Here is a 67,428-nt window from a genome sequence, read left to right as displayed (position 1 = left end):
TATACAGAGTATCAAAAAGAGGAGACATCTTTCCTTCTGAGCTCCCCAAAACATCACCAGACCTGTTACTAAAGCGTAGTTATGACTATTGGCCACCTCCGTAAGGGAAGCCACTCCCTGACAGAATCTTAGCAGTGTCTCAGAAGGGAGAGAAAGAAATGGCACCCCGCACCATTGTTCTTGCCTGCGAAATCAGAGGAGCCAATTAGGCTACAGTCCGTGGGGTCGCAAAAGAGTCAGACACGACTGAGCAACTAAGCAACAGCAGCAGAGGGAAGTCAGAAAAAGAATGTTGTAGGACTTCGGACTCTTGAGTTCAAGTGCTTTAAATTGAGTCTTTCAAGGCAAGGAGCTCATCGAAATCAGACAGGTTCGTGGTATTTTTTCAAAATTTAGTGGACAAAGAGACGAGAGGGTATTGAAGTGATTCTTGCCACTTGTAGTTAAGTATAAATTGTTATAAATACTTGCAAGCTAATTGCAGAAGTGATCAGTCTACTGTCTCAGATAAATTCATCTGTGGGGTCTTCTAAAGTGAAATTATTTATTGTTTACAGCAATATCCATTCCAGGCAAAATTTCCTCAAATAACTAAGTCAATTTGACATAAGTGGTCTATAGTCTTATATAAGTCAAATTGTCACAGATTCTCAATTTTTAATCCATTTCCACTTTATGGGCATAAAATTATTGATAATCTTCTCTTGTTATCTTTTATATTTCTAATGTAATTATAGTTATGTTTTCCTTTCTCTTTCATTATATGTTTGCCCTTCTTTTTCCTTTAAAACATTTCCAAGTTTTTCTATTTTAAGCTTTTCATAGAACTAATTTCTGAACTTGTTCTTTCTCTTTTTGGTGTCTTAGTTTTCGCTTTCAGCGGATTCTACTTTTATATTTTTTAATCTCCTTCCTTCTGCCTGCTTTGGAATTTATTCTATTGTTCTTTTTCTAAATTCTTAAGTTAAAACTTTATCCTATTACTATTCAGTCTTTTCTATTTTCTAATACAAACCTTAAATATATAAATTCCCAAAAGAACAACTTCTGCTGCATCTCATGAGTTTTTCTATACATATATTTATACAGTATTTTATTTATCATTCAACTCTATCATTCATTCTTTTTTTTAGTTTACAGTATGATTTCTTCTTTGACCCATAATTATTTTATATATTTTACAAATTGAAAAAAATTTAATATTGTTGGGCATTTTATTTTTATTCATATTTTCTTCCAGCTTCCAATTATTTAGATATAATTGACATACAACATGTGTAAGTTTAAGATGTACATGTTGATTTGATACATATATATTGCAAAATTATACCACGGTAGCAGTAGTTAATACCTGATCACTTCATGTAATTGCCATTTCTTTTTGGTGGTGAAAATATTTAAAATCTACTTTCTTAGCAACTTTCAATTATATAAAACCGTTAACTGTAGTTAACTACATTGTTAACCATAATCAGCACACTGCATGTTAGATTCCCAGAATTTATTCATCTTTTAACGGGACGTTTGTTGGTAAAGAATCTGTCCACAATGAGGGAGACCCATGTTTGATCCCTGGATTGGGAAGATCCCTGGAAAAGGCAAGGGCTACCCACTCCAGTATTCTTGCCTGGAGAATTCCATGGACAGGGGAGCCTGGTGGGCTACAGTCCATGGGGTTGCAGAGTTGGACATGACTGAGCAGCTTTCACTTTCACTTTGTACCCATTGACCAAAAATCTTCCCATTTCCCCCTACTTTCAGTCCCTAGAAACAATCATTCCTGTCTGTTTCTAAGAGTGTGGCTATTTTAGATTCCACATTAAAGTGATATCATCCAGAATTTGGATGTCTCTATAAGTGTCAGACTTTATTTTGGGGGGCTCCAAAATCACTGCAAATGGTGACTGCAGCCATGAAATTAAAAGATGCTTACTCCTTGGAAGGAAAGTTATGACCAACCTAGATAGCATATTAAAAAGCAAAGACATTACATTGCCAACAAAGGTCCATCTAGTCAAGGCTATGGTTTTTCCAGTGGTCATTTATGGATGTGAGAGTTGGACTGTGAAGAAAGCTGAGCACTGAAGAATTGATGCTTTTGAACTGTGGTGTTGGAGAAGACTCTTGAGAGTCCCTTGGACTGCAAGGAGATCCAACCAGTCCATCCTAAAGGAGATCAGTCCTCGGTGTTCATTGGAAGGACTGATGTTGAAGCTGAAACGCCAATACTTTGGCCACGTCATGCAAAGAGTTGACTTATTGGAAAAGACCCTGATGCTGGGAGGGATTGGGGGCAGGAGGAGAAGGGGACGACAGAGGATGAGATGGCTGGATGGCATCACCAACTCGATGGGCATGGGTTTGAGTAAACTCCGGGAGTTGGTGATGGACAGGGAGGCCTGGCGTGCTGCGATTCATCGGGTCACAAAGAGTCAGACACAACTGAGCGACTGAGCTGAACTGAACTGATATGACTTATTTCACTTGGCATATAATGTCTTCAAGTTTCATCCATGTTGTCACAAATGGCAGCATATCCTTCTGTCTCAAGGATGTATATTTACATTCCCACATTTCTTTATCCATTAATCTCTAGATGGACACTCAGGTTGTTTCCATATTTTACCTATTTTGAATAACGTTGCATTGGCCATGAAAGTGCAAATATCTCTTCAAGACACTAATATAATTTCCTCTAGATATATACCCAGAAGTAGGATTTGGGGATCAAATGTAGTTTATTTTTAATTTTTTGAGGAACCTCCATACTGTTTTCTATAGTAGCTGTACCAATTTACATTTCAGTAGCAATGCACAAGGGTTCTTTTATCTATATTCTCAACAACACTTGCTATCCCTTATCATTTTGATGGTAGTTATTCTAACAGGTATGAGGTATATATCTCATTGTGGTTTTGATTTGCATTTTCCTGATGATTAGTAATGTTGAGCATTTTTTAAATTTATTTTTTTATTGAAGGATAATTGCTTTATAGAATTTTTCTGTTTTCTGTCAAACCGCAACATGAGTCAGCCATTGGTATACATATGTCCCCTCCCTGTTGAACCTCCCTCCCATCTCCCTTCCCATCCCACCCCTCTAGGGTGACACAGAGCCCCTGTTTGGGTTTCCTGAGCCAGACAGCAAATTCCCATTGGCTCTCTATTTTACACATGGTGATGTATTTTCCATGTTACTCTCTCCATACAGCTCACCTTCTCCCCATGTCCATAAGTCTATTCTCTAATGTTCAGCATTTTTTGATCAGTGATGTTGTGCATCTTTTCATGTACTTATTGGCTATGTGTTTGTTTTCTTTGGAAAATGTCCATTTAGTTCCTTAGCCCATTTTTAAATCAGATTGGATTTTTTTTTTCCCTATAGAGTTGTATGATTTATATGTATTAGATATTGCCTTCTATGAAATATATAACTTACAAATATTTTATCCCATGCCATAGGTTGGGAATTGTGTTCATTGTTTCCTCTGCTATGCAGAAGCTTTTTAGTTTGATGTAGTTCCACTTGTTTATTCTTGCTTTTGTTGCTTGTGCTCATGGAGCCATACCAAAAAAATTCTTGCTAATACCAATAACAAGGAGAATTTTCCCTGTTTTCTTCTACTAGTTTTATAGTTTCAGGTCTTATAGTTACACATTTAATCCATGTCAAGTTAATTTTTGTGAGTGGTATAAGTTAGGGGCTCAGTTTCATTCTTTTGCATATAATTACCCTGTTTTCCCAACATCATTTATTAAATAGACTATCACTTTCCCATTGAGTATTCTTGGCTCACTTGTCAAATACTAGTTGACTGTGTATGTGTGGGTTTATTTCTGGGCTCTCTGATTCTATTCCATTTGTCTACATGTCAGTTTTTATGCCAATTCTACACTGTCTTGCTTTCTGTAGTTTTGTATTTTAGTTTGTAATCAGATGAGATCAGACATATTCAGGATGGTATGTCCATAGACAACAGTTTGTAATCAGGAAGTGTAAAGGTTCTAGCTTTGTTCTGCTTTATCATAATTTCTCTATTTGGGTTCTTTTTGGTTACATAAAAATTTTAGGATTTTTTTTTCTATTTCTGTGAAAAATGCTATTGGGATTTTGAAAGGGAGTGCATTGAATTTATAAGTGACTTTAGGCTGTGTGGATATTTTAACAGTGTTAATTCTTTCAATCTATGAACATAGTGTGTCTTTCCATTTATTTGTATCTTCTTCAATTTTTTTCATCAGAGTCTTGCAGAAAAATGAATTAAGCCCAAAGTTAGTAGAAGGAAAGAAAAAAACATATCAGGGCAAAAATAAAGATAAAATAGAAAAAATGAGCAAGACAAGGAGACAGTTTTTTGAAAAGACCAACAAAATAGCTAAACTCTTAGCTAAACTAAGAAAAAAGAAAGAAGACTCAAATAAAATTAAAAAGGAAAGAAGAAACAGTAAAACTGATGCCACAAACAAAAAGGTCAAAAGACAGTTAGAAGCAACTATATGCCAAAAAATAGTTTAACATAGAAGAAATGATAAATTCCTAGAAACATACAACCTACCAAGATTAAATCTTGAAGAAATAGAAATTCTGAACAGATCTGTAACTACTGAGAAGACTGAATCAGTAATCAAAAACCTCCCAACAAAGAAAAACATGGCTCCAATGATGATTTCTACCAATATTTAAATAACAAGTCGATATATCTCAAACAATTCCAAAAAACAGAAGAGGGAGCACTTCTAAGCTATCAAAAACAAAACGAAATCAAAGGGAACAAATGTTGTTGGAGAAATTGGAACTCATGTACACCGTTGATGGGAATGCAAAATGGTAGAGCGGCTATGGGAAAACAGTAGGGACAGTCCTCAAAAATTTCAAAATAGGATTATCATATGACCTGGCAACCTCACTATTGGGTATTTATCCAAAGAATTTCAGTCAACATCTTGAATAAATATTGGCACTCCAGTGTTCAGTTCAGTTCAGTTCAGTCACTCAGTCGTGTCTGACTCTTTGCGACCCCATGAACCACAGCGTGCCAGCCCTCTCAGTCCATCACCAATGCCTGGAGTCCACCCAAACCCATGTCCATTGAGTCAGTGATGCCATACAGCCATCTCATCCTCTGTCGTCCCCTTCTCCTCCCACCCTCAATCTTTCCCAGCATCAGGGTCTTTTCAAATGAGTCAGCTCTTCGCATGAGGTGGCCAAAGTATTGGAGTTTCAGCTTCAACATCAGTCCTTCCAATGAATACCCAGGACTGATCTCCTTTAGGATGGACTGGTTGGATCTCCTTGCAGTCCAAGGGACTCTCAAGAGTCTTCTCCAACACCACAGTTCAAAAGCATCAATTCTTCAGTGCTCAGCTTTCTTTATAGTCCAACTCTCACATCCATATGTGACTACTGGAAAAACCATAGCCTTGACTAGATGGACCTTTGCTGGCAAAGTAATGTCTCTGCTTTTTAATATGCTATCTAGGTTGGTCATAACTTTCCTTCCAAGGAGTAAGCGTCTTTTAATTTCATGGCTGCAGTCACCATCTGCAGCGCTTTTGGAGTCCAAAAAAATAAAGTCAGCCACTCTTTGTACTGTTTCCCCACTTATTTGCTGTGAAGTGATGGGACCAGATGCCATAATCTTAGTTTTCTGAATGTTGAGCTTTAAGCCAACTTTTTCACTCTCCTCTTTCACTTTCATCAAGAGGCTCTTTAGCTCTTCTTCACTTTCTGCCATAAGGGTGGTGCCATCTGCATATCTGAGGTTATTGATATTTCTCCCGGCAATCTTGATTTCAGCTTGTGCTTCCTCCAGCGCAGCGTTTCTCATGATGTTCCTTGTAGCACTATTCACAACAGCCACGATATGGAAACAACCTAAATGTCCATTGATAGATAAGCCAATAAAGAAAATGTTGCATGTACATACAATGAATACTATTCAACCTTAAAAAGGAAGTAAATCTGAAATATGTGACAGCATGGATGAACCTTGAGAACATTATTCTAAGTGAAATAAGCCATCACAGAAAAACAAATCCTGCACAATTCTACTTATATGAGTACCAGAAATACTTAAATGCATAGAAACAAAGAGTGGAATGATGGTTTTCAGGGACTGGTGGGGTGGGGGTAAACGGGATTATTAATCAATGGGCATAAAAGTTTCAGTCAAGTAAGAGAAATAAGCTCTAGAGAGTGGTTATACAACACTGTACTTATAGTCATCAATAATATATACTTCAAAATTTATCAAGAGGATTGATCTCATGTTGCAGTGTTACCACATACACACACACAAAGTAAAATAGAGGCTACGCATACTCTGCAGCCCAGAAATCCTACTTCTAAGTATGTTTCCTAGTGAATCCTCCATGTATATGAAGAGTCATAAACAAGAATGTCTACTGCAGCATTATTTATAGTGGTAAAAACCTCTAAACAACCTGAATGATCACCAGAGAGAGAATGTCTGTGGAATGCTGTGTGGCAATTCATATGAATAAACTAGAGCATTTGTATTAGTCTGAGTAGATTCTAAAAATAATGTTAATTTAAAGAATATTTTTGTAATGTTTGGTATAAAAGTGTTTTCTAAAAATCCATGGCTCACTTATTTTTATGCACGACTAGAAAATTAAAGTCATTTTTGTCTTTTTCACCCTTAATTGAATCCTCTACTTCTTACCATCTCCTTCTCTTTTCATTTGTTAAGAAATCATTTTCTTGCTGTTATAATAGGAAGAACAATGCTTGTTTCCTGCCTTGTTACAAGATTGTATTTCCATTCACAAATTCGTCATGGTATATTAAAACACAAATGAGGTAGCTATAATCAATGGCAGTGGAATTCTAAAATACAATTACAGTGCTTCACAATTTGACTGGAAATGACAGATTGTAATTTGGATTACAGCGTATTACAATTAATGCTAAATTGCCAACAGCAAATACATTTAACCCCGCTTCACAGTTGTAATCAGTCATGCATGAGATAAAGCACATCAGGGAATACAAATCATTACAAAATAAAAAATACAGGCACTTGAGGAAGAATTAGTGCAATATCTATTTCTGTTAAAGTCAACTTTCATTTAATGCTTTTGTTTTGGAATGTAAAAGGCAATCTTTGTGGTAAACTATTTCATCAAATTTACTCATTAGAACCAGTTAATCTGAAGGGAAAAAACTTCTACTGTATTTTATGAAAATAGCCTACTCTTTACAAAGGACTGGATTATAACTTATTCTTCTTTATAGAGAGAGTTTTTCTGTCATTGAGATGTATTTTCATAAAGAGAATACTAAGAAAAACAAGATACTCATGGCCAAAATTATGTAACTTTTGATTAAGCATACTTACCTGCTAATAAATCAAATGTGGTTAATTTGTGAGTATGCCTCAGGTGGTGCCGGTAGCATATATTTATCCTGAGTCTACACTGAGTCACAGAGTAATTGGAAATTTCCCTTGGGAATAATACGACAGAAAGAAACTCATATACTCCCTTTTCAAGATACTAAGTTCCACTTTATGAAATTGAAATTGCATTCCAAGAACAAATTTTCCTCTGCATTGAATTGTGCCTGTTATAAAGGTTATCAGTCTACATACAATTATCCAGAATTGCTCAATATGCAAGCTCAAAACAAAGATTAAGTTGGCCTCTTTGTGATGAAAAATGAACAAGATACCATTTAATAAGAAAAATTAATCTAAAGTAACACAATCTGCTAATGGAATTCGTGTGTGTGTGTGCATGTGCACACATGTGCTCAGTCGCTAAATTGTATCTGACTCTTTATGACCCCATGGATCATGCTCCTCTTTCTAATTCACCCTCTGAAAGTAATTTAAAGGTTGAAAGAGCTGGTGTATAATTAACCTTTTAGAAAACTTCAAGGAAGGAGGATTTTTTTTTTCTAATTTTTTAGTGACTGTTAGTGGCCCATAAAGTAACTGTTTAGTACTTGGTCTTGCTCTTATGTCCACTCCAGTGTCTGGATACAATTACTGGTCATAAGCACAGAAAATCAGTGACAGGGACTGCCTCTGGCCCAGTGTTACTGGAGAGAACCCTAAGCAACCATCGGGGCTGTTTTGCTTCTCTCAATAGACATTCTTCTTCCCTGGTATCCTCACCCCATTTCTTATAGATTACCTGTTTCAGCGGTTCTCAACCCTGACTGTACATTAGAAGCATCTGAAGAATTAAAAAATACATCTATGCTCAGTCCCTAGCCCTGATCAGCATTTCTGAGAGTAGGGTCCAAATCAATATAGAAATTCCCCAAGTGATCTGAATGTGGATTTAGGCTTGAGAACCATGTCCTCTGTCTTTTCTTCATACTTCTTTCCTTCCTCTATCTTTGGTTGAAAGCTACCATTTTCAAACTTCCTTAGCAATAGAACAATTTTCAAGGAATTTTTAAAAAACTTTTAATTTTTATTTATTTATTTTTGGTTGCATTGGGTCTTTGTGACCATCCAAGGACTCTCTCTAGTTGTGGTGAGAGGGGCTCCTCTTCATTGTGGAGCAAGGGCTTCTCGTTGCAGTGGCTTATTTTATTGTGGAGCACAGGCTCTAAGTGCGTGGGCTTCAGTAGCTGTGGCTTGCAAGCTTCGTTGCTTTGCAGCAATGCGTGGCCCCTGCATTGGCAGGCAGATTCCTGTCTACTGTACCACCAGGGAAGTTTGGGAATCTTAATAAATAACACAAATTAAAGGGATAAAGAGCATGACAGTTAATTTTGTGTGTCAGTTGCCTGGATAAAACATTGTTTCCGAGTGTGTCTGTGAGTGTTTCTGGATGAGATTAGCATTTGCTTTGATGGACTCAGTAAACTACTAATAGATGGCCCTCCCCCACTGTAGCTGGGCATCATCCAAGCCATTAGTGGCCTGGATAGACCAAATGGTGGAGGAAGGAAGAATTCCTCTTTTCTCCATTCTTACTGCTTTAACTTCTCATCTTCTGTCCGGAATCTGGTATTTAATCAGCTCTCCTGGTTCTCAGGCCTTCAGACTCAAATTGAATTACATCACTGGCTTTCCTGGGTCTGCCTCTTCCAGATGGCAGATTGTGGATCTTGTCAGCCTCCATAATCACATGAGTCAATTCCTTATAATAAATAGATAAGCATAGATAAATAGGTAATCTCCTACTGGTCCTGTCTCTCTGGAGGCTGTTGATGAACATAGTTTCTGTTTTTGTTGTTCAGTCACTAAGTTGTGTTCGCTCTTTGCAACCCCATGGACTGTAGCATGTCAGGCTCCTCTGTCCTCCATTGTGAGTTTTCTCAAATTTATGTCCATTGAGTCAGTGATATTATCTAACCACCTCATCCTCTCTCTCACCCTTCTCCTCCTGCCTTCAATCTTTCCTAGCATCACGGTCTTTTCCAATGAGTCGGCTCTTTGTATCACGTGGTCAAAGTACTGGAGTTTTAGCATCAGTCCTGCCAATGAACAGTCAGGTTAATTTCCTTTAGGATTGACTGGTTTGCTCTCCTTGCAGTCCAGCAGACTCTGAAGAGTCTTCTCCAGCACCACAATTTGAAAGTGTCAATTCTTCAGCACTCAGCCTTCTTTATGGACCAACTCTCACATCTGTACATGACTGCTGGAATAACCATAGCTTTGACTATATGGACCTTTGTCGGCAAAGTGATGTTTCTACTTTTTAATACACTGTCTAGTTTTGTCGCTTTCCATTCAATGAGCAAGCATTTTTAAATTTTGTGACTGCAGTCACCATCTGCAGTGATATTGGAACTTAAGAATATAAAATCTGTTACTGCTTCACTTTTTCCTATCTATTTGCCATGAATTGTTGGGACCGGATGTCATGATCTTAGTTTTTTGAATGTTGAGTTTTAAGCCAGTTTTTTCCCTCTTCTCTTTCATCCTCATCAAGAGGCTCTTTAGTTTCTCTTCACTTTTTGCCATTAAAGTGGTATCATGTGTGTATATCTGAGGTTGATGATATTTCTCCCTGCAATCTTGATTCCAGCTTGCGATTCATCCAGCCTGGCATTTTGCATGATGTACTCTACATGTAAGTTAAATAGTTTCTTTAGGCAATTTAAATTTCCTTTGTTTACAAAATCCTAGTATTAGTTCATTGGAGCTCTAGGGTTGCAGAATTTAAAATTACTTTTTTAGGCCCTGGAGTATCATCCAGAAGCATTTACCAAAAATATTGGCACCATAATGACTCCAGGACATTCGTTATACTGTCGCCTGTGGGTCAGTTGCTGAGTTAACAGAGCTAATAACAAACAAACAAAAAAACTAGTTCCAGTATTCAAAGTGGCTCCTGATCTAATGTAGAAGACAGGAAAATAGATCATCACAATTCAGTGCTCATTTATTCAAAACACATTTAGTGAATACCTATGATATTCTGGCATTATGCTAGGTGCTGGGTATGTAGCAGTAAACAAAGCAGAAAAAATTCCTGTCCTTCCTGATTTTACAGTCTAACCAAGGAAAACAGATAAAAACAAAATAAATAAGTAAAAATTATACTGTGTTAGAGGGAATTGCTGTTTTAATTGCTCAGTTGTGTCCAACTCTTTTGTGATCCCATGGACTGTAGCCCACCAGGGTCCTCTGTCCATGGGATTTCCCAGGCAAGAATACTGGAGTGGGTTGTCATTTCCTTCTCCAGGGGATCTTCCCGACCTGGAGGTTGAATGCACATCTCCTGTATTGGCAGGCAGATTTTTTTTTTTTTTTCACCACTGAGCCACCCAGGAAGCCCCATTAGAGGGAATAGGAAGTGTTAGAAAAATTATAATTTTCAGGTGGATGGCAGGTCATGGGGTACAATGGGAAAATGCACAGGAAACATCTGAAAAATAGTTGTGCTTGATCTTGGTAAAAGCAATTTTGTGGAGTGATGGGGTCGGGTACAAGATTGCAATAGGTTAAGGAATAGAAAAGAGGTGCCAGTGTGAACTTTCAGTAAATTTGATTACAAAACAGGAGAGAAGAGATGCTCACAATTATGGATGGGTTTTAGGTGGGCAGCTCTTGTGCATGTTTATAATTCTAGGAAAAGGGCCAGAACGTTCAATATGCTATGGGAAAAATGAAACCATCTATGAAGGTGGGACACAGTTTGTGAGAAGTATTAGGCTTGGGTGAAATGATACAAGCAAGATCTTCTACTAATAATTGTATAATTTCTAATATTTATTTAAAACTTAAATGTGTACAGATATTCTAAGCACTTTATATGTAATAACTCATTTAATATTCTCAGCAACCTTACAAGGTACATACTGTTACTATCATTATTTTATCATTGAGGAAGCTGGGGAACAGAAAGTTAACTGCTCAAATCACAAAGGGAAATGTAAAGTGAAATTTCAAACTCAGACATTTGGCTTCAGAGTCTTTGGTTTCCATTCCTATCCTGTACTGATAAGTGTGAAAGGGGAGGAAGACTGGAGGCCAAGAGGTTTGAGTAATGGTTTGAATCTTTATCGAAATGGTTATATTTAGGAGTGGGCAAAGGGTTAGGGTTTTTAAGAGTGTCAGATTGAATCTGTAGCCAGAACTCTGAAACAAAGGGGAACATGGGGTTGCTCATTTTGCTGAAGACCCGAGGTGCCCGCTAGACTAAAACCTCTACCAGAAAAGTCATCATGTCCATTTGGTTCACAGCTCCATACACGTGCAACACCTACATTGGATATAGTGAAGAGCAGGCACTCAGTAAAGGTATCTGTCAACCAGTTAAGATAACTGAAGGCAAATATGTGCCTTGGATTGGATGGGTATTGGAGTGAACCATATGAAATTGCATTTATGTTAGTCTTAATTCTTCTGCAAAGCCCTCCTTTATCTAACTTTTCCCTCTTATTTCCCTTCCCAGGCCCAATGCCTCAGTCAAATTAATTTGCTTGCTAAAGTTTGCCATTTACCATTTTCATGTCTTTACACATATCTTCCTCTCAAAATATCTACTTTACTCTCAATTCATGTTTCTCCTCTTTCAAAGTTTACTGCAAAGACTACCTACTCCCAAGTATTCTTTAAAGATTCTTAAATATTTCAGCATACCTTTGCTAATTTTTAACTTTGTGATCTCTTGTGTCCCATTCTTAAGGTGTTTCTTTACAAAAATATTCAGTATTTTAGCAAATGATCTGTTTATACACCTAAGTTTTCTTATTCTGGAATAGGCAACATACAGACAGTACCCAACCTAGGATGGTTGAATTTACGATTTTTTGACCTTATGATAGTGCAAAAGCAATACGCGTTCAGTAGAAACCATACCTCTAACTGTGCACTGTGGTCGTTTCCCCGACTAGCCACATGTGGTTCTCTCTGGGGCAGTGGGTGAGCCACAATACCCACCAGCACACACGCACAAGGGGAAATAACTGATAAGCTTACAATGACCATTCTGTACCCAATCAGTCTATTGTTCACTTTCAGCACAGTAGTCAATAAATCACATGAGCTACTCAGCACTACTATAAAATGGGCTTTATGTTAGAGGATTTTGCCCAACTGTAGACGAATGTAAGTGTTTCAAACATATTTAAGATAGGCTAGGCTAAGCTATGATGGTGGCTAAGTTAGGTATTTTAAAGGCATGTTTTTGACTTACAATATTTTCAACTCTTGAAGGGTTTATCATAACCCCATCATAAATTAAGATTTGTAACTGATGGCTCCTACATTAAAATATACCAAAAAGTGTCCAGTAAGAAGTTTGCTTCTTAAGAATAAAGTAAAAAAAGAACAAAACAAAAAAACCTATAAAAAGAAGTTTGCTTCTCATCCCTTTCCCCATCCAATTCAGCTTTTCTCCTCAGAAGCAACCAATATTATCAAATTTTAATGTAACTTTTTGGAGATATTCTAGGTTTATAGAGGCAAATATGTATAGTTACCCTTTTTTTCAACAACAAAAGGATCAGGAACAAGACAAAATGTCATTTCTGATCACTTCTATTCAACATGGCCAGTGCAAGAAGAAAAAGAAGTAAAAACATCCAAATTAGAAAGAAATCTCATTGTCTTCATTCACTGAAGATATAATACCTATATAAAAAAATCCTATGTAATCTACAAAGACGTTATTACAACTAATAAGTGGGCTCAGCAAAGTTGTTGGATGCAAGTTCAGTACAGAAAATAAAATATTTCTATATATTGCTGCTGTTGTTTAGTCACTAAGTCATGTCTGATTCTTTTCGATCCCCCCAAGGACTGAAGCCCGCTAGGCTGCTCCGTCCATGGCATTTCCCAGGCAAGAATACTGGAGTGGGTTGCCATGTCCTCCTCCAGGGGATCTTCCTGATCCAGGGATCAAACCCACGTCTCCTGCTTGGCAGGCAGATTCTTTACCACTGAGCCATCTGGGAAGCCTTGTTTCTATGTTAGCAATGAAAAACTACATTTTTAAATGTAAATGAATTACATTTAAAATATTATTTATAATACCATTAAAAACATGAAATATTTATGAATACCTCTGGTAAAAGACCTGTACACTAAAAACTACAAAATGTTGCTTAAGGAAATTAAAGAACACCTAAATAGAGAGCTATCCTACCTTTATGGATCCAAAGACTCAATCATTACCAGATGGCAACTCTTCCCAAATCAATCTATGGATTGATTGCAATCCTAATCAGAATTCTAGTAAGGTTTTTTAAAAAATAATTTTATAAAAATTAATAAGCTGATTCTAAAATTCATAGGAAACTGAATAACCCCCCTCAAAAAAAAATAAAGAAGAATTTTTAAAAAAGATAAAAAGGGAATGAAACTAGAATGGACAAAAACCATTTTGCAAAAGAAAAAAGTTGGAGACTAACACTACTTGATGTCAAGACCAACTATAAAACTACAATAATCAGTACAGTGTGGTACTGGCATTAAGATAGACAAATCAATGTTCAGAAGTAGAACCACCCATTAGGTGGACAACTGATTTTCAACAAAGGTATAAATAACAACAGTCTTGTCAACAAATGGTAATGCAGTAAATTGACAAAAAACTTTAATATTTACCTTGAACCATATTCAGAAAATAACTCCAAGTGAATCACAGACCTAAATGTAAAACCTAAAATCACAAACCTTTTGAAGAATACATTGGAGAAAAATCTTTGTGACCATAAGCTAAGCAAAGAGTTCTTAGAAACTACACCAAAGCACAATCCAGAGAAGAGTTTAAAACTTCTGTTTTTTGAGAGAGAATGAGAAGGCAAGCCAAGCCAGTAGGAAGAGTTTGCAAATCATGTGTCTGATAAATGACTTGTATCCAGAATACATAAAGAACTCTCAAAACTAACTAAATAAAATATGGGCAAAAGGTCTGAACAGACATATAACCAAGAAGATATACAGAAGTCAAATAAGCCTATGAAAAACACAACAGCATTTGTCATTACCTATTAAAAGGTATATTTAAAAAATTGACCATTATATCAAGTGGTGGCAAGGATGAGGAGGAACTGAAACTTTCATACTGGTGGTAGGAATGTAAAATTACTCTGCAAAACACTTTGACAGTTTCTTGAAACGTTAAATACACACCTACCAAATAATCTAGCCATTTTACCCCTAGGTAGTTTCCCAAGAGTAATAAAAGCATTTGTGTTTACAAAGATTTGTATACTAATGTTTATAGAAGCTTTATTTTAATAACCACAAATGGAGAACAATCCAAATGTCCATCCACAAATGAATGAATAAACAAAAAGTAGTACGTGCATACAAAAGGATATTACTTAGCAAAAAAAAAAAAAAAAGGAATAAACGCAACAACATGGATGAGTCTTAACATAATTATGCAGAGTAATAATTATTATTCATAATTATTCTTTCATAGTTATGAAAGAAGCCAGACTCAAAAGTATACACACTGATTCCATCTATATAAAATTCTAGAAAATTCAAACTAATCTGTTGCAAAGCAAGCATGTGAGGGAGAGGATTACAAAGATGCATAAGGTAACTTTGTTGGGGGTGATGGGTATATTCATTATCTATGTGATCACAGTTTCTAGGTCAAATGTGTCAAATTGCACACTTTAAATATGTATTTTTTTTTGTCTATTATACTTCAACAAAGATAATTTTTTAAAACAGTATACATAATTCTGCCCCCTGGCTTTTTTTTTTTTTCCCAAGTAATATACCCTGTTGATCTCAAGAAAATTAGAGATACCAAGGGAACATTTCATGCAAACTTGGGCATGTTATGTACCTAACAGAAGCAGAAGATATTAAGAAGAGGTGGCAAGAATACAAAGAACTATACAAAAAATATTTCATGACCCAGATAATCACGATGGTGTGATCACTCATCTAGAGCCAGACATCCTGGAATGTGAAGTCAAGTGGGCCTTAGAAGCATCATTACAAACAAAGCTAGTGTAGGTGATGATGGCATTTCAGCTGAGCTATTTCAAATCCCAAAAGATGATGCAGTGAAAGTGCTGCACTCAATATGCCAGCAAATTTGGAAAACTCAGCAGTGGCCACAGGACTGGAAAACATCATTTTTCATTCCAATCCCAAAGAAAGGCAATACCAAAGAATGCTCAAACTACTGCACTCATTTCACATGCTAGTAAAGTAATGCTCACATTCTCCAAGCCAGGCTTCAACAGTACATGAACCGTGAACTTCCAGATATTCAAGCTGGATTTAGTAAAGGCAGAGGATCCAGAGATCAAATTGCCAACATCTGTTGGATCATCAAAAAAGCAAAAGAGTTCCAGAAAAACACCTACTTCTGCTTTATGCCAAAACTTTTGACTGTGTGGATCACAACTGGAAAATTCTTAAAGAGATGGGAATACCAGACCACCTGACCCGCCTCTTGAGAAATCTATATGCAGGTCAGGAAGCAACAGTTAGAACTGGACATGGAACAACAGACTGGTTCCAAATAGGGAAAGGAGTACGTCAAGGTTGTATATTGTCACCCTGCTTATTTAACTTCTATGCAGAGTACATCATGAGAAACGCTGGGCTGAATCACAAGCTGGAATCAAGATTGCCGGAAGAAATATCAATAACCTCAGATATGCAGATGACACCACCCTTATGGCAGAAAGCAAAGAACTAAAGAGCCTCTTGATGAAAATGAAAGAGGAGAGTGAAAAAGTTGGCTTAAAGCTCAACATTCAGAAAACTAAGATCATGGCATCTGGTCCCATCACTTCACAGCAAATAGATGGGGAAACGGTGGAAACAGTGACAAACTTTATTTTGGGGGGCTCTAAAATCACTGCAGACAGTGACTGCAGCCATGAAATTAAAAGATGCTTGCTCCTTGGAAGAAAAGCTATGACTAACCTAGGCAGCATATTAAAAAGCAGACATTACTTTGCTGACAAAGGTCCGTCTAGTCAAGGCTATGGTTTTTCCAGTGGTCATGTATGGATGTGAGAGTTGGACTATAAAGAAAGCTGAACACCAAAGAATTGATGCTTTTGAGCTGTGGTGTTGGAGAAGACTCTTGAGATCCAACCAGTCCATCCTAAAGGAAATCAGTCCTGAATATTCATTGGAAGGACTGATGCTGAAGCTGAAACTCCAATACTTTGGCCACCTGATGTGAAGAACTGACTCATTTGAAAAGACCCTGATGCTGGGAAAGACTGAAGGCAGGAGGAGAAAGGGATGGCAGAGCATGAGATGGTTGGATGCAATCACCAACTCAATGGACATGAGTTTGAGTAAACTCCGTGAGTTGGTGATGGACAGGGAGGCCTGGCGTCCTGCAGTCCATGGAGTCACAAAGAGTCAGACATGACTGAGCGACTGAACTGAACTGATGCCCTGTTGATTGTTTCTTTTAAACACACAAAGCTTTCTAATTCTTTTTTCTAGCTAGCTACCCAGAATTATATTATATATAAGAACTATAATTGATTTTACAATTCCCCTATTGATGAAGATTTATAAATAACGCATTGGAAAATCTTGTACAAACTCATTTCCTTCATATACAAGCATATCTATAGGATATATTCCTAGACTAGGTCAAAAAGAAATGCCCTTACAATTCTGATTGCTACTCTCAAATTGATCAGTCAGTTTTCCATGCAGCAAACAGAAACCATTCTAGATACTTAAAACAGGAAGGCACTTGTTATAGGGAATTTGGTGCTTACAAATTCAGTGGAAGGGCTGAAGGAGCAAGGTTGGGGAATCTAGGTTGAGTTTCCCAGGATTAATCCCAGCTTGATACAAAACAAATTCACCAGGGGAGCTACTATCTCTGCGATCATACATAAATTTGCAACATTCAAAGACCTCCAGAAGATGGCCTTTGCCTCATTTCTCTTTTCAAATCATGCAGAGAACATTTAATTGAGAAAACCTAATTAGCTTCCAGAACCCTAGCTACACACACACAAAGAATCTGGGAAATGTATTTCTCTCTCAACTTCTCTGATTAGGCAGGCAAACTGGTTGTTGAGTTGAGTATATCCATAAGGCACAGCACATCATCCTCAGTGGTTGTTTTAGTTTATACCTCTACCAGCAAAAATAATTGTTCCTCAATTCTAACCAATGATATCTAGGATACAAGCGTGTTTTAGAAACATTAAAAAGCCTTACTTGTTCAAATAGGTTAAAAAATAGTTTCTTGATATAGTTTTACTTTGTATTTCTCTTAATAGTGAAGCTGAATTTTTTTTTTCAGTTTAAGTTGTTCATATCCTATTCTGTGAAAACTCTGTTTACAGTTTGGACCTTTTTTCTTTTGGACTGTTGAATGCTTTCTTATTGAATTCTAGGAGTTCTTTATATATTAAGCAAAGCATGACATGATTTGCAGATATTTTCTCTACACCTGTCATTTTTCTTTACAGTGGGTTCTGCCATGAAGAATTTTTTTATATAGTGTATGATTTATCAGTTATAAATTTATAGTGAAAATCTATCTTTGTTGTTTCTGGATTTTATATCAAATTTAGAAAAGCCTTCACCACACTAAAATGTTTAAAAATTTTCCCCATGATTTCTTCAGGTACTTAAAACATTTCAGTTTTACATTTAAAGCTGGGTTTTATTTTGGTATAATATGAGATATGAATCTAACTATTTATCCCCCAAATAGCTATCAGATGTCCTAGTATCTTTAATAAGTTAAACGATATTCTCCCCCACTGAAATGAAATGTCATCTTTGCCTTGTGCTAAATTACCCTATCTGGGTCTATTTTTTACCCTTCTATTCTGCTCTAAAGATCTGACCAGTCATATGCCAGTACCAAATCCTTCTAATTATTAGTGCTCTCTAGTTTAAAATTTTGTAAGACTAGTCTGCCTTTGTTGCTTTCTCAGAGTCTTCTCGGCTATTCTTGCTTCTTTTTCGTGGGAAGTCTGGAATCAGCTTTCTAGTTTTAGGAAATCCTGACAGTTTTCTTGTGGTTGCATTAAGTTTATAGAATAATTTACAAATGACTGGCATGTATGTTAAGTCTTCCTATCCAAGAATACGATATGCCTTTTCAAGTACTTGAACTTTCTTTTCAGAAAAAACATGGTTTTCTTTTTGTAGTCTTGCATACTGTTTATTCCTAGGCATTTAAAAGGGGACTTTTCTTCAATTATATCTTTGAACAGCCTGTTATTTGTTTAAATGAAAGCCTTTAATTTCTGTGACTAATTTTATACCCAGTGACTTCATTAGTTTTAGGATGTGCCTTTCAGTTGACTCTCTGAAGCCTTTTACTATCTTCTATAAATTTACCTCCTCCTCCATTTTTAATGTCTCTGAATGCCCTCACATGTTACATGATTTTCCCCTAGATTTTTAAGTTCCTTGAGGACATGAATTATAGTAGTGCATTTTGTACACTTTTCAGAGCACCAGTAAAATCCTCTGCATAGAACGGTTTATGGCTGACTCTTTATTATGAAAACAAAAACAGGAAGTGCCTGCTAAATTCTCAACCTGTCTCAGTGATGATTCACTCATATCTCTTTTTCCAGGTCTCATTCACAAATGAAACCAAAACTGATTTCCTTCTAAAAAGAAATTTATCAGTTCTACCCATTCATAGCATCTAATTCCTTTCTCCTACTAACAATAACTTTTTAAGTAAAGTGTCACATATATATTTTGCAATAGAGTAGGCCTTTCAGCTTATAAGATTTTGTCTTGGATTTACATATGAAATTGCAGGCAAAAAGTAAAAATTTTAGTCTCCATTTTGCTTAAACATCCTTGATAATATTCATTCATTGTCCATAACAGTTTTCCTAAAGGTATGTATGATTTCATGTAACAACTATACACACTAGATATAACATGATGGGGGGAATGGCCATTAAAGCTTAACATCACATAGATCTAAACCAAAGATGTTTACATGCACAAAACAGAAGATTAAATTCCATATACAAGAAAATCAGTCTTCTTATAGAGATCTTATTAAAATATTTCCAAAGTACACCAGTTACCTGGATATCAGGAGAAGAAATCAGTCATGTGTCCTTCTTTAAAATACCACACAAAATCAGAATTTCACATGATAAAGCAAATGTTCCTTCCCCAGATCATTTGCAAATGTGGTTAAAAATTCTAACTTCCCAATTAAAATTTTCATTAGGTGAAGTAAAGTAGCAATAATTGTGTGATACAGTGAAATAAGATGAAAATTCCACAAAGTATAAACAAAAGGCAGCTTTTCTGGGGCAGGGGTGGGAGGGCATGCCACATGACTTGTGGGATCTCAGGTCCTCCACCAGGGACTGAACCTGGGCACAGCAGTGAAAGCCCAGAATCCCAACCACTAGGTACTAGTGACCTCCCCAACTCCCCAGAAAGCAGGTCTGAAAACTGCCCAACCAAAAAATACACAAAGCAATTTCCATATGTTTAATATTTTAAGTAGCTCAAATGCCTGTTTTCATACCTATAGATAAAAATACACATCCAGGAAAGAAATATAAAATTAAGAATAAATACGCGTATATATATAACTGAATCACTTCACTATACACCTGAAACTAACACCACATTGTAAATCAACTATACTTCAATAAATAAACTTTAAAAGAAACAAACAAAAAAAAACACTGCCCAGCCAAAATGAACAAATATTTGTAGATTTTCCTCACAGGGTCTTAAGATACTATCCCTCAGCTTAACTCTAAGGCTCTTCCTCATGATGAGTTCTTTCACTTCTTCAGTAATTGATTCTTCCTTGTATTTTACAGTGGACAAATATCCCTTAGATCTTATATTGACTGTATATATTTCACACTCCCAACTCCTAAAAACTGAGGCATAAATTTTCAAATGTGCTAGTATTCTAAGATTACTATCAAAGACCATTAAAAGCAGGCAACTGAGAATTGGAAATCTAACCAATGAGTTCATAAGACCAAGATATGAATCCTGACCACAACATTCAAATAATATAAGTGCAATTAGTTTTCATTATTTCTATTTAGATAAATACAGGCATACCTCAGAGATATTGCAGGTCCCACTCCAGACCATCAAAATAAAGCAAATATAGCAATAAAGCGAGTCATTTTTGATTTCCCAGTGCATATAAAACTTTTTACTCCATACTGTAGTCTATTAAGTGAGCAATAGCATTATGTCTAAAAAAAAAGTACATAACAATTTTAAAATACACCAAAAATTGCCAATAGTTACAAAGATCACTGATCTCAAATCATTGTAACAAATATAATAATATTGAAAAAGCTTGAAATATGAATTACCAAAATGTGAAACAGACACAAAGTAAGCAAATGCTCTTAGAAAAATCATGCTGATAGACTTCAACACAGGGTCTCCGGGAACCTCCAATTTGTGAAAAAAACAAAAAACTTTGTGCAATAAAGCAAAAGCTCACTAAAACAAGGTATGCCTGTAGATAAATGTCCATCTACAAGGCTCATCAGTGTAAATGACAACCTGAGGTTATGACTCAAATTTATTTTACCTTCTACCTCTTTTCCTGTTCATTCACTGTTTAATTCTCAGTTGGGGGCGGGGGGCGGGGGGAGCGGCTATCAGGTACATGGAAACTTTTCTTTTGGTATTTCTTGGTGTGTACATTAAAATAGCATAAAAATTCAGTTAATATAGTAAGTGTAGTGATCTGCTTTGAATATCCCATTAAAATGTACTGAATTAATTATAAGTAACTGGCATGTGCATTTTTAACTGCAAAGTAACCAGGAAACAACAGCAGTTAAATCACCTTGAAATACTGAAGAAGTTAGAAACATTAAAAAAAATCTTTTTCTATTAGAAATTAAGAATTTGAGGATACTAACTTCCACCCAGTTTTTAATATTAGGGCAAAAATGGTGAGACATGGTTAAAGTTCTCTAGTTCAAGTGTTTCCAAAAGATAACAGGCAGTGTCATAATCAGCTTCAGAAAGATCCTGCCATCACCACCAAAAAAAAAAAAAAAGAGAGAGCAAAGATGGTCAGGAAATTCAAGGACAGCATTAGCAGAACTTGTGGCATATGAAAAATTGAGAATTCATGGCAGAAATGCCAAGTGGCTGGAAGCTTCTCTGAAATTTAGTTATCATGGAGAAAGACTGTAACTGGGGGGCAGGGAAGAGCTGACTAAGGTATTAGTTAATCTTAGTAACTAAAGGTCACAGAACTTATCTCAGTCTTCCCTAATAATATTAAAACTGACTTTAAATACTGTTAGTAGAAGTTATTATTAGGCGAGGGACATACTCAAATGTCTCTATTATTATTAAATGCAAGCTTTTTTCCCTTTAAAAAGAAAAAAAGCAGAGCTTAGAGCTCCTTCACTTCCTTTTTTAGCACTGCCACAAATATTCCAATTCTTTGATGGTATGTTTTTAAGTAGCTATTTTTGCATTTTTGCCTTTTAATGTTCTGAATCACAAATCTTGCCAAATTTTATTTCTCTAATTAAACTCACCTATATTCCTAGATTCACTGTTCACAGGAAAAGACAAGTCACTTACTTACCAGATTGAATGAAGCTCTCGATCAACACAACTCTGGAACTTTAGCTTTTAGTTCTGCATTTAAGATAATTCCCCCTTCCCGCCCCCATGTATTAGAATATTTTGTTAAGCCTTTCATAGATGAGAACTGCTCATGTATGGTGATTATTTTGTAAATAATTCTATATCCAGTTAATAATTCTTGAATTTTTTATTGCAAGAGGCACAGCTGTAGTTCCAGCAAAGCAGTGAGTCAAATGCTGAGGAACTAGACTGTCACATGGCAACCTCAAGGCAACACACTAAAGCTAAGTTCTCAGTAAACGAACAACGCTACACCTGGCAATCTTCAACAAAGTTCATCCTGGATTATGTCCTTAATAAATAGATTTCTTGGTCCACTGCTGTTGACCGTAAGACCTTTGACGGGGAGGAACTACTAAATGCCACTTCTTCAGCTAAAGTGCATTTTCAGGTTTCATAATACCAACATGGGACTCAAAATGGGGAGCGAGGCACTTATATTGCATAGTATTTGGATAAGAGGAATAACTTCGTTACCCAGGAGACAGCCAGAAGTCTCAAAGCCTCTTGTTCTTATGATAGTTTTTCCTTTACAGGCTTCTTACATTTTGAAGAGCTATCACTAGATTATTAAAAGTATTCATGTTTTGTGAATTAATGCAGATGAGAAGAAGTTACTTCTTGATAACTGGTTCATGGAATAGCTTTTCTTAAAAACAAAAATCAATGATTTGACTTTGTTTTCTCCCCAAGAGGACCAAGAAGAGACATAGATAACTTTAATAATACACTGCAATATCAAAAATATTCTTAAAAGGCACTGGAAAGAGTATTAGGAAATCCTGGTATTCATTAAGGTGTCTTTCTGGCCTGTATCTTCAATTTCAGGAAGGAAAAAGGCAACCCATACTCCTCAACTGGAACGTGCCTTTAGAAATAGACGTTATAGAGCTCCCTGGTGGTCTGGTGGTTAAGAATCTGCCGGCCACTGTAGGGGACACAGGCTTGATCCCTGGCCCGGGAAGATCCCACATGCCACAGAACAACTAAGCCTGGGTGCCACAGCTACTGAGCCACAACTGCTGAAGTCCACGCCTCCAGAGCCCGTGCTCCACACCGAGAGAAGCCACTGCAACGAGCGGCCTGTGCACAGCTAGAGTACCACGCGCAGCAGTGAAGACCCAACGCAGCCAGAAAAAATACACGTCACATCACATTACACTCCCCAGAAGGGTTTACTAGCACTCAGGAATGGACTGTGTCCTGGATTACTATCTGATAGCAAGGGAACAGCCGTCAAAGGCAAAGAAACAATTGCTTTTTTAAATACATTTTTAAGATTAAAGAAAAAAGCTGTGTAACAAGCAAAAGACATGTTTCTTCAGTGCTACCACAAAATTTGGAAAAGTAATAAGGACTTGAGGACTTAATTGCCACTTAAGACTAGAAAACTTGTTATTCTGTTTTAATCTGGCTACAAAATGTACTGTTTGCCAAGACCCAAAATTCTGTTCAGCTTTACCGCAAATTCACTTATCATCTCCAACTACTGTCATTCTAATTACTGCACCTCACAAGTTTGACCAGTACCTATCTATGTGATCAAACAGAATGTGAACATGTGCTTGGTTGACCTCATACCCACAAATAAACCATTTATATCCTAGACTATGGGCAATGGTAATCAGTTCTCCCCATCTCCAAGCTCTAACTATAAAGTCTGGTTCCCTTGTGTGCGCTCTGGGCACTCAATGAATGAATGAAATTGAGTCATGATGAACAGAGAACATATTTTAAATTTTTAAAAATACCATATGGAAACAACAAAATCATGTAAACTTGTGCTTAACTTGCTGTCTGAATTGTTTTCATTAGAAGTCAAATATGAATAAATCTGTTGTTCTGGAGCACACACATTTATGTCTCAGCACACATGCTTAGCTATAACCTTGACAGTGCAGAGAAGTACTCATAAAGTAATTGTTGGGGACATTACAATACTTTTCAAGCAGGAAAATATGCCAAAAATTACACTCTTATCAAGGACTTTGGACTTCCTCACCCCTTTTTCCTAGCCCTATTTCCAAAGGGGGCAAAACCAATAATTTTATGGACTTCCCCAGAATACTAGTTACCTCTTAAGCTTAATTTACAAAATGTACAACATCTTAAAAGTCAGGTACTTAACTTCTAGTTCAGGAACTGTCATCACTGATTTAACTTTCTTTTAAAAGGTATGATTCCGATTTGTTCTTGGAAAGTTGGTCAATTGATTGAGGGCAGAATTTGACATAGGGTAGAAATTGCTTTCAACTCAGCGACTAACACTTTCAGTCGTGTCTAAATCTTTGGGACCCCATGGACTGTAGGAGAAGGGGGTGACAAGAGAATGAGATGGTTGGATGGCATCACTAAGTCAATGGACAGGAGTTTCAGCCCACTCTGGGAGACAGCAAAGGGCAGGGAAGCCTGATGTACTGCAGTTTATGGCATCACAGAGTCAGACACGACTTTACAACTCAACATGAAATTGCTTTCAGGGAACTGAATATTTATAAAGACCAAAGATAAACTAAAACATTTATATATTAGATACAGACACATACCAAGTTGTTAACAATAGTTACCGCTAAAGAGGGATGGTGGGGGAGGTGGAGACCTGAAGAAAGATTTTCATTTTTCATTCTGTATTAATGACACAAATTAACCAAGTTTTCAATTTTTGGTAGCACGAAGTCTTGTGTTATGTAATGCTCAAAGCTGTATAAATACTCATTTTATTTGTCCTCTTTTTCCTATCAACTATACCTTCCCCTTTTCCCTTCTTTCCTCAAATAAAAACTTATTCCGAATAAAGAAAAATCTGCTAAACTCCTGAATTTTATATATTAGTCAACAGTAGGCCAAAAGTAAAATACTTCAAATGAACTGTAGGCAGATGTCTAATTTCTTGATTCACATGCTTAAAAGAGACCCAGATTCTAAGTCAAATCCTGCGTTGCATTTAAATTCTATGATTCTAATGAAATCCACCTAATTGGCCAGACTCCTCTGGGGAAGTTTTTTTTGTTTGTTTTTAGGCCATGTGGCATGTGGGATCCCAGTTCCCCGACTACACCAGTGACCTAACATGTGCTCCCTGCGATTGAGAGCGAGGAATCCTAATCATCAGACTGCCAGGGAAGTTTCTGGAGGTTTTATGGAGAGTCTGAAGTTATATAAAAAGGCAAAACACACCCAGAGAGATTTGGAAGAAAATGAAAATCTGTATATATTGATGTAAAATCTAGACATTTTGGTAGGAAAAAAAGCAAGTTGCAAAACATATGCATAGTAAGATACTACAATATGTAAAAATGCACAAAATTATATATTTCTACAGGTAAATATATATGTATATAAATGCATAAAGAAAAGGTGACTAAAGAGTATACACTCTGAGGTACCCTAGTGGCACTTCTACAATATCTGTATTTTTAATTTTTTTCCTAGAATATAGTCATATGTAATTAAATACAAAATGAGGAACTTTTATACTTCTAGAAAGTACTTCATATGATGGTTTCCTTAAAATAGCTTGCTACCACTAAAGACTGTTGAGTTGTTTAGTCACTAAGTTGTGTCTGACTCCTTGTGACCTCATGGACTGCAGCAGGCTCCTCTGTCCATTGCATTTCCCATGCAAGAATACTGGAGTGGGTTGCCATTTCCTTCTCAAGGGCATCTTCCTGACCCAGCAATCAAATCCACATCTCCTGCATTGGCAGGCGGATTCTTTACCACTGACCACCAGAGAAACCCACCACTAAAGGTATAGTTTACCAAATACCACTGTTGTCTGTTTTTCATCATCATCATACTTTACCCCTGCTATCCCTCACCTTTCTCTCATTGCTCCACACAAGCTTAAATTTAAGGAAATCACATAAGCTGTTTCTTGAGTATTTGATAATGAAGAAATGATTCAGTCGCCAGGAAGTACCAAAATCAGAACTGATATTGTGACAATAAAGATCATTTAAGTAGGTGTGCTCATCCTTTGGCTTTAATCCACTGCACTCGGAAATATGTGCATTATTTTGGAGGACAAGATGCTTTAAGAATAAGATTCTTTCTGGGTGTGCCATGCACCATGCCATGTTCATTACCTACTGCAGAAAAGATGCTGCAGTAGAAAGGTTAACACCCAGAAGCACACTCAGCTTCCTTAGAAGAGAGATTATATGTAAATCCCAGACAGCCCAAGCAGTGCTGAAGATCTGCCAAAGTGGCATTTGTTTAGAAGCAGTCTGCTTAAAATTGCAAACGTTTAAGAGTATTTCTACATTTCTTCATTACATGTGATTAATACTAAAATACTTACATGTAGGAAAGTTTGCTCAAAATTATAGTTTTCTTGAAAAGGGAAAAGCTATCAAAGTCAGACATATGGATAGCATGAATTTTAGCCCACACCACCAAATATATTATTAGTTTTAGTTGATAAAAAATTATAGAACAGCAGCTTACTAGAATCAATGACTATTATGAAATCAAGTAAATGTACAAGTTCAATGAATCCCAGCTTTTAGTTATTAAAATCTAGGTAATGCAATTTATAATTTAGAAAAGAACACTTAAGGATCTATTTAGGTTCTCTTATCTTTAGAAATTATTGTAAGGTTCTTGCTGGTCATTACTATCTACCCCATTTTCCAGAAGATCTCAACATTTTAAATGGTTACAAATTAAGTATTCCCTCTTTGTTACACTGTATCTACTTTTTTTTGGTATCTACTTTAAAAAACATATCTTCTTTTAGATATAGAGATACTTTTAAAGTATCTACTTAAAAAAACTATAATGGCAAACAGAAGTCAAAAGGTAAATTTCAAAAGTCAAAGGCATGGATCAAACCCTTCTAGAATGTAAGTTATATCATCTGAAGATAATATAAGATCAATGATCTAGACCCCTGGTAGCATCTGTAATACAGAAAATTGCAAATTATGGATTAAAAGAAATAAACAGTATAACAACTCATTTTTAATGTTCTAAATATTTGGCACAATGCATAATTTGCCTTATTTAGAAACTATCTGTTAAAAGTACTATAATTTTTAAAATGATTTTAAAAATTGTAAGTTTGTAGAATTTCCTATCTACCTGACTTTCATTCTACTTACTACCTTCCTTCTCCTTTTCTTAATAAAAATCTAATAATGAAATATTCTGCTTTTATTTTAATGCCAAATAAAAAGTAATTACTAATAACATACAAGCTAATATTTTTAAAAAGATTTTAATTTAGCTGTTACAGCCATAACATTAGACTACTTTCAGGAGATATCCCCAGAACCAAAGCAATTCAGATATTTCATATGATAATGTGATGCTCTTTTCAGATTACTGTTTACCCCCAAATTGTGAAATGTGTATTTTTAAAAACAATAATCTTCCTCTATAATCACAATGCAAAACAAGCAGAATACCCATCGTCATTACAGAAACTATGATTGTATACTTTAAATATCTGGATGCCTTTTTAATGACTATCTTAAACCAACTTTTAATTTATATATACCAACAGTATACACTTAGTTGAAAAATACATTGGTTCTACCTACCTACTACTTTTAATACACATGATAATTTGTGTCTTCTTCCTAGTAGCACAATTATAAGGACAAGAACACAAAAGATGTATTAGGGAGTTAAAGCAAGTATCAGAAAAACTTTCTTAGCCTTGGTTTATTTTTTTTTTTTATCTTTCCTTTGAATATACATGGCAACTGATTTGTCCTCTTTCACTACCCTTTCACTCTATTCCTACCTAAAACTTTTGAGCTTTGGAGCAAGGTCAGGTATACCATATTATCTATTTTTGCTACTGAATTAGTTTAAATTACAGGTGAAAAAAAGAATGAAATGCTTGATGTTAAGGAAGATACACAGAAACCAAGGAAGAGTAAAGAAAGAAACATAGAGTGGTTGTACCTCACCAATTACCTGGCAACTCTGGAGAAGAGGTTTCTATCTGGACTTTATATCATTAATATAGAGTTGAAAATCGAAGAGTCCAACTCTCCAATCATGACTTTTGATTTTACTTTTTAAAATAAACCTCAATTTCATCTCTAATTAGTTTTAAAAACATACTTCACTCCAATGGAGAAGAGCTTATTTCCCACTACATCTATAGCCAAGACTTTCTCTACGGACAAAATAACCAGGAAGGCAAAAACGATTTGTCCCACTATCTGTACTCAGAATTCCCCCTGCCTCCCTCCAGGAAACCAAGAAACTACACAGAGTACGATCATCCCATAAAAGAGGACAACTTTAGCTTATCTTCCAGGCAACTCTTTCCACCCCACCCTCCCTCAACACACACAACAGAGAAGCCATGTGTTGAGTGTGACAGAGATTAATAATTAAAGAGGATAAAAATGCAGACTTATAGAATACTTAATACTAAGTTAAAATTGCAATATCATAACATCAAGATGGCAATTCATTCAACTTTAACCTATTTGGGAAAGTTACTTTTTTAGTAACTGTAACTTCTTTATATTAAGTGTTCAAGCTAACAACTTTATTGTATAACTACTGCTTCTTATAAGAAGTAAATCCAGGGACCATTTCATTTTATCTTAGACATAACATTTACTAGTTTTCCAAGCATGACAGAAATGGAAAAATATATATATTAGAACAAGAACAATTTATGTTAATTTACACAATTTGTGTTCTTCCTGTGCCTGATTCTATTAAAATTAACAAATTTAGGTTTAGTCTTATGCTTAAGGGAAAAAAAACCTAGTGAGACTAATTTACAAAGTATACAAGAATATAATTTTATAATAAATCTTTCCAGTGTTTGCTATAACTGCATTACATGAAATGTTTCCCTTCAAAGAAATTCAGAAGGATAGCGCTTACAAAATGAAACAAAACTTTCTGTGTTTTTCTCTGGCAAGCAATGAACAAATACGATTTACTTAGGAAGGATCTAGAAGCGCTGCCTCGGGAGCAGAAACCACCACTAACATGCTGATGTGTAAAAGTCTTGGTGAGCGGCTACTATCTGGGGCTTCTTCCTCTCTTCTCATACCAGTAAATCCATTTCATATAAAGCCTAATAGAAAACTAAAGCTTCGCAGAAGTGAAACTCAGCATGCTCTTCAAATACTTCTAAGGTAACCATTCTAAAGCAAAAACGGCAGAAGTCATCTCTTTTATCCCCGCCCCACAAAAAACCCTGCAAACCCCACAAAAGAACAAAACAACCCAAAACCCAAAGGCAAATGCTGTTGTTCAATGATCAGATGGATTTAGAGGCGAAAAACATGACAACAGTAATAATTCAAGTAAAGTATATGAGAAACTTGAAACACACCACTTTCAAATTAAGACAGAAGTGAAGGGGAGCTATGACCTTTATATCAGAGTCAAAAAGCTTAGGCATTATCACCAAATGTTAATTCACTTTACAGTCATCAATGAGACTATTGTATATATTTTTGCACCTTGCACTTGTAAAAGCAGATAAAATATTTAATATGTAATTTACATTGTATTTTACCAGCTCAGCATACAGGATGTATATAGAGTATATCAAAGTGTAGTAGACAGTTAGGGGCCTGTGCAAACCCTGCAAAAATAGTACTTCAGGTATCTGCTAATTTAAAAAAAAAAAAAAAAGACAGAAGAAGAAAACAAAAGACAGTTTGCTGTTTAGAAGGGATACAGTTCAAACTACCACAAATTACAAAGGACTGCAAAAATGTATACCATTCCAACAACATATATAAGTTATTAAATAAAGATTTGATTTAAAAGAATATAAATGAAGCCTTTAAGTAGGTCTTTTCTACATGCATATTATTTCTTATTAAAGAAAAAAATATGTAAAAAGGCCATTGGTAATTGCTTTGTTAACATTTGTAGAAAATGCCAATTCTCTGGTCACAAACTCCACTAAGTTTAGCACTTAAGGTCTCTGCAGTTATAAACGTAATTTAAAATACTGTTAATTCTGTAACTCCATCGGTAAAATAATGTGACTTGGAATATGGCAGTCTTCATGTTGAGGGCAATGATCCACAGTTTGTTTTTTTTTACTTTCTTAGGGGTGAACAGTTATCCAGAAGAACAGCACCCTCCGCCAACGCTCTGGGCTTGAGGTTCATCATCAATAATCTGTACACCTCGCCTTGCAGCTCCCGGCTGACTGGAGCCATTGCCTTTTGCCCTCTCATCCACTTGTGCTGTCTCTATCATTCCTAAGAGGGGGAGAAAGCAGACATCATTTAGGACCACAATCTGAGTCTTGTGTTTCTCTAATGTCAGTTTACCATCATGAGAGCGGATTTTGAACCAACGAGGCAACTAATTAATAGCAAAGAGTATTTGTCCACAGTGACATCACCAGAGAAAACAAGTTTTTGATCTGAACAAACGACTGTATACAAGTGTCATCCTTAAGATTTTCCAAATATACTCAGAAATATGTCAGTTCAATTCAGTTCAGTCGCCTAGTCGTGTCTGACTCTGCAACCCCATGGACTGCAGCACGCCAGGCCTCCCTGTCCATCACCAACTCCCAGAGTTTACTCAAACTCATGTCCCTTGAGTTGGTGATGCCATCCAACCATCTCATCCTCTGTCGGCCCCTCTTCCCACCTTCAAAATATGTCAAAGAGGGTAAAATTGTTCCAAGTACAAGCAATATTTAGGGTACAAGATTATTCTTCAAGTAATGTAAAACTTTTAAGCAAGTAACATTTGAAAGAACCAAAGAGATTAGGATGAAGGAGGAAGAAGAAAGCTGGAGGACTCACACTATCTGGTTTAAAGACACAATAGAAAGTTGCTCTAATGATGACAATGAGATACTGGTGAAAGAAGAAATACAGAGATCAACAAAACAGGTCCAGAAACAGACTCCCATACATATGGTCACTTGATTTTTAACACATGTGCCAAGTTTACTGAATGAACACAGAATCATCTTTTTAAGAAACAGTACTAGAACTGGACATTTACACATAAAAAATGAAAGTTCAATCTGTATCTCCCACCATATGTGAACATTAGTAAGAAATTAATTTCAGACCTAAATGTAAAACAAAATGTTTAGAAGAAAACATAGGAGGAGGGGCTTCCCTGGTGGCTCACTGGTAAAGAAGTAGATCCCAATGCAGGAGATCAATCCTTGATCCAGGAGGATCCCACACGACTCAGAGCAACTAAGCCCATGCAGCGCAACTACTGAGCCTGTGCTCCACAGAGCCTGCGGGCCCTGAGCCAGCGCTCCCAGCAGGGAGGGCCACTGCCGTGGGAGGCCTGCAGGCCACAGCCAGAGAGTAGCCTCCGCTCTCCGCAACTGAAGAAAAGCCCATACAGCAGCGAAGACCCAGCATGGCCAAAAATAAATTAACTGATTTTTTTTTAAAAAAGAAAAAAAATAGGAGGAAATCTCTGTAGAAGAAAATCTTTATGACTTTTGAGTTAGCAAAGATTTCTCATGTAAGACACACAAAAAATGACTCATAAAGAAAAACTGATAAATCAGACCTCATTAAAATTTAGATCTTTTGCTCTCTGAGAGACAGTTAAGAAAAATGAGAATATAAGACACACACTAGGAGTAAATAGTTGCAAAACACATATCCGAAAAGATGAGCAAAGAAAAGAGAGTCTTCAGAACAGAATAAGGGTTCTAAACTTCGGTCCAGAGACTCATCTTGAACAATGGTTTCCAAATTGAGGTATATGGGACAATTCACTGAGATGAAATTAGAAAAGAGTTTCCCCCAACCTTTCAAAATTTCTATTTTTTTAAATATATGTTTTACAATATACAAAATACATAAGCACTTGTACATGTTCTATAATTTTAAAATAACATATGGAGAACACTCAATCTTTTTATATAAAGATGTGATATATAACATTTACAAGCCACTGATCTAGAACCTCAGTACTCAAAGTATGGTCTAAGAACTAGTGTCATTAACCCTTGGGTGTCTGTTAGAAAACAGTGAAGTTCAGGCCTACACAAGACCCACTTTATCAAATTACAATTTTAACAAGATCTCCTAGTGACTGATACGTGCAGCAGTGGTTCTCAAAATTTAGTATAAATCAGAATCATAAGGAGGGATGATTAAAACACAGATTCAGGGAACCACCACCTGGAATTTCAATTCAGTAGGTTTGGGGTAATGCCCAAGAACCTGCACTTCTAACACATTAGCACATTCTCAAATGATGCTAATGCTGCTGATGAGGGGACTACATTTAGAGAATTACTCTCCCAGGTGAACTACAAATGAACTTCAGGTTTACATAAAACTTATATTTACTCCAAAGTTTGTGTATATGTACATTTTTCTAGAGAGAAAACCATTATTTCATCATGTTCTCGAAAGAGTTTGTAATTTCAAGGACAGTATCATCTCAACCCATTATTCTACAGACTAGAGTTTTCCTAAGTATGTTTGTGTTCTGTTGGTGATATGAGAAATGACTTTCAGGTTGTATATGATAAACGTTTTCCTTTCTCTTTTTTTAATATGAAAAAGCACAAACATACATAAAAGAAAAACATAATGAAAATCGATATGTCTATCACACACTTTCATCCATACTTGGCAATCATCGCTACCATATTTTTAAATCAAATTTATGTGCCAGACACATAAATTTCATTCATAAATTATGATTTTTAAGGTAAAAACTTTCAAAAAATAAAAATTATTTTTAGGCATAACCACAATACCATAATCATGCCTAACAAAATTCACAATATTTCTTAAGATCATCTATATCCAGTGAGTGTTCATATAGTCCCAATTGTTTCACAAATGTTCTTTTTCACTAGTTTGTCAAATTAGGATCCACATAAGGTCCATCCACTGCAACAGGTTGTTACATCTCTTAAATGTTTTATTCTGTATATTCCCCTTCCATTTTTATTTTTAATAATATTGCATTTATTTTAATATATATTTAGCAAACACCACACATCCATACACCTACTTTTACAAAGGTCAAGAAAGAGTTCCTCAATTCCTTTGTTCTGTTTGGCTGAAGTGTGATAATGTTTTGCTCCCACAGATTCTGCATACCTTAAAAAGAAAAATAACAGTAATTGATGTAAAATAATGTTTCAAGTTTTTGCCACAACTGCTATTTGAACTTTTTTTTTAAACAGTAGCACTTTTAGTGACTTATTACTAATTAACCCAGGTTTAGTGAAATTAAGATCATATACTGTTTAGTATCTCTATATATAGAACCAACTTTTAAATAAGAATATATTGTAAGACTTGAAATTTTTATAAATTAATCTGCAACCCAAATATTTTAGTTTTTGTGACTCACTATTTGGCCATGGCAGTTTTCTTTTGCATCACTTTTATACTTTTTACTGAAACCAAAAAGAGAATTGAAAGTGAAATATCTTTAAATGTCATGAAAAGTCTAGAAACTGCCAATGTAAACACGCTTCACTGAATCCAATAGCTCAATCTATATTAAAAGGTTTGAGTAATAACTAAATGGTAAAGAACACCATGCAAGGATGAAGACTTCTTACAGAGAGTGACTGATGGAAGGAAGAGAAGCACAACACTTACGATTCTGCTTCTTGGATGGAAACATGTCTCTCCTTCTCCAAGTCTACTTTATTACCTAATTGGAAAAAGTAAATGCCAGTGTTCAACATTTTTATCATGAAATTAAGCTAATTCTAAATATACAATTGCTATTTTAATCCCCTAGAAAAATAATGCCAAATCCCCACCAGACTTCTCAGGGTCTTGAAACTATCAGGTTAACTCCTATGACATGAGGGTTGATCATGACTGTCAAGGTGAATGCCTCAAACTCCCTCAAATGGCTCAACGCATATCCCTCCTAAAGCTGCGGACTCAGAGAGGAAAGAACTCTCCTGAAGAGATGAGCATTCTTTTTGATTTAGAGAATAAATGGGATTAGGATTTACTAGGGAACCCTAAGGAAAAATCTATGATTCTTATCCAAGTGGAAGTGGTCCCCAATCAACTTAGAGATGGTCAGTAATTAAACAAGGCCATCTTATTGCTCATGAAAATATATTAGGCTAGCCTTTTGGATCCTAAGAATATTTTGGTTTTCTGGATGATATGAACTGATTAAAGAAAGCATTAAAACGTATGGCTTTTGAAGTACTTCACCAGTGCAGGGGAAGAAACTGTACTGTTTGTTTTAAAAACATCAGAGAACTTAGTATATGAACACCATGCAGATTTTATTTCTTTTTGTCATTTATTTTTATTATTTGGAGGCTAATTACTTTACAGTATTGTAGTGGTTTTTGCCATACACTGACATGAATCAGCCATGGAGTTACATGTGTTCCCCATCCTGATCCCCTCTCCCGCCTCCCTCCCCATCCCATCCCCCTGGGTCATCCCCGTGCACCAGCCCCGAGCACTTGTCTCATGCATCCAACCTGGGCTGGCGATCTATTTCACACTTGATAATATACCATGCAGATTTTAAATTACTGAAAATAAGTTTGGCTTTCCTTAAGCAATTAAACCAAACTGAAATTATGCTACAAAGCAACCAGAATAAAAGTGAAGAAACTTCAAAATGCAGATTCCTTACTATATACAGGCTAGAGATGAAGGTAAGTAGGCTGGACTGAGTGCTAAAGGCAATGTAAATAACGGACAGGAAAGGGGGAAATACACTAAGAAAGGACACATTAAACAAATATTTTCATTTCTTCTATTATGACCTATAGAGGTAAAAAAGGAAATCCTATAAATAAAGTCATTTTTTCTTGGAACTTTAGAGCATCAGGAAGACAATTTCAGATAAAGCATTGAACTAAGCTCCCAATGAAAGATGCAACGCTTAGAACTGAAAAGTACAAGCCCAGAGGCTTTGCATATAGAAGACCTCAATAATCTGAGCCCCTAACTATATGCAGCTTCAAGTAACATTTGACACAGTAGCCTAAGGCTGAGAGGGAAGCAGACATGCTAAAGCTCAGAAAGTGAAAGAAAGTGAAGTCGCTCAGTTGTGTATGACTCTTTGTGACCCCATGGACTGCAGTCCACCAGGCTTCCCTGTCCACGGGATTTTCCAGGCAACAGTACTGGAGTGGGTTGCCATTTCCTTCTCCAGGGGATCTTCCCGACCCAGGGATTGAACCCGGGTCTCCCGCATTGTAGGCAGACGCTTTTACCAGCTGAGCCACCAGGGAAGCATCTGCCTACAGTGCAGGAGACTTGGGTTCAATTCCTGGGTCAGGAAGATCTCCTGGAGAAGGGAATGGCAACCCACTCCAGTATTCTTGCCCCTCCCCCCCAAAAAAACAGGCTCAAAGCTCAGAAGGTCCTAGCAAATTCAGTACTGAACTCTTCCTTCTTTGAACAGTCTACCTCAGCAAGAAAACACATATCAGTTCTGATCTCCCACATTATTCTGTCAATAAAATTTTTCATCTGCTAAATATTATAGCCAATACATCCAACAGTTGCCAGCAGAGTAAACTGTTCTATGCCGTGAAGAATGCAAAAAGCACCACCTAGTGGCAGATGGCTCCAACAAGCAGGAACAAGATTCTGCCACAGTAAAAAGGGAAAACAGTCTCCTTATAGAAGGAGACACTCGTTGAAGTTAACGAAAACCCTCTGAGTTGGTTTGATAGAGCTTAAATGTCTATTTTTTTTTTTCAAAATCTTCCAGAATTACTAACATCTACTTTTTAAAAATGAGGTTAGGCAAAGTAGACAATCACCTTATTGCCTCAAATGAATATTCTGGAAAAACCGAGACACTGCTTTACTATTTAATAGCATTTTAAACTTAGCCAACTTTAATAAAGCCAGTTATTTTCTTTTAGATTTTTTTGGCCCGCCACCATGGCTTGCAGTATCTTGGTTATCCAGCCAGAGACTGAACCCAGGCCACAGCAGGGAAAGCGCCAAGTCCTAAACACTGGGCCACCAGGGGTTCCCCAAATCTGTTATTGTTAAAATTGCTGACTATTTTAATAACACAATTAACATTTTAAACAAAAAAATCCTTCTACTAAGTAACTACTATTTCTTTGAACAGTAAGTGCTCATGATGGATTAACAGCACAGACTAAGTCACAAAACTGCCTGTCAGTGACTGATACCTTTCCAAAGTTCAAGACCTTTGTAGCTCCTGTGTTTGTTTGAAGGCAAGAGAGCTAAAGCTGGCAGCTTTGAGGCTTATTTCCCTGATAGCTCAGATGATAAAGAGTCTGCTTGCAGTGCTGGAGACCCAGGTTCGATCCCTGGGTCAGGAAGATCCGTGGAGAAAGAAATGGCAACCCACTACAGTATTCTTGCCTGGAAAATCTCATGGATGGAGGACAGGCTACAGTCCATGGGGTCGCAAAGAGTCAGACACGACTAAGCCACTTCACTTCACTTCACTTCTGTTTCAATACTACTCTGTGGCCACATTGGGAACATTCCAATAGGCTTAAACACCTGAAAACAAGAATAACCACCAAAATAAGCACCTACTTGAGAGTACTGTATACTTTCTGAGGGCTGAAGCCATTGGAGAAGAAAAGGCTATCCTGCTAAGAACACTAAAAACTTTTTCTTCTTTAAAAATACCTATTTTAATAAAGAACATGGAAGGGATAGGCCCATTGCTAAGGGGAGATGGCTAATAGCAATAAAGAGGGCTTTATTTTGCTTAGACAAAATAAAGGATGGAATGCGGCCTAGTGGAAACTTTTAAATCTGATAAATTTCGCCTTAACTTCTGGCTCATTTCAAAACTATACAATTTGGGGCATATTACTTCACCCCTCTTAGTCTCACTTTGTACAAATGTAGCTAATAAACTTTCCAAGGTTTATGTGAAAATAAGATATAATGTAAAAGGCCCAGTAAATAGTACATATAGAATGGAGAGTAGTTATTATAATCAGCCATATTCATCACAGTGAATGATCAAATGAAAAATCAACACAGTTATGAGAGACTTAAAGCCCATGATAATTAACACACTTCTTATCACAATCCTGACTGCCTTAGGAAATTCTTTACCCACCCCACCCCCCAATTTAGTTAGGTTTCCCTTTGTGTTATCACAGCACCCTCCCCTTACCCCTTCACAGCATTTATCACAATATACAATAACAGCTTGTTTTTCTTTCTCACCCTACACAATAAGCTCTGGGACGACAAGGACCGTATCTATTTTTTTTCCCCCTATTTTTTAACTTATTCACTATATTACTCCCAAAGCCTGGTACACACCAGCAAGTAACACATAATTGTTGGTTAAGGATACGGGCCTGAAGGAGCAGACAGGCCTAAACTAAAACCCCAGGCCTCTCTCTAAATACTATGCAGTCTGGGAACTGTCACGTTCGCTAGGTCCATTTCCTCACGTGTAAAATGGCAATGGCAACAATGCCTTCTTGCAGTGTTGTCAGGGGGCCTAAATGAAATAATAACGGTGTAGTTCTTAGAACAGTACCTGGCACTCAACAAGTGGTAAGTAGTTATTAATAAATATATATTTAACAAACACACAAATGTTGAGAACAGACTATTAACAAAATATTCTATTAAATAGAGCAACCACAGCCAAGAGTGCTGATCAATGGATTAAATAAAACTAGGGGGGAAAGTCTCTACTAGCAAAGGATGGAGTTCTCTATTCCTGATTTACACATTATTAGTGGTATAGATAAGGACCGAGAAGGTTAAGCATCTAATTTACACATGAAAAAGCTAGTAGATTATAAATATGTCAAGCATAAACAGTTACAAGCATATGGCAAGTTAAATCTTACACTTAGGTTTATGTAACAGATATGCAGGAAGACAGGAAAAGCCTAACAGAAGAGCAATACTTATAAAAACGAAATCCTGACTTTTGTTAACTATAATCTATATTAAAAGACAAATTAAGCTGACATGACTGCTAAAAAGCATATGCAATCTTAGAGATAAAAATCTAAACAAAAAAGGAACCAAAGAGCAATGCCAGAAGTCCAAGACAGAGTTCTAGAGTTCTCTTACTTTACCCATTAAGAATATTCCTCCACTCTAGTGAATCATGGTCTACTTTCATCTCTGGAGTCAAAAGTCACCTTTGGAGTCCTTAACTCAAAAATATGTATAGTTAAATGTAACAAGAACAGATTCAAGGGATTAGATCTGGTAGACACAGTGTCTGAAGAACTATGGACGTAGGTTTGTAACACTGTACAGGAACCAGTAACCAAAATCATCTCAAAGAAAAAGAAATGCAAGAAGGCAAAGTGGTTGTCTCAGGAGGCTTTACAAACAGCCAAGGAAAGAAGAGAAGCAAAAGGCAAGGAAGAAAGGGAAAGATAAACCCAACTGAGTGCAGAGTTCCACAGAATAGCAAGGAGAGATAAGAAGGCCTTCTTCAATGAACAATGCAAAGAAATAGAGGAAAACTATAGAGTAGCAAAGACTAAAGATCGCTTCAAGAAAACTGGAGCTATCAAGGAAACATCTCATAAAAGGATGGGCACGATCAAGGACAGAAATGGTAAAGACCTAACAGAAGCAGAAGAGACTAAGAAGTGGTGACAATAATACACACAAAAACTGTACAAAAAAGTTCTTAATGACCCAGATAACTAGAACTGGATATCCTGAAGTGTGAAGTCAAGTGGGCCTTCGGAAGCATGACTAAGAGCAAAGCTAGTGGAGGTGACGGAATTCCAACTTAGCTATTTAAAATCCTAATAGGTGATGCTGCTGCACTCAATATGTCAGTAAATTTGGAAAATCCAGCAGTGGCAACAGGACTGGAAAAGGTCAGTTTTCATTCCAATCCCAAAGAAAGGCAATGTCAAAGAATGTTCAAACTACCACACAATTGCACTCATTTCACATGCTAGTAAGGTAATGCTCAAAATCCTTCACGGTAGGCTTCAATAGTACATGAACTGATAACTTCCAGATGTACAAGGTGGGTGTTGAAGAGGCAGAGGAAGCCAGAGATCAAACTGCCAACATTTGTTGAATGATGGAGAAAGCAAGGAAGTTCCAGAAAAACATCTACTTCTGCTTCACTGACTACGCTAAAGCTTTTGACTGAGTGGATCACAAGAAACTGTGGAAAATTGTTAAAGAGATGGGAATACCAGACCACCTTACCTGTCTCCTGAGGAACCTGTTTGCAGGTCAAGAAGCAACAGTTAGAACCGGACATGGAACAACAGACTACTTCCAAATCGGAAAAGGAGTATGACAAGGCTGTGTTCTGTCACCCTGCTTATTTAACTTCTATGCAGAGTACATCATGCAAAATGCCAGGCTGGATGAAGCACAAGCTGGAATCAAGGTTGCTGGGGGAAATATCAACAACCTCAGATATGCAGATGATACTCCTCTAATGACAAAAAGTGAAGAGGACTAAAGAATCTCTTGATTAGGGTGAAAGAGGAGAGTGAAAAAGTTGGTTTAAAACTCAACATTCAAAAAACTAAAATCATAGCATCTGGCCCCATCACTTCATGGCAAATAGATGGGGAAAAAGTGGAAACACTGACAGATTTTCTTTTGTTGGGCTCCAAAATCACTGTGCATAGTGACTGCCACCACAAAATAAAAAGACAATTGTTCCTTGGAAGGTAAGCAATGACAAACCTAGACAGTGTATTAAAAAGTAGTGACATCAATTTGCTGACAAAGGTCTATGCAGTCAAGGCTATGGTTTTTCCAGTAGTCACGTATGAATGTTGAGTTGGACCATAATGAAGGCTGAGTGCTGAACAATTGATGCTTTTGACTTGTGCTCTTCAAGACTTCTGAGAGTCCCTTGGACAGCAAGAAGATCAAACTAGTCCATCCTAGAAGAAATCAACACTGAATATTCACTGCAAGGACTGATGCTGAAGCTGACACTCCAATACTTTGGCCACCTGAGTGAAGAGCCAACTCACTGGCAAAGCCCCTGCTGCTGGGAAAGACTGAAGCAAAAGGAGAAGGGAGTGACAGAAAAGAAGACGATTAGATAGCATCACCCATTTAATGGAGATGAATTTGAGCAAACTCTGGGAGACAGTGGAGGACAGAAGAGCCTGGCGTGCTGCAGGCCATGGGGCTGCAACGAGTCGGACACAACTCAGCCACTGAACAACGACAATATGACGAGAACACAGCCTGAGTCACTGATTGTAATTATACTGTAGCTGCCAAGCTCTCTTATTTTCTAAAATAATCTTACAATGAACAACTAAAGGTCAAGCTGAAGCAAGGCTGGGAGACTCAAAGCCCTACATGTTCAGGGATTCCCAGCTGCTCCCCCAAGGGCATTCCTTGAATTACAGATGCTTGAATCTCTTGAAAGATCCCTTCGAAATTCTAAATTACTCTAAAATATTAAATACGAAAATACCATTCTTCTTTTCTCATGTAACTTTAAAATGAAAATTATTCATTTACTATTCTTTAATAAAGTATAAAAGAAACAAAGGACATTTTTAAAAATTACTGTCACTTACCTACTATACATAAACAGATTTCATTTCCCAACATTTTCCGTAATTCTTTCACCCAGTTTTTAACCTGTGTATATAAGTGTAAATATTAAAACAAATCCTGTTACAATGACTACAATTACAATACCCCAAAATGCATGTTGTGAAAATACCTCAAAATTCTAATGGTCCATATATTTAGTTATTAGGAATGATTCACTATATAGGAGCATGTATATTGCAAACCACAGACACACACATCCAATGGAAAGATTTCTCTCCCATCTACATACTAAGTATAAAGAGAAGCATCTCTAATTACAAACTTTCATAAGTCGTCCACATATCTAAGCAAAGCTGTGCACCAGAGCAAAAGCATGTCCACTGCAGCCTCTGATAAGAGATGGTCATGTAGAATCACACTGGACTGAAGAACGTATGGGCTTGAGGATTCCCTAGTGGTCCAGCGGCTAGAACTCAGTGCTTTACTGCTCAGGGCCAGGGTTCAATCCCTGGTCAGGAAACCAAGATCCCACAAGGCACATGATGCAACCAAAAAAAAAAAAAATAAAAAAATACACACACATACAAGCTTAATTAAAAGTCTTTCACACCCCAGTTGGTTCCAAAATAGAGGCACAGGAGCTTCTGTGACACACACTTAAAGGAAAAACAAAACGTACAGGAGTAGAAAGAGAGTAAAATACAGTTTTATCTTCTGGTGTGTGATAGGTTTCTTCACCCTCAGCATCACTGGTACTATGGCTTTGCCAGCTCTCTCCGCGAGGGCTGTCCTGTGCAGTGAATGACGCTTAGTAGCATCCCTGGCCTCCCACCGGCTAGACACCAGTGCCACTGCCAGGTGTGACAACCAAAGCTGTCTCTAGACACTGCTACCACCAACGGGTAACCACTGGACTAGCCAGGGAATTCCCTACCTCTAGCCAATATTCTTCTTCATCTGCAGTCAGATTCCCCTCCACAGGCATTCTATTCATTAACCCATACACTCTGTGATGAGTTACAGAGGGTCAGAAACTGTCTGCCAAGAGTCCATTTCTTCTCTGACTCTGCTCTAGCCGAGTCTCCTGCTTTGACCAAGAGAATTTGGCAGCACTAGCGCCATGCCAATTCCAGACTAAAGTCTTAGGAAGTCTGTCAGCTCTCTCTTGGGATCTAGTTGTCATTTAAGGTTTGGCTGGAATACAGAATAATGAGAGCATGTGGACAGAGTACTGGAGAATAAGACACCAAATGGAGTGAGAAGGCACATGGGGGAAAACCAGGCCCTCTTGGATCCAGGCCCCCACCCAGCCACCCCCAGTTCATGCGGCACTCTGAGTGACTCCACTGACACCACACGGAGCAGACGATTTGTCCAGAAAAGAAAGAGTGTGAAAATCGCTCAGTCCTGTCCGACTCTTTACAACCCCATGGACTATACAGTCCATGGAATTTTCCGGGCCAGAATACTAGAATGGGTAGCCTTTCCCTTCTCCAGGGGATCTTCCCAACCCTGGGATCAAACCCAGGTCTCCTGCATTGCAGGCAGATTCTTTACCAACTGAGCCACAAGGGAAGCCCAAGAATACTGGAGTGGGTAGCCCATCCCTTCTCCAGGGGATCTTCCCGACCCAGGAATAGAATCAGGGTCTCCTGCATTGCAGGCGGATTCTTTACCAACTGAGGTACAAGGGAAGCCCAGGCAACCCTCAAAGCCATGAGAAATAATATGTTGTTGTTTTAAGCCATCAAATTTGGGGGGTTTTGTTATGCAGCAAGAGATAACTGGTCACTTTTCAACCTAAATGACTCCACTTTCTTTTAGTCAATAAAATACTTAAACCATTTCTTTCCATGCCAAAAAGGCAAGAAGGGATAGAAGAGATAACAAACAGTATCCCAAAGATAAAATGTTTTAAAATATCATTAAATCTGCAAGCTACCTATTTTCATTTTTCTACTCCTTGGCCTAAGTTTTTCAACACGGCATTAATAATCCAAAGGCTCACTTGTATATCTGCTTCATCCATTAAATGCTAGGAAACAAATAGAAATAAAAAACAAAAAGGGCAAGTAATTTCAAGAAGTACAAACCTGTAACTCAAGGCAAGAAAAGTTTCGCCTTGGAATTACCCCCTTTAGTTACATATCTTTTCTTATTCCCAAAGGCTTTCAAAAGGTCAAATAAGTAAACTGTCACAATCCTAACTGTGATGAGAATTCAGAGGTTAAGTTTAATGGTCACTCATTTTTGGTCCCAAAAACTTTATAAAAACGAAGTACTTTAAAATAAACGCTGCGTTGATTTTCCTTTTAAAATCTGTATTGAATCCTCCAGGATACCTAGTGAGGAGAAAAGAGCTTAAACTTGATTTAGTTCTTCTTCTACCTCCCCATCATTATGGAACCCACCAGTGCAGCAATAGCAAGTTTTCAGGTGCCCAGTGTGTACAGAATCAAAAAAAAAGTTTGTGATTTTTCTTCAATAAGGAGAAAAAAAGGCGTCTGTATTTTTCTGAAGCTTTTACTTCAGATTATTTCCCTTTCCAATATCTGAGAAAGCCAAATAAACTATTAATAGATGATATCCATACTGTTAACATGAATTAAATACTCCATTAAAAAATATGACTGATCATCATTTATGTACAAACTATGCTCTTAAAGCCAAGGCTAATCACACTGTTAAACAAACACGTTAATGCAGACTTGACAAATCACTGTTGCTCTATTAAGTCGTTCACCCATAAGTAAGCAAGGTACCTTCTGAAAAGAATCTTCATCTGTTATATCATAAACTAAAATAGCTCCATTTGAATCTCTGTAGTAAATTGGACCCAATGCGTGGAATCTCTCTTGACCTGCTGTATCCTAAACAAAGCAACAAACGTTTATTAGACCAGAAGAAAACATATATCTATTATTTAAACTACAGTGAGCTTCTGACTAATTATAAACTAGGGTATAAAGTTATAGATAACCCCAAAACACTGTTAAAAGAAACAAGCTATAAAAAATTTTAAGTTATAATTAATATTTAATGTTTTACTGTTTTGTAAAGGTTACTTCTCCCCTCCCCAACCCTCCTCCTCCTCAGCAATCTTTCCCACCCTCACTAAAAAGCCAACTCAGTTGTCAAAGGGCTGGCATGACCACAATGGCCTTATAAGCCAGAAACAGGCTTGGCACTAAATTTACGTTCTCCATAGAGAGGAGACAAGGAGAAACTGCATTATCCTTGCCCTAGTCTCCACCAGCCACTCCCTTGGAAGATTAGGACATGGAGACAGGGGGATAAAGGCCAGGCAGGCTGTCCACCTCTTTCTCTGAAATGGAATCCCTTGAGTTCACCCTTCTCCAGTTGAAAAGTTATGACAGCATTATTCACGTATAAGAAGTGTATTCAATATAGAATTCTTAGTCAGATTTTAGGGGGAAAAGATGTTTAATTAAAAAAAAAAAAAGATTTTGGCTAACCTTGAGTTAACAACAACAACAAAAAATCCAGAAATTCAAATTCCTATTTCTTAAGCCAATCAGTTATTAGAGTATGAAGAACAGGTAAAGGCCTTCACTCATACAGCTGAAAACGTTAACTTACCCATATAGCAAGGTTTACTCTCTTCCCACCAATATTTAACTTCTTTGTTAAGAATGATGCCTAAGAAGAGAGATATACATTAAATGATGTTTTACATAAAACTTCTTATCCTAAAAACTATAGATGAATGAATCATATCATATGAAACAAGCTATCTGGGAGAAAAAGCAATCATGAGTTTCTATTAGTAACTAAACATTGTTTCCACTGAAAACAGAACAGTATTTTTATTCTAAGAAAAAGATATTTTGTTTTATGAACACAAGTTATGAAAAGTACCCAAAAACTAGTCATTAAGTATTTTCTTAGTTTTTTTTTTTTCCCTCATTAAAACATTTTCTTAGCATTTAATTTGATGCCACCTAACCTACTCATTATAGAAAGAGACTTCTAAGATGAGATAAAAGAAATGTTTACTGGTGTTTACTTAGCTGTATGAATACCATTACTACTGGAAATTTTCCCACAATTATTTTGCAATTCAATTATTTAGACTACAGCTAAAAACTGTACCAGGTACTATCCCAGAAATGAAAGAAAACAGTTCCAGCTTTCAAAGAGCTTACAGTTCCACTGCAAATATTAAAATGTAAAGAGAAGGGTTAAAATGGAGGGTCTTGCTAAGTACACTATAAGGAAAATGCTGAGAAAGGAGTGTAAGGCTTGCCTGGATAAGTCACAAAACGCTTCAGTAAGAAAGTAATGAGCTCCTCTTTATGAGTAGTAGGGTTTTTCCTGACAGACAGGTGAAACCACTGAAACCTGAAACATGTAACTCACCATGCCACAGGAAACTCCAAGCTGGTCTGGCGTATGCCAGAGATGAAACTCTAAAGTTAGGAAAAGGTTGAATCAAAAAACCCTGAAACTCCGTATCTCAAGATATGGACTTAACCTTGTGGGTCTCAATAAAAGCTGTTTCAAGACTCTAGACAAGGTTTTTGGCTTTTCTTTTTAATGCACACTACAGTCAGGTGTATTTGCGGACTGCTGTGTATTGCTCCATATCCCCTTTGTGCATTCACAGTGCACACTGAGAGTCTGCCAAAAGAAAGACTGGCTAATTGTATTTATACAAGTATTTCCCAAACTCATTTGACTTCTTTTCCCCTAAAGAAACACCTAACTCATCCAAAGAAGTAAATGTTAGGAAATAATACTGTTGACAATGAAGAATCAATGAAGGGCTTTTAAGCAGTGAGGACATGTAAAATCTGTATTTTTAAGAGAATGACTACGATAGGAAGAAAGACAGGACTAGACCTGGAAGACAGGAGGCTATTTTAAAGCTGGAAAGAAAAGCATAAAGGGCCTGAATTAAATGCATTAAGATAGAAAAGAGAATAAAATCAAGAGTAATTAAAGAGGGAATATAATCAGAAACCTGAGTCAGTTGACATGTTTAAAAAAGGAACAAAGAACCAAGTTCAAAGCTATTCAGAGATTATCACATTTAAGTGTATCGATACAAAAGAAAGTGCAGAGATGGAAAGTAAAACAGATAAAAAGGCTAGGATGGTGAATTACTGATATTACTGAAGTAGAAAGAACCTAGATTTTAGGAAGGACTTTCTACTGTATATATACCAAGGAAAATTAAAAACTAAGAAAAGGCCACTAGGTTGAATGATTAACTAAGGAATCCAGATACAAAGGAATCACAAATGGCAGAGCTGAGATCAAATCCAGGAATGTCTACCTTCAAGATACTTTATTAAATAAAACAGAGGTTATATAGAAAAGGGTATAATATTTAATTCAATGGCAAAACAACAAAGGAAATAACTTGGAAAATAAGAAGACCAAATACATGTTATGACAATAAATATGAATGAAGGAATATTTCCCACTCATAGCATAAGGGTTAAGAATATCAACTTTGAAGCAGAACTTTGGATTTGAATCTCAGCTTTGCCACTTATCAGTTGTATAATTTATTTGAACTCAACCATTTGCCCTATTTCACTATCATTGTTATATAAAGAAACTCAAAATCTGACTCCTATACAAATGTTTAATAGATAAGTAAAGTTAAATGCCTATTTCTCCTCTTTCAAACATATTTAAAATTAAACTGATCTTCCCTCCAAAATTGGCTTTCCACTGTAACATTAGTATTTTGATCACATTCTCCAAGGCACTGAGGTTTAACATCTCAGGAATATCATCACTGAATATTCTTCCTTCCCTGTCATCCCATATTCCAAAAAAACTGATCAAGTCTTGTCTTCATATTTCAAGTTCTATGACCACCAGTCTCATATTAAGTCATAAATATAAATACCTTTGGTCTCACTTCACACTCTGGTTCTCTAGTCTACATGCCACATTATCTTCCCCAAACCTCCATGGTTAAAAATAAAAACAAGCAAACAAACAAAAACAAAAAGCCCTACTATATCCTGCTGGCAGGTAATATCATAAAAGCCTTTTGTCAAGAGTTTTGTGGGGATTTCTCAGCAGAGGGAAGTGAATTATAGCTGGGAGAGCTCCATCATTTCCTTTCTACCACTCCTTCTGAAACTTACCATCACTTTCCATGGTGAGTTGAGAGACAGTGCTAAGTCTCTCCTAAGGAACCATGGATGTATAGAATAATTTTATGGAAAGAGTGCTCATTAGAGCATTGATTCTTTAGAAAAAGCAAGAAAGAAAATGGAACGAAATAACCTAAGTATCTATCACTAGGCAATTCTTTAAAAAATATACAAATGTAGCCCATCGATACAGTGAGACACTACACAGTCATGTCTACTGCTGTTGCTAATACCAGCTAACAGTTACTGAATGCTTACCTTTCACCAAGTACTGTGCAATGCACTTTTTACAAAGTCATTCATAAGCTTCTCCTTTAGGAAAGTCAGGGAGCCCTAATATAGAAATAAAAATCTCAGAGCCTCATCTTTGTATCCAAGGACCTCCACCATTTGTCCACATCTATCTTCCTAGAAAGCTTCCAGTATTCATAGAGTCTATACTATATATTCCCTCCAATTCTGTTTGTTCATGAAATTCCTCTCTAACTTGGGCCTATTCTTTAGTTTCTATCTTAATCTCATCTATCCAAGACCAGTTCACAGACCTATAATAATCTTCTCTGAATTTTTAAATTGTCTCATACCACCCATACAGCCCACACTGGATTTCTCTATGCAGCAGAACTTTAGGGAACCTAATCTTACAATATACAGCACATACCACCTCATATTTTAAGTTATCTTTTCATGGGTATACGTATTCTGTTAACTAGATTATATATTTTTATTTAACACTTTCACAGTGCTTACAATGACATGGGCAGTGTTTTAAATACTTTTCAATATTAATTCACTTCTCGTAAAACTCTGTGATTAGATATAGTTATTATCCAAATATTATAGAAGTGGAAACAGAGACAAAGGAATGTTAAGTATCTTGTTCAAGGTCACAAGCGACAGAGTAGGATTTGAAATCTAGGCGGTCTGGCTCCAGGTATGACTCATAGGCACTGTGCTGTGGTACCTGCCAGACTGAGATGTGAATGAACACTTCTCTAACAGAGGGGGCAGGGGGAACCACAGATAAATGCATCTACAGTGTGCCTCGTATAATTCAAGTTACGTAAAAGATATGTTTCAAATAGTTTCCTTATAAACCAAATTATTTTAACTCAAATATCTGATGCACCAAGAAAGTACATTCTAACACGGTACTCACTAAATCTTTTCTGTCTTCATAACAAAAAAACTTAAGACTCTCTCTATGGAAAGAGTTCTTCTGTAATACAAATCGTCTCATTTTATATAAATCCTAAATTCTTAATATTTCATAGATATTTTTTAAAGAAAATTTTCTGTTTTAAAAATAATTACAGTTGAGAATAAAGTGGAAAGATTTAACATGACATCAAGACAGCTGCAAACGATCCGAAGGTTGAAATCTCTTTTTTCTCCCCCCAACTACCTCTATGAGGCATACTTAATTTGGCCAAGCTACTGAGATACCATTCATGGTTATGTAATACTCTGGGGCAGAGGTTCTTAATTCTATTACATGGTAGTAAAAATGGGAGGAAGGTATAATCATGAACTGCTTTGAGAATCAGATAAAAGCCATGAACCCACTCAACACTCAAGAAAACTGCTCATATGCACATATAAAAAAAATTTTTTTTTTCACACACTTTCCTAAGGAATTTATAAAGCCCTGGCAACATCTCAGTGAAAGAACCCCACTGAGAAAGAGAAGGGGAGAGTGGCATAAACAATGTCAATTCAAAGGTTTCGAGGAATATGGGAAGAAAAAAAATAGTACATATTATGTGCCACCACGCTTCGTCTTTCTCATTTTATTTTTGTATTAATAAGAACCCTGTGAAGTAGGCAATTAGCCCTATTTCACAGGTGTGAATCCAGATTTAAAGAAATACAGTGACTCACCCAAGGTCAGACAACTCAGTCAGGTACTGCAGTGGGTGGAAGGCTGTCTGACTTTTCCCACTGCACAAAGCTGCCTATTCTAGAACACACACGTTCTTAAACTGGCTCTCCTCCACTTGGACTGAGTGCTCCTGGACACCAACTCATCTCCCAAAATACTCTCAGGGTAGCCACAAACAATGAGAATCAAAGCAGCGGTACGTTTCTCACTTTAGTCCTCCAAACCCTGAGTTGTGTTTGTGTGTGCGCGTGCGCTCAGCATGCTTGGTTGCTCAGTCATGTCCAACTCTTTGCAACCCCATGGACTGCAGCCTGCCAGGGTCCTCTGTCTATAGAATTATCGCCAGCAAGAATACTGGAGCAGGTTGTCATTTCCTACTCCAGGGGCTCTTCCAGACCCAGAGATCAAGCCCACCTGTCTTGCACTTTCTGCATTGGCAGATGGATTCTTTACCAGTGCACCACAGGAAAACCCTGAGTTACAGCATCACTATTTCTTCTAATTCCAAAGATTTCATCTTCCAAACTTTAGGTGGATTAAGAGATTTATCAATCTTATTAGACATCTGTCATTCGCACCTGATGCTTATTTACCCAGCACTTTATTTGAAGTCATGATGGGTACTTTTTTAATCTCTATTTTTAATAAATGCTTATAGGTGAGATATAATAAGAATAAATTGAATTTGCCAAGTGAAAGTCTTTTCATAACTGGTTTCATCAAAGTGTTTTAATGTTTTTCTGGGTTTTTTTTTGCCAAACCACTTGTTCTTTTGGCAAAACAAAATACCTAATGCAGTATAGTAACAACTGTAGACAAATATCCAACTGTCTTTATCTAAATTCAACAGACTTTCCAGTTATATTACTTTTGCTACAGTTACTAACATTGTTTCTGCCTTAAGGATTTAAAGCATCCACTGGGAGTTCTCTTGTGTCCAGGGGTTAGGACTTTGTGCTTTCATGGCCCCCATCTTTCCCTGATCAGGGGCTAAGATTATGCAAGTGGGGCTGGGAGTGGCGGGCGTAATCCACTGACTCCTTTCAGCTGAAGTTGCGGACATGAAAGGGTTCAGTCAGGTAACTCATAAAATGAGTCCTCTCTAGCAAGGCAATAAAAAGGAGCTACCAGAAAACTAAGATGACTTTCTACAAGGTCAAAATCATGGTACAGTATATAAAGGTAACAAATCAACATGTTACACAACTTAAGTTTATAAAATGCTATATATCAAATATTTTTAATTTAAAAAAAGAAAGAAAACTAAGCTGGGTGCTTGACTACCTCATTTCTTATCTTTAGCTTCCATAAAGAGCTATTATAATCAGTTTAGAGTCCAAGTAAATACTTTGAAGAGTCAAAAAGTCACTTCGAAGGACTAGCTCAAAACATACAGCAGAAAATAAGTTAGATATAGAACAGTTATGTGTTAGAAGTTCAAAGCAATAATTCAGAAAAACTCTTCTTAAAAAAAAAAAATCACCCACCCTTCCATAGCCCACATATATCTAGTAAAATACTGAGGGGAAAAAGGAAAGATTTCTACTATGGTATTTTATAAAGACATTGTCAACAAATTGGCTGAATCTTTTAAGTGGCTTCCAGGACTACCTTAGAAGATCTTTCACACATTTGAAACATTAATCTTATAAAACAAGGAAATTAAGATTTCTAGCTGAGTATAAAACTAACTGCTAGAGTCTGAATGCCAAGTGTTGCTCTGGAGGTTAAGGTGTATGAATTAAAAAAAAAAAGTAGCTGACATATATTAAGAAAAAAATAGTTACACCATCACTATACATAGGCCCTCAGAAATCTAACCCAAGTCTTTGTTTTCTCACTTGCAAACTCTTAGGATACTGTCTTCCCAACCAACTTTACAGCACTGCTTTGTTAATCAAATGACAGGCACCTACCCTAGACTTCAGGAGGCAGAGGTGGAATTCCAGCTAGAGTTCTAAAAGGAAAGATGATGGATGGTTCTGATTATGAAAAATGTTACTTTTTACACAGGAGACTAGTTGAAAGTGGTAAAATGCATTTAAGTCAAAATGCACAGTCTTACAATAAAGGGGAAGGGCAGTTTCAGTTAAAGAAAAGGAAGTGACTATCCAAGAGCACAAACAGAGAGAGAAACAAAGACAACTGAAATCACACAAGCATTTAAGAATAAAGAAGAAAATTAACAGAAGGTTACAATATCTTTCTCATCTTTACTTTCCCCAGCTGGCACAATGTTTGACAGGTATGAAATAAACAATTTTTGAATGTAACTGCTTAGGTTCAACAATTAAATTCCAGGGACAAAGCAAAGAGTCCCTCACTCCAACTGTCTTTCTTGTCTGTGTCAGGTTTAACACAGCCCAAAACAATGAGGAAATCACAGAAGGAAGCTTGGGACTTGGTTATGAGCCCAAGCTTTCTTGGTAAGCCAGCGAAAGGAAACTGAGTCCTCGGAGAGCTCACCTGCAACATTCCTTCATAATTATCAGTAACCTAGGAGGAGGTCTGCAAAAAAGGAACAGTACTAAGACACCAAAGCATGGCAAATGTCATAATTTTTAAAAATTAAAAAAATGACTTTCCAGAAATGTCAAGCCCAGACAAACTCTAGAATGGATAATAAACAAATACATATGTATGTATAAAAATATAAAAGGGAGCAGTCCCTCAGACTGCATGAGTTCACAAAATAATTCATGTCAAATTAATCCCATTACTTCTTTGTCTGGGTTACCCTGAAAGAAACCAACAGAAATTAAGCACCATTTCTTCATTCCCAGGTGGCGCCAGTGGTAAAGAATCTGCCTCCCAATAAAGGAGACACAACAGACAAGGGTTCAATCCATGGGTGGGGAAGATCCCCTGGAGAAGGAAAATGGCAACCCACTCCAGTATTCTTGCCTGAAAAATTCCATGGGCAGAAGAGCCTTGTGGGCCACAGTCCATGAGGTCACAAAGAGTCGGACATGACTGAGCAACTGAGCACACACACACAATTCATCCAACAGCTGGCATTCATCAAATAAACACTGTGCCAGGAGGTTTGCAGTGTGGTTCTCTAACCCACATAAACATCTTATGATTGAGATCCTCCAATTTCATGGGTAAAGAGCTAGCTTACAAACATTAGAATACCCTGCCAAAATCATGATAGCTAAAAGGTAGAAGCCAAAACTTCAAACTAACTTCAAAGTCCTGTCCCTTTTTACCACATCAGATGGTCTCCTACTGCAGAAAAAAAAAAAAAATGCATCTTGTCTTCTGCAAGCATTTGACAAAGTATCTCATGATATCCCCTACGGGCAAGACTGATGTAGCAAGGGCAAAAAAAAAGTCAGATTTGTAACGCTGGAATAGCCATTTTCATTAAAGGTTTCCTGTCCACTAGGCAGTAGTCCATAGCAGTCAGTCTTCTTCTCTGTTTCCATTATCATTAATATGTATAACACTCCATTAAAGACTTCTGCACAGTCACAAGGAAAGAAGGCTGTGGCCCGTGTCTGATCTGGGAAAAGCCCCACCCTTAGACTCTTTAGAGTCTAAAGAGAAACAAACCTCTGGTCCTGTGTCACTAGACTATAGAGAGACTTGTGAAGAGCTCTGTGCTTGGCTCCGGCTCACCCTTTTCTTTCAGAGTCTATTAATGACTGATGAGAACACTGAAGACAATCTTACCAAATCTTCAGGTGAAAAGTTAAAATGGGTGCCTAATAGAGCTGTAGAGATCATGCCTTATTTTTACGGGCATGGCCAGGACCCAATCTAGTGCCTGACCCACAGACGCTCCATCAATGTTTCTTGAGCTACAGGGTCAAAATTCAAAAGCATATCAACAGGCATTAAGCACTGGAGCAAACCTATCAAAGCCAACTTTAATGGGTCAAATACATTGGGGGTTGGGGAGGAAGGCAACTATACACTGAAAGTGAAATGAATTTGAGGGATGTAGTGTTCCTTCCTCACTCTCTCCCTGTACCTCTCTCCCTTCCTTTCAGCAAACAAAACTAAGACAGCAGGCCCAATATTAACCAATGTGGCAGCCCAAAAACTCATAGGATCTTTTCTACTTCGGAGTTAGAAAAGGATTCTCCACAGGGGAGGTGACAGCCTGCACTTCTTTGCACAGTTCAAACCACACTAAGAGTCATCTCTGCAGCTTAAGCTATCAAATTTTAAGAAAAGAGGGCAATGATTAAATACCAAGTATCCAGAAGAGATGCCAAAATAATGATATGACTTAGAACAATGTTACGGGTGGTCTAGTAAAAGGAACCAGAACTGTTTACCAAGAGAAGACAAAACTCAAGGAGATGTATAGCCATCTTCAACTATCAGAAGGGATGCCATGTGTGACTAAGATTCAGAGAGCAGGGAAACAGATTTTGTCTCTAGACAGGGAAAAACGAACTGGAAAGTAATCTGTCCAAAAATGAAACATGCTATCTCAGGATACATTGTTTTCCACCTTCTGTATCAGTTCATCTCACCTCCAAGATGTTCAGACTAAAGTAGGCAATCACTTGACTGAAATATTAAACAAAAGACTGAAAATAGTAAACCATAAACTATCTTAGGTTCCTTTTAGTCTTTAAAACAGGAATGCTTGAGAGTGTACTTTGCAACCAAAACACAAAATATTTTACAAAGATAAGTAGTAGAGAGTTCTTTCTGCTAAGTAAAAAGGGAAATTCTTTCTCTCACATCTTATGATGCATTAGTTCCTCTCCATTTGGAATGAAAGGTATACAAGAGTCTCTATGGGTCTCACTGAAATCAAATTTCTCTGAAAAGACTGTTTGAAAAGATGAAATGATCTGATATCCAAGAGAAGGAGACTGTATATAATGCTGTTTCCATATGTTGGTACACAGCAAAATCCTCAATTCTAGAACATAATCCAGATAATGTTTGCGGTAAGAGTTATATGCTATGCTTTGAGATCTATGTAGATTGCAGAGGTTTCCTCCCAGACATTTGAAAATCTTAACCCAGCTAAAAGCTTTGAGGATATTTTTGGAATGTATAAGTGTAATTTTTAGGCTGAAGGGCTAAATTATCTTTTTAAAAAAATTAAGAGCTCAATTAAAATGGTCTTCTCTTTTCTCTAAGATCTGTAGCATAAAAGAAATCACTAAGGGGTGGTTTACCAACATCCAGAAACAGTGCTCCAAAATTTTAAATCTAAACTGGATTCAAATTTCAGCTTGAGAACCAAGACTTGTAGCAATATGATGACCAACAAGTTACTCAATTTAACCATGCCTGTTTCAGCATCTGTAAAATGAGGCTAATAAAACTATCCACCTCACAGGCTGTTAGAAGAATAGTAGAAAAGTAAAATACTCAGCACAGTAAGAACTCACTAAATGTTAGCTATTTTTACCTTAATAAATTTTGAAATTTCCAACTGATCATAGGTATTGAACCTATAAATTTCCTTTATCTCTCTAGCAACACTCAACCATAATTATTAAAATTGTGTTAAGTGACCTTGTACAAAAATGCAGGAAAACAACAACAACAACAACAACAAAAACCACCCAGGTTCCCGACATTCACTCTTTCAGATCGTATGCTTTATACAGAAGTAAAAACAGACGAGTAAAAATAGAACATGGAATCAGAATCAGAGCGTCTTTGTAAATTCTAGACTCAGTAGTTTAAAAATAGCATCAAACATCTAATGCCACAATTAAGAAACTGCATTCTATCAAACAGTGTCCATGGACTTACACACTACACAATCACTAATTAAGATCTATTGCGCAATTTGGGGTAGTAATAATAAAGGTGGAGCACTTACACTGGGCCAGGTCCTAGGTGCGTTTATGTATATTTGTCCTGACAATCGTATGAACTATATACTATTATTATGGCCATTTTAACAGATGGAGAAACACAGGCACAGATAGGTTAATTAACTTGCCCAAAATCACACAGCTAGTTAAACGAATAGAGGTGCAATCAGGCTCAAAGTCCACTAGACTTGACTGCCTCTGATGAAACTGATTAGGGCGGATTCGTTGGGTATTTTTCTTCTAACACGTGCAAACTAATTTCACGCTCAATTAATGATTACATTTTAACACTTTTCTGACTAACAATCATGTATCTGCAAATGAAAGCTGGCCCTACATTTACAAGCAAAGAAAATAAACAGCAGCAGTAAAGCTGTTAGCTTGAGGACCAATTGTTGGCCAGTATTCGTATGACGTTTCCACGTGAATATGGGTCGACCCGCATCGGTGAATATAAGTGACCCACAAGTCAGACCCACGCAGGCTGCAATGGAACTGCGTAACCCTCACCAGCAAGCGGTCATTTCAAAATCCCTCCAGAGAGAAAAGTCTTGCCAATCGGCACGTTGTTCGAAGACAGGACAAAATGGAACTTGCACAAACACTTAGTCATCAGTAAGTGCTGAAGTTACACATCACCTAGTTCGCAAAATCAAACCCGCAGCTAAGTTCCTAATTCCGAAAGAAAGAAAAAGGGCTGACGCTCGGTTGACTGACTGCAGGGTGAAGACACCTAGGGCCCAAGCGGAAGCGAGTCAGAGAGGAAAAATTAGCCCCACGACCCGGACCCCACCACATGCGGAGCCACTCTGGGGACCCTGGGGACTTTTCAGGGCCCTTCCACTTCTCTCCCGAGAGTCTGTACCGTCTCCGGGCTGCCCCGACGACGCGTCTTCCCAGGGTGAGACCGCAAAGGCAATGCGCAGGCGGAGGGGACAGGCCTGGGATCTGGGCGCCCCGACCCAGAGGACCGCGGTGGCAAATTCCCCTGAGGCGCGGAGGCGCTGGGGCCCCGAGACGCCGCCCCCGCCCCCCGCGGCCCGCACCTGCAGGGTGGTGATGTGCTTGTCGTTGAACTTGTTCTCGCAGTAGCGCAGCACCAGCGACGTCTTACCCACGCAGCCTTCCCCCAGCAGCACCACCTTGAACGAGTAGGCTCGGCCCGCCGCCGCCCCGCCGCCGCCGGCCGCAGCCATCCCGTCGCGTCCCAGCCGCCCGAGCCCTAGCGCCGCGCCGAGTTCCCCAGACGCCGCGGCACCTTCACAGCCGCGGCCCGCGCAGCCCCTCCGCACCGGCGCCCCCCGCCCCGGGCGCCGTCCCCACTGCCGCCTCCGGGAGAGGCCTGGAAGCGCCGAGAGGAAAGTCCGAGTGTGAAGGGCCCCGGGCACCACGTCAGGAACCGGGGGAGAGGCGAGGAACGCTCGCTCTCCGCCTCCCTCTAATGGCGTCTCCTTCCTCCTACGTCACACGTCGGGTCACGTGACGGCCGCGGCGGGGGCGGCCCCCGAGACGCGGCCCCGGAGCGCGTCTGGGCGTGGGCGGGGCCTGCGGACCGCGGCCGCGGGCCCGAGCAAGACCCTGCGGGCCAGCTCCGGCGGAGCTCGGCTGTCTGCCGGCCGCCACCTCTCTGCAGCTGGTGGGAGCCTGCGTGCAATGAGGAATGGGGAATTTGAGGCGAGCCCAGCTCAGGTGGAATGTTCAAGTACACAATGTTCTCGTTCTTGCCCAGGGGATGTTCACGAGGCTAATGACCTCTCCCTTCCGGAGGTCCCGGTAAAACGATTTTGCCGAGGTGACCCCCTCAGTATCTTGACAGTCTTTCTCTGTGGGATCCCAAATCCTAACTATTGAATTTCTTTCAGGTCCCCAGACCACCTGGACTCCTGCTTAAATCTCAGTGTCTCGCCTTAAACCAGAAGGTTTCCCTGACCACCCCTCTTTGTCCATCATTTCAACTCTCTCCCCACCGGTGTATCTTCTCTAGCCCAACTTACTATACTTCGTGGAAATTACGATGTTCAGTATTTCTCTTTCCTTATTAGGCTGTAGATTTCTTAAAGGCAAGAACTGTGTGAGACTCGCCCACCCTTGAGTTTCTGACTCCAAGTGCCAGACACATTACTGGTATTCTATAAATATTTGGGAAGGAATGAATAAATGATACTTCCTAGGCCGTTATGCCTTGGTTTCCCATTTTTTCCTATCTTTCATGAAGCTTTTCCCCCCCATGACTTTCCATGTTGACTCCACCTCGACAAACCTGTCAGATTTGATGATTTCCTCCTGTGCCTTCCCTTTCTTTAATGAAATAAGTTCTTCCAAGACACCATACCAGTGTTTCTAAGAGTTTGCAACCAGAAACCTGATGTCAGCAAATATATTCTTTTTCATGAGACTCCTCTTCCATTCAAACCAGATGGTCGATTCATTGATTGAACAAATATTTGAAGGTGCCCACCATATGCCAGACACTGTGCTGAATAAGATACAATGCCTTGTCATTAAGAACTTACTGTTTAGCAGGAAAAACAGAAACGGTCATTATTCAATTGAATGGTTTCATCTTTATAAAGCAGTTCTGAGTATTTGCAAATGTATATGGGACTCAGGGGCTTCCCAGGTGGCGCTAGTGGTAAAGAAACTGCCTGCCAATGCGGGAGAGGCTAGAGATGCCCGTTAGATTCCTGGGTGGGGAAGATACCCTGGAGTAGGAGCTGGCACCCCCACTCCAGTATTCTTGCCTGGAAAATACCATGGGCAGATGAACCTGGTGGGCTGCAAAGAGTTGGACACGACTGAGCACAGCACGAATGATGGGGACCCAACTGGTTTAGCCTACTACGGAAAGCTGCTGGGAAGATGCTACCTTTGGAAAGGTGTAATCTGGGTGAAGAAGGGAGGAGAGCTCTGCAAGCAGAGAGAATAGCATGACCTACAACCTTGAGGTAGAGAAAAACAAGTAAGATAAGAATGCAGAGAACTTCAGATGAGACCAGCACAGAAGCCAGGAATCAATACAGAGAGGACGTTTCAGCAAATGAAGGGTTTTAATTAAAGAGGCTGATATAATCAGATTTGACATTTAAAGGATCACTCTGGCTACAATTTGAAAAATGGATTGGAGAACGATAACACTACTTCAATTTATTTAGAATCAGCCATTAAAGAAACCTTATGTTTTTATAAAATATCCTCATCCTTGCCTCTAAGGATATATTCTCTACTTCTGTCCACATTCCTGCTCTCAGAGTCTTTGGATATTCATGAGTTGTTCCAGAATTTGGAAGAGACTTCACTTTGAAGGGGCCCATTCCATTGTCCATTCTGAATTTTTAATATTGAATTGAAATTTACCTCTCACTGCCTACAATAAATTGTTTCTCATTCAACCTACACAACATGTATCTAATCTCTATTCTCTGTGAAACATCTTTATATTAATACATGTGAAGAAAGCTGTATGATCTTCCTTTAAGCCTTCTCTTTTCAGTATAGCCAATTGTTTCAACCACTGTTCAAATAATATGGATCCCAGATCATTTAATACCTTAATCATCTTAGAATCTAAGCACACTAGTTTGTATTCATCACTGAAAAACAATGAAAACTTTATTGTGAAATAATTTGTCTAAAATTAAAATAATTTTCCAGTTGTAGCTTACAGTGGGATTTAAGGAATGTTCACAGATTGCAATACGTCAGTTTGGCACAATTTTGAGCACAGAGTAGGGAAATATAGATGTAAATTGTGGCAGGTTGGTTGAGGCCCTTCAAAGATACCAGGTTTGAATACCTTGTGGCTGGAAATGTTACCTTGTTACCCATTGTCAGATATTGTGCTACAAATGTAATCCAGTAAGATATGACTTCTGCCCTCATCCAGTTTACAGTCTAATGGGAATCACAAATAATTGAAACAGTTAAAGTTTGGTAAGTGCATTATAGGACCTGTACATGGAGCTATGGAACCTTGGGAACATCAACTAACTGAGCTGTTCCACAAGATAAGTCAGATCAAATGGGCACATCCTTTATCCTCAATTTTCTCAATATTTCGGTAGATTTGACTCAGCTGGCCACTCTCTTTTTTGTGACATTTGTGCCCCCTGTGTCTTCCAGGTTATCACAATCTTCCAGTTTTCCCTGCTTTATTAGCTGCATCTTTTCCATCTGTTTGCTTGCTTCTCCACCTACGCGTGAGTGCGTGCTCTGTCACTTCAGTTGTGTCCAACTCTTTCTGCCAGTCTCTAAATGTTAGTGGGCTTCCAGACTCAGTCCTTTCCAATAAAACTCTCTAGTGATCTCACCCAGTCCTTTGGCTTGAAATATCTACTACATATTCACTACTCTTCAATGTACATCTATCACTCCCTTGTGCACTTGACGTGTATATAGGCAACTCCCATTTAACATCATCACTCAAATGTCAAATAGGCATACTAAACACCATATGTTTAAAATAGATCCCTCAGTTTCTCTCCAAAAGTTGTTTCTTCCCTGGTTTTTCCTGTCTTGGTAAATAATTTTATTATGCATCTATTTACTACACCTGCTGCTGCTAAGTCACTTCAGTCGTGTCCAACTCTGTGCGACCCCACAGACGGCAGCCCACCAGGCTCCGCCGTCCCTGGGATTCTCCAGGCAAGAACACTGGAGTGGGTTGCCATTTACTACGGCCAAAACCTAGCTAATATCTTTCTGTTTTCTCTTAATCTTCACATCCATCCACTATACCTCGAAAAACACATTTTTTGTTTGTTTTTTAATTGGAGGATAATTTCTTTATAATGTTGTATTGGTTTCTGCGTTGCAACAACAGGAATGAGCCTGTATATATAGGCTCCCTCCAGAGCCTCCCTCCACATCCCACCCCTCTAGGTCATCACAGAGCATCTGCTGGGCTCCCTGTGTGAGACAGATCTTGCATTCATCAATTCTCCATCTCTACCACCCTAGTGAAACCCACAATCACCTTTTTTGTGTGTTACTACAATAACCCTCTAACATGTCTCCCTGCTTCTTCTTCTTGTTGTATAGTGTGTTCAACCTCAGGGACTGTAGCCCGCCAGCCTCCTCTGTCTATGAGATTTCCTAGGCAAGAATACTGGAGTGGGTTGCCACTTCCTTCTCCAGGGATCTTCCCGACCCAGGGATTGAACCCACAGCTCCTGCATTGGCAGAGGGTTTCTTTACCACTGAGCCACCAAGGAAGCCCCTCCCTTCCTCTGCCTTTTGCCCTGTTACCCACTGCAATATATTCTTCAAACAGCTGCCAGAGTAATTTTAAAAAATAAACTCAGACTTCCCTAGTGGCACAGTAGATAAGAGTCCACCTGCCAATTCAGGGGACAAGGGTTCAATCCCTGGTCTGGGAAGATTCCATGTGCCTGTGCAACTAAGCCTGTGTGCCACCCTACAGAGTCTGTGCTCTAGAGCCCCCAGCTGCACCTGCTGAGCCCGCCTGTTGCCACTACTAAACCCCGTGCCCTCAGAGCCTGTGCACCACAAGAGAAGCCACTGCAATGAGAAGTCCTTGTACTGCAACTAGAGTAGCCCCCGCTCACCACAGCTGGAGAGAGCCTGCGTGCAGCAACAGAGACCCAGTGCAGCAAAAATGTATAAACAAAAATAAATAAAAAGTGCCCTTGACCAAAAAATAAAACTTAACAAAACTTAAAACTAAACAGGCTCAAATTCTTTACCATGACCTATAAAGTCCCCACATGATCAGGGTGTTTCCTGACTTTCCACCTTCATCTCATACCATCTTGTCTTCCTGTCATTATGGTAGGAGAGTCTTCCATGCATCCATTCTGATCTTCTTACAGGCCTAGTCCTCATCTGCCTCCAGGTTCTCATTTGGAGCAGAGAAAGATTTATTGCAGGGCTGAGCAAGGAGAATGGTTGGCTCATGATCAAAAACCCCCAAACTCCCCAGTGGTTTTCAGGGAAGTTTTTATAGGCAAATTTGGAGTAAGGGCTGCAGGATGTGTGACTTTCTGCTGATTGGTTGGCGAGGTAACAGGGCACTACTCCAGGAATCTTGTCCTCAGCGGAAAGTTGCCATCCTCCACCTGGGTGGGAGCCTTAGTTCCTGGTTCTTTATCAGCAGCGCCACCTGGGAGGCCCTTAGTTCTGGCAGAAGAACTCAAAGATATTATATATATGTGTGTGTGTGTGTGTGTGTCCCTTGATGAGGAACCAGGACCCTGACTGTCCCGCATTTTTTGTTGTTGTTGACTGCTTCTTTTTTGCTTCTGTTTTCCCTCACTTCTCTGATCAGTAATTGAATCTGCTCTTTGGAACTCATGGAAGGTCTAGGAGGCTGAAGTCTTTTTTCCTGCAAACAAGAAACAGGGGACACAGAAAGGGTTTGTACCCAAGAGGACCCCACAGGCTTCTGCTCAGCTTCAGTACTTTTGCCACACTCCTAACATTTATTTGTGTCCATGTTTCTAAGCTCCGTGAGAACAGACACCTTGATGACTGGCACACCACTGAGTCTCTAGGGCCCGGCACGGTGCCCAGGACATAAAGGTCACTCAGTAAACATTTGCTGCGTGAATTGAGGTAGGACAAAGTTTTGATACTTTAATCTGTGGGACTTTCCTCCTAGTATTTCCACGAGCCGCGAGGCATCCTATGTACCAAGGAAAGATAGGGACAGCAGAACATAGCACAACAAAGATGTTAATTTTAAAAATCATTTATTTATTTGATTATTTCTGGCTGTGTTGAGTCTTCCTTGCTGCATGCAGGCTTTCTCTAGTTGCGGTGAGTGGGGGCTCCTCTTCTTTGTGGTGTGAGGGCTTCTCATTGTGGTGGCCTCTCTTGTTGTAGAGCATAGGCATGTGTGCCCTGCATTACGGGTGGATTCTTATCTACCGCATCACCAGTGAAGTCTGATTTTCATTTTTAGATTTTGATTTTCAGAAGACCAAGCCACTGTTATTTAAAGAGATATTTTAGTAGAATATATAAGCAATTAGAGTAACTGCCTGTGTTTGTTGCTCAGTTGTGTCCGACTATTTGCAACCCCATGTATTTCAGTCCACCAGCTCCTCTGTCCATGGGGACTGTCCAGGCAAGAATACTGGAGTGGGGGAAAAAAAAGAATACTAGAATAGGTTGCCATGTCCTCCTCCAGGGGATCTTCCCAACCCAGGGACTGAACCCAGGTCTCCCACATTGCAGGCAGATTCTTTACTGTCTGAGCCAACAGGGAAACCCAGGAATATTGGAGAGGATGGCCTATCCCTTCTCCAGGGGATCTCCCCAACCCAGGAATCGAACCGGGGTCTCCTGCATTGCAGGTGGATTCTTTACTAGCAGAGCTACCAGGGAAGCCCAGAGTAACGGCTTGATTAGTAATTATCAGTCAAGGAGAATCAGAGGAAAAGCAAGGGAGTGAGACCTTGGTGAGTATTCCTCTGGCAGATACCGATATTTCTCAAATATCCCAACCTCTTCTGTCTTGCCTTCCTCTACTATAGATATAAAAAGAGAAACACTTGAATTAATAGTCTTTGAGTTATAATAGTTATACTACACTTATGAGACTCAAAATCATATACTAAAAATTGCAGAGCAGTAAGTTAGAAAGAATCTTGAATAAGCATTCTGATCTTGAATTTCCTATCTTTGGATTTCTTCTTGAAGAAGACAAATACCTAATTTATATAATCCACTGTAGTATGATTATTATTTGTGGCTCAATATCTTCATAAGGATAGCATCCCAAAGAGTTTTGGGAAATCCAAGAGCAAAGAAAACAAATTTCCCCCTTCCTTAAAAAAGCCAAGAAGGTGACAAGTTTTTTAAAGTTTACCTGTGTCTAGGTTGGACCAGGAGCTGTAGAGTAGAGATGGCTGCATCAGGTGTCTAGACAGAAAGCCTGAAATAGACTTACAGAGTTTCCTTAATGACGGTGTTAAGAGAGTCTTCAAATGTTTCTATGAGCTACAGAGAAAAATTGACAAAGAATTGGACTTGGAGACAGGGTGATTGGTCATCCCAGTTTGCCCCCAGATTCTCCTGATTTGAGCACCGAGAGTCCCACACCCTGGGAAACCCCTCATGCCTGGACCAACTGGGATGGTTGGTCACCCTCCTTGAAGAAACCCTGTGGCTAAGACAAGGAGGGCACAGCAGTGCTTGAGGGCCAAGTGGCTATGAGAACGCGGATGGATGACAACGGGCTGCATGTTTGGCTGATGATGACGGAGACCCTGATGCCCAGCATCTCCAAAGTTCATAGTGTTGCCCCAGAACCATACCCTGCTCCTCCTTTGAATGGAAACCAATTACTCTTACCTAAATTTCAGGAAGAGCCTACAGAAAGAAAAACAAGGATTGGTTAGAACCAAGTAGACCCACAATGACAGAAGATTTGACTTCCGGTAGACCTCGATCTTCATTATATACACATGGTAATAGCATGCTACATGACACACCCACCAGCACCATGGCAGCTGACAACTGTCATAACAATAACCAGAAAAGTCCAAGCAAAGACTGAAAAGGAGTGGCACTAGTTCCAGATCCAAACCACACCTGTGTTCTCAGATAAGTTATGAATATTCCTCCCTCTCTTTCCAATACACTCCCTTTTACCGTGACTCTCCTCTACAGATGGTATCTCCGCCCACATTGGGTTGAGAAGTTGATTTGCAAACTAAGTTCCTGCTTCTCCATTCTTTGGCTATTGCATAAAGCTGCTGCTGCTCCAGTCTCGGCATCAGTTTCTTTTCTTTTTTTTTTGGCCGGACTGGGTCTTTGTGGCTATGCACAGGCTTTCTGTATTTCAGCATCAGTGTCTTTGTTGGCCATGCATACCTGAGCAGAAAAAGAAGACGAGACAATGGCTCTCAGCTTGGGCTTGTTGTTGTTCAGTCGCTCAGTGGTGTCCAGCTCTTTGTGACCCCATGAACTGCAGCACGCCAGGCCTCCCTGTCCAGCACCAACTCCCAGAACTTGCCCAAAGTCATGTCTGTTGAGTTGGTGATGCCATCCAACCATCTCATCCTCTGTCATCCCTTTCTCCCACCTTCAATCTTTCCCAGCATCAGGGTCTTTTCAAATGAGTCAGTTCTTTGCATAAGGTAGCCAAAGTATCAGAGTATCAGCTTCAGCATCAGTCCTTCCAATGAATATTCAGGACTGATTTCCATTGGGATAGACTGGTTGGATCTCCTTGTAGTCCAAGGGACTCTCAAGAGTCTTCTCCAACACCACAGTCCAAAAGCATCAGTTCTTTGGCATTCAGCCTTCTTTATGGTCCAACTCTCACATCCATACATGACTATCTGGAAAAACCATAGCTTTGACTATATGGACTTTTGTTGGCAAAGTAATGTTTCTGCTTTTTAACATGCTGTCTAGCTTTGTCAAAGATGTTCTTCCAAGGAGCAAGCATCTTTTAATTTCATGGTTGCAGTCACTATCTGCTTTGATTTTGATTCCCAAGAAAATAAATTCTGTCACTGTTTCCATTGTTTCCCCAACTATTTGCCATGAAGTGATGGATGCCATGATGTTCATTTTCTTAATGTTGAGTTTTAAGCCAGTTTTTTCACTCTCCTTTTCAGTTTCATTAAGAGGCTCTTCAGTTCCTCTTCGCTTTCTGCCATAAGGGTGGTGTCATCTGCATATCTGAAGTTATTGATATATATCTCCCTGTAATCTTGATTCCAGCTTGTGCTTCATCCAGCCTAGAACTTCACATGATGTGCTCTGCAAATAAGTTAAATAAACAGGATGACAATATACAGCCTTGATGCACTCCTTTCCCTATTTGGAACCATCTGTTGTTCCATGTCTGATTCTAACTGCTGCTTCTTGATGTGCATAGAAGTTTCACAGGAGGCAGGTCAAGTGGTCTGGTATTCCCATCTCTAAGAATTTTTCACAGTTTGCCGTGATCCACATAGCCAAAAGCTTCAGTGTAGTCAATGAAGCAGAAGTAGATGTTTTTCTGAAATTATCTTGCTTTTTCTATGATGCAACAGATATTGGCAATTTAAGTTCTGGGTTCCTCTGCCTTTTCTAAATCCAGCTGGAACATCTGGAAGTTCACAGTTCACATACTGTTGAAGCCTGACTTGGAGAATTTTGAGCATTACTTTGCTAGTGTGTGAGATGAGTGCAACAATGTGGTAGTTTGAGCATTCTTTGGCATTGCCTTTCATTGGGATTGGAATGAAAACTGACCTTTTCCAGTCCTGTGGCCACTGCTGAGTTTTCCAAATTTGCTGACATATTGAGGCCAGCACTTACACAGCATCATCTTTTAGGATTTGAATTCCTAAAGAATTCAAGCTGGAATTCCATCACCTCCACTAGCTTTGTTTGTAGTGATGCTTCCTAAGGCCCCCTTTGCACTCCAGGATGTTTGGCTCTAAGTGAGTGATCAAACCATTGTGGTTATCTGGGTTATTCAGATCTTTTTGTATAGTTCTTCTGTGTATTCTTACCACCTCTTCTTAATATCTTCTTCTACTGTTAGGTCCATACCATTTCTGTCCTTTATTGTGCCCATCTTTGCATGAAATGTTCCCTTGGTATCTCTAATTTTCTTGAAGACATCTCTAATCTTTCCCATTCTATTATTTTCCTCTATTTCTTTGCACTGATCACTTAGGAAGGCTTTCTTATCTCTCCTTGCTATTCTTTGGAACTCTGCATTCAGATGGGTATATCTTTCCTTTTCTTTGCCTTTAGCTTCTCTTCTCAGGTATTTGTAAGGCCTTCTCAGACAACCATTTTACCTTTTTGCATTTCTTTTTCTTGGGGATAGTTTTGATCCACCTCCTATACAGTGTTATGAACCTCCATCCATAGTTCTTCAGGCACTCTATCAGATCTAATTCTTTGAATCTATTTGTCACTTGAATCTATTTGTCAATCCCTGTATAATTGTAAGGGATTTGATTTAGGCCGTACCTGAATAGCCTAGTGGTTTCCCCCACTTTCTTCAATTTAAGTCTTGAATTTGGCAATAATGAGTTCATGACCTGAGCCACAGTCAAATCTGACTACAGATCTGAGTGGAAAAAGAAGCTGAGACAATGGGTCTCAACCTGGGCTAGGTTCCCAGCATTGGTCCGATCAATGAATTTGGTAAAAATAGGTCCCCTCAAACACTGATACAACCCAGGCAACCCAGGCAGAATGTGAAGGACATTCTGAACTGACTAAGATTACTAACACTGATATTCCATTTCTGTTATCTAGATGTCAAACAAGTAAGTTCAATTTTAGAAAATTTCTTGTTTGTGGGCAAAGACTTTGTAACCTCTGTAGAATAAATGAGTAATCTGAATACTGAGAGAGGAGTAAGAATCAGCCAAGCAAAGAGATAAATATTCAGATTTCAAGACACAGCATGCCATTAAACAAGCACCAGGAATCAGATGAGCGTAGTAAGAAATGAATGTAAAGAACTAAGTAAAATGATATAGAACGTCATGCTAAAAATTTGGGGCTTTATCATAAAAAAACAGTGAGAAGCCCTTTAGGACAATGTGACAAAATGTGTTCTGCAGAGCATCAGGGTCACCTGGAAGCCTGTTAAAAATGCAGATTCTCAGATTTTTCAGTCCCTACTTTTGTGCTCCCATAGACTGTACAGTCCATGGAATTCTCCAGGCCAGAATACTAGAGTGGGTAGCCTTTCCCTTCTCCAGGGGATCTTCCCAACCCAGGAATCAAACCAGGGTCTCCTGCATTGCAGGTGGACTCTTTACCAACTGAGCTATTGGGGAAGCCCAGAGCATGCTAATCCATGGCTCACTCCTACCCCCAACCCCCATCAAATCAGAATTTCTGGGGGACAAGATCCAGGAGTCTGAGTTTTAATGAATCCTCCTTGTGATTCTTATTCATACCAAAGTTTATACAGCACTGATTTTAGGAGATGAGGTTAAGCAAAGTGAGAATGACAAGAAGGGATTAGAGTCTTGTATTTCTGGCTTAGGCAATTAGAAAATGGTGATGCCTTTCACTGAAATAAGGAACATACTAGAAGAAAAAGATGATCATATTCTTTTGGTTTGGGGCATTTTTATTTTGAAGGTTTGAGAAGTTCCCAAATAGAAATACCCCTACCTGCTAGCATAGGAGAGAGATCTGGGCCTGAGGCAAGGATTAGAGAGTCATCAATACAGACGGGGAAATTGACCGCAGGAGTGAATGAGATCATACAGGGGCAGTGTGTAAATATCAGCAGCCCCAGGGCCTAGGACCAAACCCTGAAATCACAGACTTTTTTTTTTTGGCTGCACTGGGTCTTCATTGCTGCTCACGAGCTGTCTCTAGTTGCAATGAGTGGAGGTTACTCTCTAGTTGCGGTGCCCAGGCCTCTCATTGCAGTGGCTTCTCATGTTACGGAACATGGGCTCTGGGGCACACAGACTTCAGCAGTCATGGCGCATAGGGCTTATTTGCACGTGGAATCTTCCTGGACCAGGGGTGGAACCCATGTCCCCTGCATTGGCAGGTGGATTCTGAACCACTGGACCACTGAGAAAGTCCTGAAAGTATTGACTTTTAAGGGGTGGGAGAGGGGCTTCCCAGGTGGCTCAGTGGTAAAGAATCAGCCTGCAGTTCAAGAGACAGAGGTTTGACCCCTGGGTTGGGAAGATCCCCTGGAGAAGGAAATGGCAACCCACTCCAGTATTCTTGCCTGGGAAATCCCATGGACAGAGGAGCGTGACAGGCTACAGACCATGGGGTCGCAAAGAGTCGGACATTGCTCAGCAACTAAACAATAACAAAGAGGAGCTTCAAGGGATAGCCAAAGGGGTAAAAGGCAAACTAGGAGTCAGTGTTAAGGAGAAGAGAATGTCTTAAGAAAGAAAGAATCTTGAAATGCTTTGGAGAATTCAAGTTAAATAAGGACCTGCAAATGTCTACTGGTTTCTGTGTGTGTGTGTGTGTATGTGCGTGCGTGCTCTCAGTCACTAGCTCCAAGGTAGCAGTTAACAATCTTGGTTTAACAGTTTCAGTAGAATGGTAGGGGTTGAATTAAACTTGTAATGCTCAGGAACGAACTAAAAATGGTGGATGTAGTTCAGCAATTCTCAACAGAGGTAATTGCTCTCTAGGGGACATTGGCAATATCTGATGATA

At 38.4% G+C, this 67,428-nt stretch overlaps 1 protein-coding gene and 1 long non-coding RNA gene across 2 annotated transcripts; both read right to left on the bottom strand.

Moving 5' to 3' along the window:
- Window positions 1-18,883: 18,883 nt before the first annotated feature.
- RAB21 (RAB21, member RAS oncogene family) lies at window positions 18,884-55,747 on the bottom strand. Its single transcript, XM_061124572.1, has 7 exons — window positions 55,347-55,747; window positions 44,081-44,140; window positions 43,243-43,350; window positions 40,501-40,564; window positions 33,605-33,659; window positions 33,006-33,094; window positions 18,884-30,244 (listed from the first exon to the last, which is right to left on the bottom strand). The coding sequence occupies exons 1-7, from the start codon at window positions 55,494-55,496 to the stop codon at window positions 30,102-30,104; spliced, it is 669 nt and encodes a 222-aa protein (XP_060980555.1). The 5' UTR covers window positions 55,497-55,747; the 3' UTR covers window positions 18,884-30,101.
- A 5,511-nt stretch (window positions 55,748-61,258) lies between these two features.
- On the bottom strand, window positions 61,259-67,040 carry LOC133043582 (uncharacterized). Its single transcript, XR_009689728.1, has 3 exons — window positions 62,129-67,040; window positions 61,715-61,787; window positions 61,259-61,393 (listed from the first exon to the last, which is right to left on the bottom strand). It is a non-coding gene; the product is annotated as an uncharacterized LOC133043582 (long non-coding RNA).
- Between the last annotated feature and the right edge of the window lie 388 nt (window positions 67,041-67,428).

Source organism: Dama dama, chromosome 3 (assembly GCF_033118175.1).
Source record: "Dama dama isolate Ldn47 chromosome 3, ASM3311817v1, whole genome shotgun sequence".
Lineage (NCBI taxonomy): Eukaryota > Metazoa > Chordata > Mammalia > Artiodactyla > Cervidae > Dama > Dama dama.
This window is presented reverse-complemented; position numbering and strand designations above follow the sequence as displayed.

What these genes read in the sequence shown, in the direction of transcription:
- RAB21 (XM_061124572.1), bottom strand. Translation starts at nt 55,496, where the DNA reads ATGGCTGCGGCCGGCGGCGGCGGGGCGGCGGCGGGCCGAGCCTACTCG. An exon ending in ATGAAGATTCTTTTCAGAAG is followed by an intron (nt 40,565 to 43,242) that starts GTACCTTGCTTA and finishes TTATATACACAG; the next exon opens with GTTAAAAACTGGGTGAAAGA. An exon ending in AATCTGTTTATGTATAGTAG is followed by an intron (nt 33,660 to 40,500) that starts GTAAGTGACAGT and finishes TTTTCCAATTAG; the next exon opens with GTAATAAAGTAGACTTGGAG.